This window comes from Leopardus geoffroyi, chromosome B1 (genome assembly GCF_018350155.1).
Source record: "Leopardus geoffroyi isolate Oge1 chromosome B1, O.geoffroyi_Oge1_pat1.0, whole genome shotgun sequence".
NCBI classification, from domain to species: domain Eukaryota; kingdom Metazoa; phylum Chordata; class Mammalia; order Carnivora; family Felidae; genus Leopardus; species Leopardus geoffroyi.
Genome location: NC_059327.1, coordinates 102,502,617 through 102,574,705, shown reverse-complemented (window position 1 = coordinate 102,574,705; position 72,089 = coordinate 102,502,617). Strand labels below are relative to the sequence as shown.

The 72,089-nt window shown below is 39.9% G+C and overlaps 1 protein-coding gene across 1 annotated transcript; it reads right to left on the bottom strand.

Moving 5' to 3' along the window:
• Positions 1 to 39,853: 39,853 nt before the first annotated feature.
• Positions 39,854 to 70,512, bottom strand: ANXA5 (annexin A5). Its single transcript, XM_045468641.1, has 13 exons — positions 70,275 to 70,512; positions 70,126 to 70,169; positions 57,685 to 57,766; positions 56,304 to 56,398; positions 55,054 to 55,167; positions 53,092 to 53,182; positions 51,175 to 51,254; positions 50,728 to 50,784; positions 44,693 to 44,786; positions 43,489 to 43,584; positions 41,899 to 41,957; positions 41,564 to 41,686; positions 39,854 to 40,389 (listed from the first exon to the last, which is right to left on the bottom strand). The coding sequence occupies exons 2-13, from the start codon at positions 70,132 to 70,134 to the stop codon at positions 40,327 to 40,329; spliced, it is 963 nt and encodes a 320-aa protein (XP_045324597.1). The 5' UTR covers positions 70,135 to 70,169; positions 70,275 to 70,512; the 3' UTR covers positions 39,854 to 40,326.
• Between the last annotated feature and the right edge of the window lie 1,577 nt (positions 70,513 to 72,089).

Here is a 72,089-nt window from a genome sequence, read left to right as displayed (position 1 = left end):
TAAAACCAAAAATGAACTATTGGGACCTCATCAAGATAAAAAGCTTCTGCACAGCAATGAAAACAATCAACAAAATTGAAAAGCAACCAACGAAATGGGAGAAGATATTTGCAAATGACACATCGGAAAAAGGGTTAGCATTCAAAATCTATAAAGAACTTATCAAACTCCACACCCAAAAAAAACCCTCAAATAACCCAATGAATATATGGGCGGAAAACATGAATAGACATTTCTCCAAAGACGACATCCAGATGGCTAACAGACACATGAAAAGATGCTCAACATCACTCATCATCAGGGAAATACAAATCAAAACCACCATGAGGTACCACCTCACACCAGTCAGAATGGCTAAAATTAACAACACAGGAAATGACAGATGTTTGTGAGGATGCAGAGAAAGGGGAACCCTTTTGCACTGTTGTCGGGAATGCAAACTGGTGCAGCCACTCTGGAAAACAGTATGGAGATTCCTCAAAAAATTAAAAATAAAATTACCCTATGACCCAGAAATTGCACTACTAGGTATTTATCCAAAGGATACAAAAATGCTGATTTGAAGGGGCACATGTGCCCCATTGTTTAAAGCAGCACTATAAACAATAGCCAAATTATGGAAAGGGCCCATATGTCCATTGACTGATGAATGGATAAAGAAGATATGGCATATGTGCGCGCGCGCGCACCACACACACACACACACACTGAAATACTACTCAGCAATCAAAAAGAATGAAATCTTGACATTTGCCACAATGTGGATAGAATTAGAATGCACTAGGCTAAGCAAAATAAGTCAGTCAGAGAAAGACAAATATATGATTTCACTCATATGTGGACTTTAAGAAAGAAAAGAAATGAACACAGGGGAAGGGAAGGAAAATAACATAAAAACAGAGAGGGAGCCAAACCATAAAAGACTCTTAAATACAGAGAACAAACTGAAGGTTGCTGGAGGCAAGGTGGGTTGGAGGATGGGCTAAATGGGTGATGGACATTAAAAGGGCACTGGTTGGGATGAGCACTGGGTGTTATATGAAAGTGATGAATCACTGGGTTCTACTCCTGAAATCAATACTACACTTTATGTTAACTTGAATTAAAAAAAAAAATTTAATGGGGCGCCTGGGTGGCGCAGTTGGTTAAGCGTCCGACTTCAGCCAGGTCACGATCTCGCGGTCCGTGAGTTCGAGCCCCGCGTCAAGCTCTGGGCTGATGGCTCAGAGCCTGGAGCCTGTTTCCGATTCTGTGTCTCCCTCTCTCTCTGCCCCTCCCCCATTCATGCTCTGTCTCTCTGTGTCCCAAAAAATAAATAAACGTTGAAAAAAAAAAATTTTATAAAAAAAAAAAATTAAGAAAAAGAAAATCAGATAGTAAGAATTGAGCACAATGAGTTCAAAGAAACAAAGGCAGAAATTCAAGTCAGACAATGAAAGACAGTAACTCAGTATATAAGACAGAAAAGTAATGGTCTAAGAGCTCTTTCTAGGAATCTGGTAAGCAAAGCATTTGCTCCAGATGTAAAGGAACAGTCACAGGATACCATATAAAGAGTGGAGTTTGATGCTATGACCAAGACCTTCTGAGTAGGGTACTTGTGTCATTCTTGCCCAGGACTAGAACTTTTCATATTAGAACTGACCTGAGTGTATTAGTGCAAATGAATAGGCACAGTGAACTGGACAGAGTGCTGAGGAAGAGGAAAACGAGCCTTTTTTGAGCCACTGTTTAGACTTCTGCCAAACTTGAAAGGATAAAAAGAAATGTCTGCTTTCTGAGCCTTAATGGATATTTAAAATAAAGAGGTAATTCTATTCTTGAAATTCACTATTCTTACTTTTACACTGAGTTGGAGTTCTTATAGACTTTACATTTTGGGCACATGAGAACCTCATCAACCTGCATTTAGTTGACCAACCTAGAGAATTCAGGATTGATTTAGGAATGATTAAAGACAAAGGGAAAACAAAAAAACAATTGAGTGACCTACATATCATTTCAACTGGGGAAAAAAATAAAGAAAATTGATTTTAAGGACAACCTGTATATTGTGCATTGTAGTCTAAAATGTAGAAATTGATTAGAAAATGACAATTTGATAACAAAAGAGAAGGGAAGTAATGTTCTTGCAATGAGGCCAGAGAAATGAATAGGAAAGCTGAAATGACATTAATATCTGACCAGGAGGTATTGAAAAAAAATCCTGCTAATTGCCTATCCACTATTGATTCTCCCTTTCTTACAAGGGAACCACTGTATTGTTGGGGTGACGTAGCAGAAAATAGACTGCACTATTATTTTCAGACATGTTATTTGAGGCTTATCACAAATGGCTGAAAGAAATAATCTTGTTTGGTGAGAGGCTTCCAGAAAGCTATCATATATCCTTTCATGTAAATAAATAAATAAATAAATAAATAAATAAATAAATCAAAAGCATATAAATAATAATTTGGGAATCAAATTTTATACAAAGCACCAGAAAATGTCTGTAACAACAGCAATAAGCTTGGCTAAAAATTAATTACTGTCCCAAATCTCCCAGAATCCCTTGCTAATATGGTCTGTGGTATGTAAACACAGGTCATTGGGTGTGGCTTCTAGAAAAGTTCATTAAGCAGGCCTGACTCATCTAGAAGGCATGCATCTTTTCTTTTACCCTTTAATCCTTCTACAATTCAGATTTAATAGCTAGAGCCCCTTTGTGGTCATGGAATGATTTTTTTTTTTTTAAGTATTCTCTACACCCAGTGCAGGGTTCAAACTCACAACCACATCAAGAGCCACATGCTCTACCAACTAACTGAGCCAGCCAGGCACCCTGATCATGGAATGATCTTAAAAATGAAGCTACAAATCAATACAAAGAAACAAGAAGGTTGCTGATGAAATCATGGAGTCACCCATCCAGTCCAAGACTGGCTAATTACAGCCTTCATACCACATGAGAAGAAAGCAAGCTCTTATCTTCTTTAAACCATTGGTTTTCAAGATTTCTTCTATTAGCAGATGTTCGCAATTCCCAATTGGCTGACAGAGTTTGGTGGGGCTAATTGAACTAAGTAAGAGCATGGTTAGATTCTCATTCTTGCATATATTATAATAGGCCAAGTCACAAGCAAATGTCCTTTATAATGAAAAAGAAGTTGAAAGAACCCACCTGAACATGTGGAAGTTTTCCTTTTATTTAAGTCAAGGTAATTATATTAATAAAGTGTACCGAATTTTTTCTGTCAATATAAACATATACTGCCAAATCCCCTCCTATACTTGAAAATGGGATTTGAGTGGCGGTCTGAGTTTTAGAATAAGCCAACCCAGCTTCAAAACCTGGCTTTAGACACCAGACAACAAAAGAAAAACTACATAAATTGGATTTCACCAAAATTAAAACTTCTGTATAACAAAGGATACTATCAAGAGAATGAAAAGACAACCCACAGAGTAGGAAAAAAATAATTGCAATCATATACCTTCCTGGACCCTTACGGATGGAGTCTTTGAAAGCTCCTACCCAAACTCAAAATGAGAATTTTGAAGCCTCAGCCCAACAGTGATGAGGAGACTGGAATAGTCTTAACTGCCATCATCTATGTTATGGGGTGAACTAGGAGTCAGCCACAGTCATGGGTTCCACTACTGCCATCCTGTGGGCCTGGTTTGTATACTTATCACCATGTAGGCTTTGGTTCTCTTGTTTTTGTTGTTATTGTTGTTTGTTGTTTGTTTTTTTTTTTTTTAACAATGTTGACTAAGGTAAAGCAAATATAGTATATGAAAACTTTGTTTGTTCTGGAGTTTCAAACAACAGAGTTCAGTTAGCCTGACTTCTCAGAAGCAATTTATACGTTGTTTTATTCTATTTGTTCTAAAAGATCAAAAACAAAGTTCAGCAATGTTAGATAATGTGTTTCTTGCTTGATCTAAGTCAGCTTATGGCCAACTCTAATTCAGTTCATTTTGAATTATTTCATTTGGAAAATATGAAAGGTTAAACAGAACAGACTTCAGACCAACAGTATCAATTAAAATTTCTTTTGCTTGGAAACCAGGTGATAATGAAAAGCACATGTCTCCAAATCACTAACAAAAGAAAGATGCATGTACAGATAATATCAAATGGTTTATGAGGAACATAGATTCACAAAGACTGGTCAATTAAGGTTTCTGAATTTTTAAAGAAGTCTACTCTGTTAAAATCAGTGAATATAGTACAGGCATATTTTGGACATGTTGAAAGTTTGGTTCAGACCATTGCAATAAAGTGAATAACACAATAAAGTGAGTCGAATGAATTTTTTGGTTTCTCAGCACATATAAATGTTTATACTATACTTTAGTCTACTAAGCATGAAATATCATTATGTCTAAAATAAAACAATGCACATACCTTAATTTAAGGATACTTTATGGGTAAGAAATGTTAACCTTCAACTGAGCTTCCAGCAAGTTGTAATCTTTTTGCTGGTGGAGATTCCTGCCTGGATGCTGATGGCTGATGACTAATCAGAGTAGTGGTTGCTGAAGGCTAGGGTGGCTGTGGCAATTTCTTTTTTTTTTTTTAAATATATTAAATTTTTTGTCAAATTGGTTTCCATACAACACCCAGTGCTCATCCCAAAAGATGCCCTCTTCAATACCCATCACCCACCCCCCTCCCTCCCACCCCCCATCAGCCCTCAGTTTGTTCTCATTTTTTAAGAGTCTCTTATGCTTTGTCTATCTCCCACTCTAACCTCTCTTTTTTTTTTTTCCTTCCCCTCCCCCATGGGTTTCTGTTAAGTTTCTCAGGATCCACATAAGAGTGAAACCATATGGTATCTGTCTTTCTCTGTATGGCTTATTTCACTTAGCATCATACTCTCAGTTCCGTCCACATTGTTACAAAGGGCCATATTTCATTCTTTCTCATTGCCACATAGTACTCCATTGTGTATATAAACCACAATTTCTTTATCCATTCATCAGTTGATGGACATTTAGGCTCTTTCCATAATTTGGCTATTGTTGAGAGTGCTGCTGTAAACATTGGGGTACAAGTGCCCCTGTGCATCAGTACTCCTGTATCCCTTGGGTAAATTCCTAGCAGTGCTACTGCTGGGCCATAGGGTAGGTCTATTTTTAATTTTTTGAGGAACCTCCACAATGTTAAATACAAATCAAAACCACTCTCAGATATCACCTCACGCCAGTCAGAGTGGCCAAAATAAACAAATCAGGAGACTATAGATGCTGGAGAGGATGTGGAGAAACAGGAACCCTCTTACACTGTTGGTGGGAATGCAAACTGGCGCAGCCACTCTGTGGCAATTTCTTAAAGACATCAATGAAGTCTGCTGCATTGATCAACTCTTTTATATATATATATATATATATATATATATATATATATATATATATATATATATGCCATGTGATACTATTTGATAGTATTTTACCCACAGTAGAACTTCTTTCAAAATTAGGAGTCAGTCCTCCAAAACACTGCCACTCTTTTATCAATTAAGTTTATATAATATTCTGCATCCTTTGTTGTCATTTCAACAATCTGCACAGCAACTTCACCAGGAGTACATTTCACCAAGAAAGGACTTTCTTTGTTCATCCATAAAAAGCAACTCCTAATCCATTCAAGTTTTATCATGAAATTGCAGCAAGTCAGTCACATCTTCAGGCTACACTGTTTGTTTGTTTGTTTGTTTTCAATAATTTATTTTTTATAATTTACATCCAAGTCAGTTAGTACATGGTGCAACAATGATTTCAGTAGATACCTTAAGCCCCTTACCCATTTAGCCCATCTCCCCCTCCCACAACCCCTCCAGCAACCCTCCATTTGTTCTCTATATTTAAGAGTCTCTTATGTTTTGTCCCCTTCCCTGTTTTTATATTTATTTTATATTATTTTAAATTATTTTATATTATTTTTTATATTATATATTATCTTCCCTTCCCTTATGTTCTCTGTTTTGTATCTTAAAGTCCTCATATGAGTGAAGTCATATGATATTTGTCTTTCTGTGACTAATTTCACTTAGCATAATACCCTTTAGTTCCATCCACGTAGTTGCAAATGGCAAGATTTCATTCTTTTTGATTGCCAAGTAATACTCCATTGTATATATACACCACATCTTCTTTATCCAGTCATCCATCAATGGACATTTGGGCTCTCTCCATACTTTGGGTATTGTTGATAGTGCTGCTATAAACATTGGGGTACATGTGTCTCTTCAAAACACTTAGGCTCCACTTCTAATTCTAGTCCTCCTGCTGTTTGCACCACATCTGCACTTACTTCCTTCGCTGAGATATCAAACCTGTCAAAGTCATCAATGAAAGTCACATTCAACCTCTTCCAAGCTCTTGTTTCTTTTGATATTTTGACTTCCTCTCATGAATTGAAAATGTCCTTAATAGCATCTAGAATGGTGATTCCATTGCAGAGGTTTTCCATTTACTTTTTTAGATCAATCAGAGGAATCACTACCTATGGCAGGTATAGCCTTACAAAATGTATTTTTTAAATAATAAGACCTGAAAGTTTACATCACTACTTGATCTGTGGAGTGCAGGTTGGATGTTCTGTTAACAGGCCTGAAAACAACATGAATCTCATCGTACATTTCCATCAGAGCCCCTGGGTGATGAGGTACATTGTCAATGAGCAGAATGATTTTGAAAGGCTTCTTTTTTTCTGAGAAGTAGGTCTCAACAGTGGGCTTCAAATAATCAGTAAACCATGTTATAAACAAATGAGCCGTCATTCTGGCTTTGTCGTTCCATTTTTAGATCAAAGGCAGAGAAGATTTAGCATAATTCTTAAGGACCCTGGGATTTTTGGAATGGTAAATAAGCACTGGCTTCAATTTAAAGCCACCGCCTACATTAGTCCCTAACAAGAGTCAGCCTGTCCTTTGAAGCCAGGTATCTCCTCTCTGGCTATGACAGCCCTAGATGGCATCCTCTTCCAATAGAAGGCTGTTTCACTGACACTGAAAATTTGTTGTTTAAGTGTAGCCACCTCCATGAGTTACCTTAGCTAGATTTTCTGCATAACTTGCTGCTGCTTCCACATCAGCACTTCCTGATTCACTTCACATTTTTATGTTATGGAGAAAGCTTCTCTCCTTGAACTTCATGAACCAACCTCTACTAGCTTCATACTTTTTTTCTGCAGCTTTCTCACCCTTCTCAGCCTTCATAGAATTGAAGAGAGTTAGGGACTTACTCTGGATTAGCCTTTGGCTTTCAGGGAATGTTGTGGCTGTTTTGATCTTCTATCCAGACCACTCAAACTTTCTCCATATCAGCAATAAGGCTACTTCACTTTCTTATCATTCATGTGTTTATGTGTTTACTGGAGTAGTACTTTTAATTTCCTTCAAGAACTTTTTCTTTGCATTCACAACTTGGCTAACTGGTGCAAGAGGCCTAGTTTTAAGCCCATCTTCGCTTTCAACATTCCTTCCTCACTAAGCTGAATCATTTCTAGCTTTCAGGTTAAAATGAGAGACACGTGACTCTACCTTTTATTTGAACACTTACAAGCCATTATACGACTATTAACTGGCTTATTTTTTTTTTTTTTTTTGAGAGAGAGAGCATACAAGTTGGGTAGGGAGAAAGGGGGAGGGAGAGAATGAATCGTAAGCAGGCTCCATGCTCAGTACAGAACCCAACTCGTTGGCTTGATCTCACAACCATGAGATCATGACCTGAGCTGAAATCAAGAGTCAGATGCTTAACCAACTGAGCCATCCAGGCGCCCCTGGCCTAATTTTATTACAACAGTAACATTAATGATCACTAATCACAGTTTGCCACAACAAACTTAATAATTTAAGTTTGAAATATTGGGAGAATTACCCAAATGTGATACAAAGTAAATAAATCCTGTTGGAAAAATGACACTGACAAACTTGCCTAATGTAGGATTGCCACAAACTCTCAAACCTTAAAAAGAAAAAGAATAAGCAATGACTGCAAAGCACAATAAAGCAAGTATGCCTCTACTGTTTTCAGATACTGATCTTTGTTAGGAGACAAAAAAAAATATTACTTATGTTATTTTAGCAGAAAGGGTTTAATATAAAGATTAAATGAGGTAATAGATTTTTCTTTTTTTTAATTTTTTTTTAATGTTTGTTTATTTTTGACAGAGAGAGAGAGACAGAGCATGAGTGGGGGAGGGGCAGAGAAAGAGGGAGACACAGAATCTGAAGCAGGCTCCAGGCTCTGGGCTGTCAGCACAGAGCCCGACGCGGGGCTCGAACTCACAGACTGCGTAATCATGACCTGAGCCGAAGTTGGATGCTCAACTGACTGAGCCACCCAGGAGCCCCGGTAATAGATTTTTCTTAACTGGAGAACTGAAAACAAAAAAATTAAAAGAACAATAAGGTATCATGGGGCACCTGAGTGGCTCAGTCAGTTAAGTGTCTGACTTCGGTTCAGGTCATGGTCTCACAGTTTGTGGGTTCAAGCCCCATGTCAGGCTCAGTGCTGACAGCTCAGAGCCTGAAGCCTGCTTCTGATTCTGTGTCTCCCTGTCTCTCTGCCCCTCCCCTGCTCATGCTCTGTCTCTCTCTGTCTCTCAAAAGTGAATAAATATTAAAAAAAATTTTTTTTAAACAATAAGGTGTCATGAAACTAGCAACTGCAGGAAGCATCTACCACCACTAGTGTTAGGAAAATAAAGAGAAGAGGTTGGAACTATTAAAATTAGAACTTTGAACAAAAGGCCCCATAGAGCAGATACTCAGAAAAGGGAATATTCCTTAGCTGGAGCAGGTGTCTCTGAATTTGGCAGAGGAAGCCCAAAGGGCATAGAATCAGACTTCTCAGAAGGGATGTTTAATGGCAGCTTTGGTGTCCCTGAGAGACATGGTGAGACCTGGTTCTTCAAAGGTTGGAAAATCTGCAAACTGAATTCAATTGCTTCTCTAAAAATAAAGTCTCACTGACAGATTGAAGAAATGAGACTGTCGTGATACTAACAAGAACCCAATTTGACAGCAAATAGGATGGACCTTTTTCTTCTTTCTCCTTCAGCTTGCAGTTACCTCTAGTGCCTCCTTTTGTCAGAGTCTCAGAGCCAACTAGCAAAGAAATCCTCTTAGCAGAATCCAGCCTTGATATCACAAAGCAGGGATTAAATGTGAATTTGGACCTGAGACATAATTGCTGAATAACTGCTGTCATCTCCCCCTTTGGCCACTCAGCATTTATTCACACTCTTTCTACATATATTTGAACTTTCATGCAACAACAAAAGCGAACTCCCTATTTGCACCTAACATCATGGAACTATCCCTTAGACAAATGATATCATTTTCATCCTCTCCCCAAAATAATGAGATTCAAAGTTCCATCAGTCATTGTATTCCTCTCTGAGCTATGTTAATTACACTTCAAATTCAGTCACAGCCACATGTAAACATTCTATATAAAGACTAAATTGTAAATTTTACCTCAAAAAAAACTTACATACAATTCTAAAGAAAAGGAAAATAAAGGAAAGTGTGTATGTAACACACACAAGAAGATATATATAGCTGCTGCAGTCTTCATTTCTGTAATGGTCATGCAGCTCTCGTTGATATTTATAACCCCTTTCTTCTACATCTCATTCATGTTCCTTTGTCCCCATCAGGGCCTCGGCTGGTCAGGATCAAACCTTCATTTATCAAGATTCTCAATCTCTATTTGTCCTATCTTTTTTAAATTTCTGTAGTTTGCTATCAACTTAACCTTTTACTCTTGGACAGGAAGTACCAATAAAACTCCAAAGAATTTCCTTGGTTCCATATGCCTCTGCCATAGTCTGAATTTTTATTTCACACTACAAAACTCACACACTGAAAACCTGATACCCAAGGTGATGATATTGAGGGGGCGGGAGACCTTTGGGCGTGATTAAGTCAAGAGGGCAGAACCCTCACAAATGAGATTAGTGCCTTTATAAGAGATAACCCTTGCTTTTCTGCCTTGTGAGAACACAAGAAGTCTGCAGTTCTAAAGAGGACTTTCACCTGCCCATGCAGACATCCTAATTTCAGACCTCCAGCCTCCAGAAATGTGAGAAATAAATTTCTGCTATTCATAAGCACCCCAGTACTTCGTATTTTGTTATAGCAGCACAGAAAGACTAAGAAATGTTCATTGCCCCTCTTGTGTAGCAAGAACCCAATTTTCCATTGAAAATCAGGATTAGTGTCCCCCAAACAGCAGAGTAACCTCCTTCTTGGCCTGTTAATTCAATGACATAAGGACCCAAGCAGCTAAGTGACAGTCTCAACTTTTAGTTTAATAGAACCATTGTTGGTTCCCCCTTGGGAATCAAGACCACCAACCCATCTGTAAGCCAGGCCCAAGGTTTTCTCCTCCTCAGACATAAATTCATAAGGAATTCTCCATGAATCCATAGGTATAGAAGAAAAAAAAGACAATACAACAGCAGTTAGTGTTGAAGAGTCAGGTATCTGCTCACACAACTTCCTTGTGTCTTTTGGCATAAGCTCAAACTCAATTTCTTATTTACCATTTCTATTTAATAATTGATTTCTGTGGCTCATGCCTAAATTTATGGCTTGGTAGCTCAGAGAACACCAAGTTTATAATGGGAATCTTAGGGCACCCATCACTTGATATCCAATGATTAGACATTCAGTTTCTTTGGAGGCCTGGTAGCAAACCTGGAGCTATTCCCCAAAAGAATAGTTATCCATAAAAGAAAGCACGGATTTTCTCAAAACTCTAGACTTTTGCCCTATAATTCTCCTAATAGTACTTGCCAAAGACCCCACAGTGTATCCCTATACTCCACAGGCTTTTCAAGTATCATCAGATCTGCTTCATAAAGCTTAAGCGGAAAAGAAGTTCTCATTGCAGCCTGGACTTGTTGCAGAGCCTTTTTCTGCACTCCCCATTCAAAACCAACAACCTCCAGGTTACTCATTAGGAGGTATCATAAATACTCAAACATGTATATGTTGCCTCCAAAATCCAAAAAATTCTATCCAGCATTGTGCCTCTTTTTGTTGGTTGCTGGTACAAGATGCAGTAACTTGTCATTTACCCTTGAGATGGTTTATCTCAGAAATTTCACTGAGCTGGTGAGTCTCTGAATTTTCACGGGGTTTATAACATATTCTGTTTCTCAGGTGTCTTACTAAGGCATCTAAAGAACTTGCTATTTCCTACTCATCAGAGACAATGATCTCACCAATGTAGTGGAGAAATGTTAGGTTGTTTAAAATGTCAAGACAATCACTGTAGAAGATACTGTAACAGAAAGCAAGAAAATTAACATAGCCCTGAGATAGGAAAGTATATTGTTTTTCCTGCCATTTAAAATCAAACTACTTTTTTGTGTGGTTCTTGCAAATTAATATGGAAAGAAAAGAGCATTTTTCAGGTCAATAGCTTCCCACCAATGTTGATTTGCTTCAGTTAAAGACACCACATCTCAAGCAACAGCTGCAATTGAGCTGATTAAATACATGATATTCCAAGGTCACTTTCCAAGATCCACCATACTTCTACAGAGTCTAAACAAGAAAATTAGAAATCTGATTTGTTTCATTACACTGGCATGTTCCAAGTCTTTGCTAGTGGTAATAATCCCTGAAATTTCTGCAGAGATGTATTACTTTTGTTTACCATCCTGGCAGGGAGGGGCAATTCTAGAGGAATCCATTTGATTCTTCCTACCTAATGTCTTTACTTCATGAGTCAGAGAACCTTTGTAATGATTCTTCCAGTTGACAAATGTATCTATCCAAATTAGACATTCAGTAACTTAGGAAAGAACCATAGGAGTCTGTGGGTCTATTGAGAAGAAAGTAATTCAAACTTAGGCCAAAATTATAGAGATAGAGAAATATCACTTGACCACCATGAGCCCTACCTTGACTAGTGGACCACAGTGGCATTTTGTTTCCCTTGGATTTAGCATCAATTCAGAGCCAGTGTATGACAACCTCTTCAAAAGTCTGGGTATTTCTTTTTTCCTAGTGTCCATTCACTCTAATAAAATGCTACAATTCCCTTTAGAGAAAGCTTAGAGGAAGATTCACACTACCTATCTGAAAATTTTTCTGAAGTGATTTTATAGCTCAAAAATATGTGGGTTTTTTTTGTAAAAGCATTTATGGTAGAGCAAAAAGATGACAAAATGTTCATTTTCTTTCATTGAAAATGTATTTGTTGAGTGCCCCCTGTGTACCAGGCCTTGTTAACGTTGATGGATATAAAGAAATATCCCCATTGATCTCATGTTTTAGTAAGCAGAAAAATAAAATATCTCAGATAATTTTAGATTATGATAGGTTCACCAAAAGGAATAAACAAGATGATATGATAGAGATATCAAAGGGAGATTTGGGAGGAGACACATCAGATAAAATGGTTGGCAAAGGCCAATCTGAAAATGTAAAATTGAGGTTAAAATGTGAAGGAAACAATGGAACCAGTCATGAGAACTGAAAGAGGAGGTTCCCAGGCAGAAAGACCAAGTCTCTCAGAGACCCTGAGTGGGGATGTGTCTGGGTCCCTCAAGCACGGTGAGCCAGAAGAGTAGTATGAGGTGAGGTAAGACAAGCTGAGGGCAACATGTAGGTCCTTGTAAGTAAGAAACTTATGTAGTTAATTCTGGTATAATAAAACATATGCATTTCTAAAAACCACTCTGCAATGCAAATCAGACAAAAAAAAACCATGGGAAAATACGGGGCGAGAGGTAAAATATTTAAAATTTTTGTGACACGTTAAAAACTGATTAAAACCTAATAATAACAGCACATTTTTGCACACTTGTAATGATTAACTACATAAATACTACAGTAACCATAGCATACTACCTTATAAAAGACCTGAAGCTTGTTCATGGAAGCGGGCATCGGAAGCATTGCAGCGCTGAATTTTGGGTAGCGGAAGGAGGGTCATCCGAAATCCAACGGCAAACAGTAACACCTGATGTGGACAGATGTGGCCTATAACACACAGTGAACTGAGGAAGCTGGTCGGGGGTGATGAGCTTGCATGCGTGCTCCATTCACCGAGTGCAGCATCTGCTTTGTCTGGTGTTTTTCAAACATTAGCAAATGTGAAACTCACAATGCTCAAATTGTTCCTTAATATATGTCACTTTTTCAAAACAAGCATTATAGCAGAACGAACTGTATTTTACTCTAATTGTGGGAGACGCCACTGGAAGGTTTTAAATAGCAAAGTGGCTTCCTGAGAAACTTAACAGAAGACCATGGGGGAGAGGAAGGGGAAAAAAAAAAAGAGGTTGGAGAGGGAAGGAGCCAAAACATAAGAGACTCTTAAAAACGAGAACAAACTGAGAGTTGATGGGGGGTGGGAGGAAGGGGAGGGTGGGTGATGGGTACTGAGGAGGGCACCTGTTGGGATGAGCACTGGGTGCTATATGGAAACCAATTTGACAATAAATTTCATATTTATAAATAAATAAATAAATAGCAAAGTGGCATGATGTGATTGTGTTTTTAAAAGATCACTGGCTGATCCCTGGAGATTGATTACAGACCAGGATGAATGGCATTTTTACTGAATTGGAAAAGACTGAGAGAAGAGCAGACTTCAAATGAAAGGGTAGTGAGAATGGTAAGTCGGCAGGTGGATCTGCCTCCAACCTCACTGCAAAAGTCAGAGCTAGAAATATAACCTGCATCTGTAGAGTATCTAATGTAATGGGACCACCTGAGATAATCTGGGGGCGGAGGATGTAAAAGGCCCAGGGCCTTTCTCATAGCCACAAGTATGAATTAGAGATGCTATGTAGTTCTACTTCTCTTATTGTGTTTGGGTGTCCAGTTTCTACATATGGTCACACCAAAACACAGAAAAAAGAGAGAAGGAAAGACTGAAGGGGACAGAAGTAGGGAAAAGACAGGAAAGAGAGAGAACACTGTAAGAACCAGGTCTCTGATGTATAATACAGTTTATAGAATAAAGCTGCAGCAATGGCATAACAACATTAATTGGTAACGGTCAATGCATCTACTATGCCTTCCTTCTATACACAGTTCTTTAACCCATTATTCAGTCTGGGATATTTTGTGGGGTTTTGAGAGAAATAAATACTGTTGTAGAATAAATAAATATATATGTATATATAATATGATATATAAACATATACATTTTTAGTGAACATAGGTGAATTTTTTGCCTTGAAACCTTTTCTTACACATTTGCTTATTCCTAAAGTAATCAGTATTAAAAGTTTCTGAAAAAATAAAGCAGTCACCTCAAAAAGTTTGTAAAATGAACCACTGTCTCCTGAAATAAGAGCTTAATAAAATAACAATATACCAATTTCATAAATTGTTTCAGAACACTTATTTTGTCACTGATGATGTTGCAAACAGCCTCCATTTTTGACAACCATTATCATGACTACAACCACCCAGATAAGCCTGTTGCCCAGTTCATGCACTAGTACATCTGCTCTATCTCCAGCCCTCTCCCTAATACTGGTTTCATCCCATCCCAACTTGCTCCTCTTCTCCCATTCCTATGATACTTGACATTTTTTAATCTCTTATTTGTTTTTACTAACTTTTTATCTTAGAATAGTTCTAGAGTTTCAGAAAAATTGCTAAGATAGTTCAGAGAGTTCCCATATTTACCATATATTCCAGTTCCCCTTTTATCAATATTTTGCATTGGTTTGGTATCTATGATGTAATTAATAAACTAATATTGATATATTATTAGTAACCAGTGCCAGTTCTTTATTCAGACTTCCTTAGCATTCACCTATTAACCTTTATCTGTTCCAGAATTCCACCAAGAATACCACATTACATTTAGTTGTCATGTCTCCCTGGCAAATTTGAGGATTATTGATCAGGTATTTTATAAGATGCCCCTTCACTGAAATCTATCTGATGTTTTTGTCATGACTGGAGTTATTGATTTTGAAAAGGAAGAGCACAAAGGGAAAATTCCATTTTCATCCCATCCCATCACGAGTATATACTATCAACATGACTTACTGCTGTTAATGTTGACTTTGATCACCTGGATGAAGCAGTGTGTGTCAGATTTCTTCACTCTAATTTTTTTTTCCTTTTTTCCATACTGTACTCTTTGGAAGGAAGTCACTCTGTGCAGCTCATACTTAAGAAATGGGGGATTATGCTCCACCTCCAGGAAGAGAGGGCAAAGTGGTACTTTTTAAGCATGGCCACCACCCTCTTCTAATACTATCCCCCTGTAAGTCCTAGGAAAAAGTAAAATTATGTTTTTCTCTGAAAGTTGGTCCATTGAGAATAACAATGAATGGAAAAGGCAGCCATGTATTGCTAAGAGGGTAGGTCTGGTATGTGATGCCAGGTGACAAGATGAGAGCACTTATGTTGTTACATTACCATCACTAATGACAAGTGCATCACATTTTCAGACTGGCTCCCTGCATCTAGTCTTCAGCCTTCCTTTCCCCATAGCCAGAATCATTTGACTTCTTCTACATGCTGGCTGTCCCCTTTCCATCTCTAGGTACAATCCAGACCTTGGCATTCTGGGGCAAGCTGAACCTCAGCATTCAGTAGCAAGCCAATCTTGCCACCAAGCCTGGTTTCTTTAGCCCCAATTCTAGTCACTGGTCACTATCTCATGTCTATTCTGTTTTAGGATCTTCCCTTGTGACCCAAACTCTCTAAGACAGGTGGTCTGTTTTGCTACTATCATTAGATTCTCCTTTCCAGGTACTTTTCCTCATCAATTCAAGATTGTTAACACAAGTCTCTAATATCTATCACTCATCTCCCTTGACTTTTAATAACCTCCTATTTCTAGATTCCATATTGATGGCTTGTATACAGCTGCTGGGATACACAGTCTTCCTTTAATATGATACAGTCTCCCTATTTTATACCACTCACAAAGACTAACTCAAAATGGGTTAACTCAAAAAGACTTAAATGTAAGACTGAAAACCATAAAACTCCTAGAAGAAAACCTAGGAAAATAAAAAGCTTTTTGACATGGATTTAAGAAATACATTAAAGCACAAGAAACAAATTAATCAATAAGTATGTGAGACTACATTGAACTAAAAAGTGTCTGCATAGCAAAAGAAATAATGAACAAAATAAAGACAATGTATGAAATGGGAAAAAAATATTTGCAAACCATATATCTGATAAGTGGTTATTATCATCCAAATTATATAAAGAACTCACGTAACTTGATATCAAAAAGAAAAAATCTGAATAAAATACAGGCAAAGGAACTGAATAGACATTATTCCAAAGAAGTTATATGAATGGCCAACAGGCACATGAAAAGGTGCTCAACATCACTGACCATTATGGAACTGCAAATCAAACCACATGCCTGTTAGAATGGTTCTTATTAAAAAGACAAAAGATAACAAATACTGGTGAGGATGTGGAGAAAAGGGAATCTCGTGCACTGATGGTGAGATTGTAAGTTGGTGCCATTACCATGGAAAACAGTTTGGAGGTTCCTCAAGAAATTAAAAGTAAAACTACATGATTCGGCAATTCCACTTCTGGAAATATATACAAGGGAAATGAAAACATTATGTTGAAGAGACAACTGCACCCCCGTGTTCATAGCAGCATTATTTATTATAGCCAAGACATGGGAACAATCTAAGTGTCCCTTGATGGATGAATGGACAAAGAGGATTATTTACACACACACACACACACACACACACACAATGGAATACTACTCAGCCACAAAGAAGAATGAAATCTTACCATTTGCAACAACATGGAAGGACCTAAAGGGTATTATGCCTAGTGAAATAAGTCAGACAAAAACAAGTATCATATTTCAATCATGGGTGTCATCTACAAACAAATACTAAAAAAAAAAAAACAAAAAACAAAACAAAACAAAAAAAAAAACCCTCATAGATACAGAGAACAGATTGTGGTTACTAGAGGGGAGGGGAGTGGGGTTTGGGTGGAGAGGGTCAACCCTCCACCATCCAATGGTGATGGATGGTAACTAGACCTTCGGTGGCGATCACTTTGTAGTGCATACAGATGCTGAATTATAAGGTTGAATACCTGAAACTTACATAATGTTTTATATATAATTTTATCTCAATTTTTAAAAACTTGTTGAACATATACTGGCCAAGAATAAGATAAATAAAAGTAGTAACCACTAATATAGGAAATCATATATAAAAAGATTCATGAGTCCTTGTTGGAATTAAATTCCAAATTCGGGAATGTAGTTGGACTATCTGTGCTCAAGAGCATTCTGCCCTCTAAGAGTAAATCTTGGTGCTTCTCTCTGAGTTCCTCTTCATTCATCAAACAAATAATTTGTAAGCACTTCCTTTGTGCCAGGCACTGTGCTGGGCCCTAGGGATATAGGGATGATCAGACAGTTGTAATTACTTCCCTTAAAAAGCTTGCAGTGTAGCTTTTTACTTCTGTTCCTTTCTCAGTAGGAAAGATAATTATTCAGTCACATTATTCATTCCAATCACTAAATGTGACTATTTTTTTTTCATATGTGCTGTCTGCTTATAACACTTGTTATTATTTTAAGATAGTTAAATTATTTTATTTACTGTGAGAGAAGAATTATACTACAGAAGATCTTTTTCCCCCCTCCCCACAAAGGCAGAATTGCACAGAACAAATTAATAGCCATTTTCATTGTCAAGAAACTCAAATGATTTTCTACCTCTTTAAAAATTATATTTAATGAAAAGAGTCATTTGGATTTCTTAATTGGAAAAAATGCAGGCATTATTTGTTACCAAGTGTGTTTCATATTGCCTTACATCCAAAACCCAGGACTGTTTCTTTGTTGATCATACTTTAAAATTAACTCTTAGAGCAAGTAAATACATGAAAATATTCATGGAATTTATGGAGGGTCTTAACTGAACTTGGCCTCATTGCCCTCTCATTTCAGTATCTTTTTCCCAACAAGAGCTTGGTACCAAGGCCTGGAATATTTCAATGCAATTTTCTTCCTCTCTCCCATGCTTGTAGTGCTAGTAGTCCAGATCTAAACAAATGAAATAGAAAAAACAGAATTGTACATAACAGAGTGTACCAACACTTAACATAAAATTAATATTGCAGAGAGATAAGGGTTATTTTCAAAGTTAAATTCAACTTCACAAATCTCTTTTCCTTTTAAAATAATTAGACTGCCCAAATACTTTTTGTGTCAAAAATTCAGGTCTATAAATTATGTCGAACATGCCCAATGCAAAATATTTTGCTTCCACTAAACATATTTATACAAACAATTGACCTAAGTGTGAGGGGAACTGTAATAATGAGGGTTTGACTGGAGAGGAAGATCCACTAGTACAAATATATAAAAAGCTTTTATTTGGAGGGTTTATCCCTACACAATTGTTGGATCTGGTTAAACAATCTATGTGAGGGGTGCCTGGGTGGCTAGGTCAGTTTAAGCGTCCGACTTCAGTTCAGGTCATGATCTGACAGTTCATGGGTTCAAGCCCTGGGTCAGGTTCTGAGCTGACAGCTCAGAGCCTGGAGCCTGCTTTGGATTCTGTGTCTCCCTCTCTCTATCTGTCCCTCCCCCGCTCATGCTCTCTTTCTCTCTCTCAAAAAATAAATAAGTGTTAAAAAAAAAACTGTGAGTCTGTTGTTTCTGTGGTTCCTGAAGTCCACAGGGTGGGCAGTTGGGAAGGGAAGATGGACATGAAGTGGGAGAAGTAAGGACAAACTAGAACCTGCTGTCAGAGTCTAGGATTTTAACCCACTTTCAACTAATAGCTTATTGTTCCATGGATTGTAGTAGAAGAACCTATACTCCAGGGTCAGAGATAAAATACTTGTTACTCACAGTACAGCAAGTAGCAGAAACATCACGTTTGTCTCAGTTCCTCTCGCTGCCCCCCAATTCCTGTTGTACCTTTGGGTGCAACACAAAGGTACTCAGATGGATACTGCACAGGCAGTGAATTTGCTTCACAGGTGAGAAACATTGAATGTGGAGAATTCACCAAAGCACATATAATAAGCAGTAAGCAAGTCTGTTCTTCATCTCAGAGTAAAATATTGTCTAATCATCAAGGTTGCTCACAGTAAATAAACCCAACCCTGAGAAATAGCCAGGTAGGAGGAGACTTGTATTCTTGGAATACTCAGCAAGAACATCAAGGGACACCCAAGCCCATTGTGGATTGCCTCTTCCAATATTTTTAAGGCTTAGCTAGAACCCATATAGATGGGCTGGAACGTGCCTTGGTCTTTCACTACCTCTGGGTCTTCAATTTTGATGGTGAATGTGTCCTGAAGAAGACACTGATGTGTTTCATCATGAAGGTAACCAACTATTTGGCCCAGGAGTTGAGGAGGGTGAGGCAGGAGCTACAGTTGAGCAAGCCCCACTGCTGACCTATGCTAACCAGATGAACCAAGGGATAAGTGATAACATGCTTGATCTACAACAGCACCTCACTAAACTTTACAGCAGAAAAAAATCAAGATAACTGCTGTTCCGCTTTTGCCTTCCAAACCTTGTACAAACTATTTCTCCTGACTCGTGATAACCTAAAACATACAGGAAAGGGAATTCTAAAAAACACAATTTCAGACTAGCTAATACAATCTACCAGAGTCTATTGACAAATGGCCTCCATGTTACCTTCCGTCCAGGTCTGTTAAGTCTCACTGTCCTTCTTCGGGCAACAAGACTCTTATCACTCTCGTTTCATGAAGGAATGGCTGAGAATCAAAGAGGTAGTTGAAACCACTAGCTATGTTATTTCCTGGTCCCTGGCACCACCCCCACTTTCAGTGATTCTCTAGGGAGGATTCATAGGTCATACTCACAACTAGGATTAAGTGCAGTGAAAGGATACAAAGTAAAATCAGCAAAAGAAAAGTATGGGAAAACATGTGGAAAAAAACAGGCACAAACTTCCAAGAGTCTTCTTTCAGTTCCAGTGGAGTCCCACAGGATGCATTTAATTATCCCAGCAATTAGTTGTATCAATACATGTGAAGTATTGTGTGCCAGGGAAGCTTATTAGAAGCTCACTGACCAGGGTTCTTACTGGGGCTGCTCCTGTAGCACTCTCTGCCTAGCATGTACCAAAATTTCACACTGCCAGAAGGAAAGCGGGTGTTCAACATAAACCACATTGTTTGCATGGTTTAGGCAGAGTGAACAATTCTTATCAGCTGTAGGCATGATGGGAACTCCCAAACCCAAGTTACCAGATGGTAGTCAGAAGCCAACCTTGCAAGCAGCCCTTTTTAGGAGAGTAGTCTCAGTGCTGCTATATTAACTCTTTTTCTGTGCATGTGTCTTGATACAACAATAACCAGCTCCATCAAAACACTGAATTGTTCTGTTTGAGTTTTGAAATACTATAATCCTCTTTTTTTAAACTTTTAAAAATAAAACACTTTTTCTACTCCCATTTTCCATAAGAAGGATTTTTCTCTAAGCTCCCATTAACTTCCCCTTTTCCCTTTACTCAACACTGGCCCTAAAGAGGTAGAGTGAGTTATGTGATTGCTAGATTTAGGAAGAATAACTGGGTGTGCTTGGCTTGCACCACCGTTGGTACCGTCCTGGCTCCAGGGCAATGATGCTCCTCTGATGTACCAGGGACTCTGCCCCTTCCTGAGAAGGACTTCTCCATCCAGTATGACTGGTTTGCCTGCCTAATTCTGGGGTTCAATATTAGCAAACCCATGTGGCATGTGAGGGGCACATGCAATGCTTATAGCAGCACTATCAACAATAGCCAAAGTATGGAAAGAGCCCAAATGTCCATCAACAGATGAATGTATAAAGAAGATGTGGTATATATATACAATGGAGTATTACTTGGCAATCAAAAAGAATGAAATCTGCCATTTGCAACCACATGGATGGAACTAGAGGGTATTATGCTAAGCGAAATTAGTCAGAGAAGGACAAATATCATATGACTTCACTCATATGAGGACTTTAAGACACAGACAGATCAAAATAAGGGAAGGGAAGCAAAAATAATATAAAAATAGGGAAGGGGACAAAACATAAGAGACTCAAATATGGTGAACAAACAGAGGGTTACTAGAGAGGTTGTGGGAAGGGGGATAGGCTAAATGGGTAAGGGACATTAGGGAATCTACTCCTGAAATCATAGTTGTACTATATGCTAACTAATTTGGATGAAATTCAAAAAATAAAATTAAAAAAAAGAAATGCTCTTGGAGGACAGTCTATTGGGGAAAAGATCTAAGTAGATTAAAATCACAAAGTAATAGCGGGGCGCCTGGGTGGCGCAGTCGGTTAAGCGTCCGACTTCAGCCAGGTCACAATCTCGCGGTCCGTGAGTTTGAGCCCCGCGTCAGGCTCTGGGCTGATGGCTCAGAGCCTGGACACTGTTTCTGATTCTGTGTCTCCCTCTCTCTCTGCCCCTCCCCTGTTCATGCTCTGCCTCTCTCTGTCCCAAAAAAAAAATAAATAAATAAACGTTGAAAAAAAAATTAAAAAAAAAAATCACAAAGTAATAAATACCCATCTGCTTCATGATATAGGTAAGATATACTATTGAAACATAGAAGAAAGGGAGGTTCCTTTTGGCTGAAGTGGTTAGGAAATATTTAAATACAGAGCTGGGGTTTACCTGGGTCTTGAAAGCTGAATGGATTTTCATAGGGAAGAGATGAGGGAAAGGCAGTCGGGTAATAGACTGGTAACAACAAAGTAAGAAAGCAGGGGCTGTGGTTTGGAGTTAGAAATAGCAATTTAACTAGAGACGATGATTTATGTAGGGACAGAAGCGGGAGCTAGGACTGGAAAGATAGTTGGGAGCAAAATATGAAGAGCTGCAAACAACAGAATAAGGAATTCAGGCTTTATAGACTTGATCATGAGAACTACTGAAGGTTTCTGGACAAGTGCGCACATAATGAAAATGGTACCCGAGTAGTAAAGTTAAAAATTATAGCAGTGTTTGTGGCACCTGGGTGGCTCAGTCGGTTGAGCGTCCAACTTCAGCTCAGGTCATGATCTCACAGTCCTTGAGTTCAAGCCCCACATCAGGCTCTGTGCTGACAGCTCAAAGCCTGGAGCCTGCTTCGGATTCTGTGTCTCCCTTTCTCTCTGCCCCTCCTCCACTAATGCTCATGCTCTCTCTCTCTCTCAAAAAGTAAATAAAAAATTTTTAAAAAATTATAGAAGTGTTTCTTTTTTTTTTTTTTTTTTTTTTAAGTAAGCCTCACTCTCAGTGTGGAGTCTAATGGAGAACCCAACTTGAGGTTTGAACTCACGACCCTGAGATTAAGACCTGAGCTGAGACCAAGAGTCAAATGCTTAACCAACTAAGCCACCTAGGTGCCCCCATAGCAGTGTTTCTTAACCTTTTTAAAAAATTATTGCCTCCTAACACACAAGGAGCTTTCATAGACATTTTTTTCCTCATGGCCACCTGTGAAATTTTAATACTGCTGATATGTTGTTTATCTATTCATGTACTGTATGTATATATCTGTGCTGTATATTTAAAAAGAGTAAATTTTTTTGGCTCCCAAAAACCAATTTCTACCCTCTTAAGGGTGTTAGTGTCCCCACTCAGGACACATAGATTGTAGAATAGGTAGAATTGGAGAGTGATATATGAACAGATGAAAGTACAAAGAGTCTGTTTTCCTCATAGCAGTCCAAGCAAGCAAGAGGTGGAGAAGTTGGTGCCTAATGAAAGAAAATACGCTATGTCAGAGCACAGTTGGTGGCAGATTGAACTAACAGCAGGAAGGGCAACCAGGAGGATAAGGAAGCATTCAAAGAGGTGGCCACCTCAGGGGACATGCAGACAACAGTTTGTAGATAGATTTCCGGGAGAAAATATTGAGGGCCCAGTAACACAGATAGTACACAGTATCAAGGAATCTGCGATGGTGATTGGAGCCTGATAGCCCTGATTACTTGCAAAGTGACTCACAAGACCACCAATGGGCAAAGAGAAGAGGCCAATGCAAAGTTGCTAGAAACAAAGAAAGCAGATGTGAAGTCCCAGGAGTCCCAGGAGAAGTTATGTCCTCTGGACAAATCTGGGATCCAGAGATCAGAACTAGGACTCCTGTGCACAGCCCAGCAGGACAACTATGATCATCCTCAGTGAGGGAGGTACAAAGGTGGTTTAAATACTACAGTTGTCCCTTGAGCAATGTGGGGGTTAATGGTGCTGATCCCTGTGCAGTCAAAACTGTGTATTAACAGTGTATTAACTGTGTATTAACTTTTGACTTCTCAAAAACCCAGAAGACTTACTCCTAACAGTCGATTAGCACATACTGTATATGTTTTATGAATTGTATGTTGTATTCTTACAATAAAGTAAGCTGGATAAAAGAAAATGTTATTAAGAAGATCTAAGCAAGACAAAATAAATATACACTACTGCACTGTATTTATAGAAAAAAAATAAACATATAAGTGGATCCACACAGTTCATACCCATGTTGTTCAAGGGTGAATTGTACCTTGTTTTGGTCAACCTCATTGGCATGATAATAGGAATAGGACTGAGGCTTCTGGAAGGAAGTCACACCAGTCACACAAAGGGAAATAAGGTTGACAAGGGGATGGGAAATTAGGCAGGACTAGTAGAAGACACTATAAACAGCATGGGCACTTAAGAAGTCATTTTAGGACATTCAGTTCAAGATGGCAGTCTGAGCAATTATAAGCCCGGGACACTATTAAAATGAGGATGAATGCATTGAAAGTCTGACCGTAAAAATAATGACAGGGAAACCATCAGCACAAAAGAAATGTCATCAGATTTCTGGGAAATGGAAAACTGAAGGAAAAGTGATGTCTGATGAAGCCCTAACTGAAAACACACATAAAGGAGGCTACAAGTGAAGGTTGTAAGTGTGGCTCTCCAGAAAATCTTGTGACATAGATATTAAGTAGCATGGAGGTAAGAATGACACGCAGGACCTAAAACAGAAGAATTAACTGAAAATTCATATGTGAAACAAGGTTTATATACATACACACTATACCTTGGAGCTTAGAAACTCTCTTGCCAACCTTCTACCCCTGCCCTTAGCCAGAAAGAAAGAAAAGAAAGAAAGAAAGAAAGAAAGAAAGAAAGAAAGAAAGAAAGAAAGAAAGGTGGAAGGAAAGAAGGAAGAAGGGAGGGAAGGAGGAAAGGAAAGGAAGGAAGAAGGGAGGCAAGGGGTGTGAGGTGAGGGAAAGGAAGGGAAGGGGAGGGAGGGATGGAGACAGGCAGGCAGGAGGCCTAGAAAGAAAACAGTCAAATCAAAGGATTGAACTACAGGAAAGAAATCCCAGGAGGAGAAATTTGGCGAAGGTGCCATAGACTTCACAAAATGCTTATATATTACAGTGTATTACAAACACTTAAGGAACAATAAAGACTCATATCATGAGTGTGGGAAATACAAGGACAAAAGAAGAGAAATGAGGGGCGCCTGGGTGGCGCAGTCGGTTAAGCGCCCGACTTCAGCCAGGTCACAATCTCGCGGTCCGTGAGTTTGAGCCCCGCGTCAGGCTCTGGGTTGATGGCTCAGAGCCTGGAGCCTGTTTCTGATTCTGTGTCTCCCTCTCTCTCTGCCCCTCCCCCGTTCATGCTCTGTCTCTCTCTGTCCCAAAAATAAATAAACGTTGAAAAAAAAATTAAAAAAAAAAAAGAAGAGAAATGAAATTATAAGTTAGCTATGAGTTGATAATCTGAACTTTTCTAATTCCAAATTGTAGAATCAACATATTGACAAATAACTATACTGACTTAATTGAGATTATAGAACAGAATATAAACAGAATCAATGCTGACAATTTAAAAAGCAAAATTACAGTTGACCAAAGTTGGAAGATGGAAAGGGGAGAGGAGATAGGAAGGGTAGAGTCTCTAGTACCATAGCCTTTCAAAATGAGGAGTCGAAAGATTCTTTCCATAATTGTTGGAACAAGAAATAAAATTGCAAACATATTGCTTAAAGGTACAAAGGTAACCACGAGAGCAACTAAGAAGAATAAGTGTGCTGAGAGGAGGTAGAAGAGAAGATGAAAGGTGAGTACAGTAAATTAATTAAGATCTATTATAGCAGGAAACCAACTTGAATTGGATGAAACTTGAATGAAGAAGGAAATCATCATTTCTATATATAACATAGAAATATAGGTAGAACCACCTGGAAGAAAATTAAAATGGAAATAGATAAAAATGTTTAAACTTTTGACACTTCCCTCCTCCCCTGAGTGGGTAATGGAATGGGGATGAGGAAGTAAAAACATATGGACTTCCCCTTTTCCTTGTGTTTCTATGCTAACTGGCTTTTAAAACTGGTGTGTTTATTGCCCTGATAAAAATAAAATTTTTCAAAAAAAAAGTCATTCATGCAGTTCAAATAAGGTAATTGGTTCCAGAAATAGGGGAGTAGCAGGAATGGAAAAGCAGATGTAATAGACATAATGAAGGAAGAATTGTCTAGAATTGATAATTAATTTAACATGAAGGACAAAGAAAGAGTGAATATAAAATGCTCCCAAAGTTTTGAGACTGAATGAGCAGAAGAATTTTAGAGCTACTACCAAAACTGGGGAATTTGGAAGGGCAAAATGTTCTGCAGGTGATACGATGAGTATAGTTTGAGACATCTGTGTATGAGAAGATAACAATGTTTAAAAAAAGGTGAACTTAAAATTTTAAAATATTCCTTCATTTTGAAATTTTTTTAATGTTTATTTTTGAGGAAGAGAGAGAGAGACAGAGTGTGAGCAGGGGAGGGGCAGAGAGCAAGGGAGACACAATCCGAAGCAGGTTCCAGTCTCTGTGCTGTCAGCACAGAGCCCGATGGAGGGCTCAAACTCCCGGACCACCATGAGATCATGACCTGAGATCATGACCTGAGCCGAAGTTGGACGCTTAACCGACTGAGTCACTCAGACTCCTCAAAAACATTCCTTCATTTTGAATATCAAAACCCAAAAAGCAAATTCATTCTTCAAAAGCGGATACTTTTTCCCCTATGTGTACCTCTGGTTGTCTAGAATTGATAGGTAGCAAAAATTGAGAAAAATACATCATCCATTAAAAATATCCAAAGTTTTTACAAGAGGAGGAAATGTGCTCTGTGCTCCATTGAAAGGTTGGGAGCAGGAAAGAAGGTGGGAATGAGATTTCAAAATATCTTGGGGAAAAGGACAAACCAGTGCTTTGGAGCGGGGAGAATGCTCTAAACCGGAGAAAATAGGATGATACTAAACCACAAGCAACAGATGATAAATCAAATAAGGGATTAAATTTTAGATTGAGTTTTTATCTGAGTGGTAGCATGAGGAAGACTGTATAGGAATACCATGTGACACTGAAAAAATTTAAAGTTTGCTGCTATTAAATGGAAGTGGTTTGAATGTGATGGAAGTTAAGTTTATGCCAACAGCACCACCCACTGGGCATAAGAGAGACTGCTGCTGGTTTGGCAGATTCTTCAGAGCGCGCGCAAACACCCACACAGCCCCCCCCCCCCCCCCCAGAGGTATATGAGGAAGGAAAAACTTGTCCCCGGAGGGTTTTGATGATTGAAATGAAGTACAAGTAAAAAATAAAGTAGAGAAATGCTTTTCCTTACTTATGTTAACAGAATTAGCAATAGTACACTAAATGGCAGTTCTGCTTATACCTAGAATGTAGGGCAGAATTACTACTCTAACAGAGACTGTGTAGATTACAAAATCATTTTCTGAAACTATCTGTGGAAGGCACTAAAATGTCCCCCACCCTATATATATAGGGTTTATGGCTCCATGGCTTATATATATATGGCTCCATGCCTTAATCCTCGGAATCTGAATATGTGAGCTCCTATTGACAAAAGGGAATTTACAGATATGATCCTGAGATGGGGAGATTACCCTGGATTATCCAGATGAGCCCAATATAATCAACAAGGGTCCTTTAAAAGGGAAAGAGTTAGAGTTGGAGAAGATGTGAGGACAGAAAGCAGAAATTAGACAATGAATTGATTGTGGGCTTTGAAGATGGAGGAAGGGCCCCAGAGCTAAGGAATGCAGGTGTCCTCTAGAAACTGAAACAGAAAAGGAAATGGATTCTCCCCTAGAATTTCCAGAAGGGAATATAGCCCTGCCAACACCTTTATTTTATTCTTTATCTAACACCTTTGTTTTAACCCAATGAGACTGATTTTAGACATATGACCTCTAGAACTATAACTGCGTTATTTTAAGCCACTAACTTTGTGACCTATATAGATATATGTTTGATGTCTACATATTAAAAATTATATACATTTGATCTTTCAGTTTAAAACTTCCAAAAGAAACCAACACCCAAATGACTTCACTGGAAAATCTACCAAACGTATAAAATTTTTATGCCAATTCTACACAAACTCTTACACAATTCAGAACAGAAATGAACACTTCCCAACTCATCTTATGAGGTTAGCATTACTCTGATACCAAAACTGGACAAAAACATTTCAAAAATCAAAACTGCAAGCCAGTTGCCCCGTGAATACAGAAAAAATTTTTCAAAAACATATTAGCAAAACAAGCCCAGCAATATTTTTAAATGATAATACATCATAGCAAAGTGGAATTTATCCCGAGAATGTGAGATTGCTTAACATTGGAAAATCAGTGGATATAATTCACCTTATCAATAGAAAAAAGAAGAAAACTCGCCTCCTTCCACAGACACACCAATCTACAACTATGTATGGAACAATTTCCTCCAAAAAACAATCTCAACATCAAACAAACCTTCAGCACTGCTCCCTAGATTTGATCCCCAGTAAAGGATTTGAACCCCACATTTGACACCCCAACTTTTAAGACCTGTGCTTGAGAGATGTGCTCCCAGGACGTCTAGCTGTGAAAGCCAACAGGGTTGCATCCCCAAGACCCACAAGGCTACAGCGAACTGAGAAACACTTCTTCAAGGGCTCATGTGGACTCACCCATTCCAGGGCCCAGAGTGGAGGCAGCCAATGGAAAGGCACCCAAACTTTCTGTGAAAGAGGCCTATTTGTTGATCTTAAAGCATCGGCATGGAGGGGCAGGGATCTAACTGAACACACACCTAGGGAACTACGGAAGAAATCTCCAAATATGGAGGTCTATGCTCTCCTTCTGCCTCACTCCAGGTCACCAGTAATCCCAGAAAGTCACTTGTACACTCGCGTGGAGCCCCGATTTTTGCTTTGTCACCCAGGGGACACCCTTAGTTCACCTAGCTCTGGTGGATAGCAGGGCTTATGCTCACAGGTCCTCAAGGTCTATAATCAACACAGAAGGAATTCTTACTGGGGACCACCCCCAGGGTACAGTAGAGAGGCAACAGACTGGGGAGCCTAGACTCTGCTGAAGAGGCCTATTAGCTTATCATCACAGCTTCAGCCTGAGTGTTGGAGATGTGAATAAAGTACGCCAAAGAGGGCCGACGAGGCTAAAACAGACTCTAGTCTCTAGCGTAGAGACCCCTCCTCCGGGTTCTTCTTCCTGTTTGCTGTGTGCACAAAAAACCCCACAGATATGGAAGCTGACGACTATAAGTTACCCTCCCCACTTGCATTCGGCACTCAGAACTTTGGAGAAACAGTCTCCTCTGAGCCCACCAGTGTTAAATAAATCTCTGATCCACCAAGATCTCCGAGTGCCGCTTGGTTTTTCCGCCAGTGTTCCAGACTGGTTCCGTAAGGTACTTGGTTCCCTGACCGGGAAACCCAACCGTGCTGGCCCATTGTTGCCACCGGTTTGGGAGAATGGCAAGGTGGTGATGGAGAGAGGGATCGCAAGGGTGAAGGCACGCCCTGCCTGAATTTCGGCAGTCTCCTTCTCGATTGCCTTGGGCCAGCTCTGCTCCATTGGGCCTGCCGGACTCAAAGAGACCTGGTAGGTGAGGACCTGGACCCGACGTCAGAACCGGTAAGGCCGGGGCCCCAAAGAAGTCAGGCCCAACCAAAAAGGTAGAAGGGGACCTGATCAATTCCCGGAGGACTTAATAGGTCTCACAGGTAGAAAATTTTGCAGGAGGGAAGACTGGTGTGTGTGTGTGTGTGTGTGTGTGTGTGTGTGTGTGTGGCTTGGCCAGGCTTGCCAGTCGAGTTCGAGTTTGTGGCTCCACGGACAGGCACCCTTAAAGTCCCCAAAAGTCTATGGAGTCTGAAAGGGCTCTCTTGTGTCGTGGTGAGACTATAAGGTCTAGGGCAGTACCAGATCAGATTCCGAATGCAAGTCACAAAGCTGAGTCTGCTACAGCCAAACCTCACCTAAAGTTTCCCTTGGGAACGCAACCAGAGGAGTATCTGATTAGTCTTCTCATCCAAGGGGATACCCTCCCCTTGTCTGTCTTTGTGACACCAAACACAAGAAAGAAATTAATAATGGGATAAAAACAGAGTAAGCCTACGATTTTAGAGGTCATTCTCAAAAATTTTAAAAAGGGATTTTCAGGCAATTACAGGATGAAAATGACACCCAAGAAGTTAAGGAACTTTTGTGAACTAGAATGGCCCATATTCAATGTAGGATGGCCCCCAGAAGGGACATTAGATTCTCAAATAGTACAGCAGGTTTGGCTAATAGTCACTGGGAACCCAGGCCACTCTGATCAATTTCCATACATCAACTCCTGGCTTGAAATTTCCCAAAATCCCCCGCCTTGGGTGTGATTCATCGTTAGCAAACAGAGCCAGGCAAAGGTTTTAGCCACTTTATCTGGAGGCTCACCCAGGGAGCCAAAGAAGCGACCCACCACTCCTCTAAATTTAAAGGAGATGCAAAGGAAGATATTGTCTTTCCACCTCCTTATGACTTGCCAACCTCCCTCCCTGCTCCCCCTGAGCTTGAAACTCCTCCCCCATCTGTCTCTCTGCCCAGGCTGCAGCCCAGCCTGAGCCCCTGCCTCTGCATTTGGTGCCGCCCATCTCCCCACCCCTCTCAGACCCAGAGAATCCTCCCCCACAGGGGCCAGCAGCCAGAGTGCGCCCCAGACCCAGACCTAACACTCTCCAAATGCCTGCAAGGGAGACAAGAGAGCCTGAAAGATAGAATGAGGACAGAACAGTCCAGCCCAGCCATTCCATGATGTATTATCAACCTTTCTCTACAACTGACCTCTTCAATTGGAAACACAACACTCTATCATACTCTGAAAAGCCACAAGCAATGGTCAACTTGATGGAGTCCCTCTTCCAGACCCACTGACCGACTTGGGAAGATTGCCAACAGTTACTCCACACTGTGTTTAAGAGAGAAGAAAGAAGAAGAATGAGAGAAACACAACAGTACCTAAAAGATCACTTACCTCTGGGGATTAATGACCCTGCTGTCTGGGTTCGAGCTGCTGCACCTGAAGAACGCCCAACATGGGATTTCACCACAGAAGAAGGACAGGCCCACATCCGATGATACCAGGAAGCCCTCCTTCGGGAAGTCCAAGCTGGAGCCAAAAAGCCCATGAACATGACTAAAATATCGTCAGTCACACAGCACCCTGGGCAGTCTTCCGGAGACTACTATGAAAGATTATGTGAAGCATACCGCGTATACACCCCATTTGACCCCGAGGCACCAGAAAGTCAACAGATGGTAAATACCTCTTTTGTGGCACAGGCTGCCCCAGATATCAGAAGAAAACCAGAAGTTGGAGGGCTTTGATGGGATGAATATCGCTCAGCTGATAGAGGTCACCAATAAAGTTTTCATGAACAGAGAAGTCATAGCCAAAAGAGAAGCAGAGAGAAGACTAAAAAAGAAGGCCACCCTTCTCGCAGCAGCAGTAAAACAAACAGATGCCGCTAAGATGGGAAGGTCCCAACCACCAAAAGGGGGAAACCCAGAGCCTCCTTAGCAAGGGACCAATGTGCATGCTGCAAAGAGAAGGACTGGAAGAATGAATGCCTGAATCGGAAGGGGTCCTCAAAACCCAGCCGATATCAGGAGGAACCTCGAGGCGAGAACCTCGTTGGTCTGGCCAGGGTACAATCAGACTGAGGGAGACTGGGCTTTTTCTCTCTTGGCCCCCATGAGCCCACGGTTGAAATGAAGGTAGGGGGCCTAACAATAATTTTCATGGTTGACACTGGGGCTGAATATTCCATTGTTACTTCCCTGGTGGTGCCCTTAAGCTAAAAGACGGCAACCATACTTGGGGCTACTGGGACACAGGCAATGCAGCAGCCCTTGTGTCAGGCTCGACAATGTGAACTTGGGGGTCACAAGGTCCAGCATGAGTTCCTCTACTTACCTGACTGCCCAATTCCTCTCCTGGGCCAGGATCTGCTCTCCAAACTTGGGGCCCAGGTAACTTTTGAACCCACTGGACACACTAGCTTCCAATTAAACCCAAGGCAGAAGGAAACCCTGGTCTTGGCGATTACCCTGCCAAGAAGAAGAATGGAGACTATTCTGCACCCAGGGTTTACCCTGGGATTCAGAATTCAGGTTTACATTCCCCTCTGTATGGGCTGAAGATAACCCACCTGGACTAGCTTGGAGTCGGGCCCCCATCATTGTTGACCTGATCCCTGGAGCTCAAACTCAGAGACAAAGGCAGTACCCCCTTCCACTCAAGGCTAGAATGGGTAAACAAGAGCACCTGACCAAGCTCAGAGAAGCAGGTATTCTAATTGAGTGCCAATGGGCTTGGAATACCCCACTCTTGCCAGTCAAGAAGACAGGAGGAAGAACTGACCAGTACAGGATTTGAGGGCCATTAACAAAGTGACTGTTTCCTTACACCCAGTGGTTCCCAACCCGTATGCTTTCCTCAGCCAAATACCAGGGTCAGCCAGATGGTTTACATGCCTCGACCTAAAGGATGCTTTGTTCTGCCTCCACCTGGCTCCTCAAAGTCAACCATTGTTTGTCTTTGAATGGGCTGAGCCTGTTACAGGCTCCAGATGCAGCTGACCTGGACATGACTTCCCCAAGGTTTCAAGAACTCACCCACTCTTTTTGGGGAAGCACTAGCTGCAGACCTCACCGACTTTCCAAGGGAAACCACAGGGTGTGTCCTCCTCCAATATGTAGATGACCTTCTCCTTGCCAGCAACACCCAAGAAGACTGTATGAAAAGTACCAAGGCCCTCCTGCAGCTCCTGTACTACTCGGGGTATCGGACCTCTTGGAAGAAGGCACAGATTTGTCAGCAACAGGTCCAATACTTAGGCTTCCTCCTTACAAAAGGAAAAAGAGAACTAGGACCAGAAAGGAAGAAAGTTATCACCACACTGCCTCAGCCCCAAACAAAACAAGGCTTGCATGAATTTTTAGGGGCTTCAGGGTTCTGTAGCATTTGGGTTCCCGGATTCTCAGCCATAGTGAGTCCAGACCAGGAGCCCCTCGCATGGACTACAGAGGCAAGGGCCGCTTTCACAGAAATAGAGTTGGCGCTGGGATGAGCCCCAGCCCTGGGTTTGCCTGACATAGAAAGGCCCTTTAACCTCTTCTTACATGAAAAGGACAAAATAGCCCTTGGAGTGCTCACTCAGAGCATGGGGCCTTGGCAATGGCCAATGGCCTACCCGTCAAAAAAAAACTTGATCCTGTGACTAAAGGATGGCCACGGTGCCTCAGAGCGCTGGCAGCCACAGTCCTGCTCATCAAGGAGGCAGACAAACTCACACTGGGACAAATGCTTAATGTTAAGGTCTCACATACAGTCATGTCCCTCATGAGCACCCAAGGATATCGTTTCCTCTCCAATTCTCAGCTGACACAATACCAAGGCCTTCTCTATGAAAACCCAAGGGTCACTCTCAAAACAGTAAGAACACTAAACCCGGCCACCTTCCTTCCCATGGAGGAGGGAGAACCCGACCATGACTGTTCTGAAGTAGTGGATGAAGTCTACACCAGCCGCCCAGACCTCCAAGACTAGGCTATAACAAGCCCGGAGATCACCCTGTTCAGCAATGGGAGCAGCTATTTACAAGAGGGCAGTCAAAGAGCAGGATATGCGGTAACCACAACCACCAAAATTCTGGAAACCAAGGCCTTGCCAGAAAGATGGTCGGCACAATGAGCTGAACTGTACGCCTTAATCCGAGTCCTCATCTTTAGCAAAGGTAAACAAGTTAACATCTACAATGATTCCCGGTATGCCTTTGTTACTGTGCGTGTACACAGGGCCATCTATAAAGAAAGAGGCTTCCTTACTGCTGCAGGGAAAACTATCAAAAACAAGGAAGAAATACTAAAGCTTCTTGAGGCTGTATGGCTGCCAGACAAGGTAGTTATCCTACACTGTAAGGGACATCAGAAAGGAGACGACCCCATAACTCAAGGAAATCACCTGGCTGACAAAACAGCCAGAACGGCCACCTGTGGTGACCCAGGCAAAGCTCCTACCTACTATGACTCTTGTGCCCCAGAGGGAAGACTCCCCTCCCCATACATAAACGAAGAAAGAAGTTGGGCCTCAACAGAAGGGGGCACACTAAGCAAAAAGGGATGGTGGGTCATGCCAAATGGACACATCTTTGTCCCGTCATCTATGGGAAAACACATAGTGAAGAAATATCACCAACTCACGCACCTAGGGAAAACTACACTAGAAGCCCTCCTCAAAAAGAACTACTATATCAGCCAGCTGCCAGCATTATGCTGAGCTGTCAGTGAATAATGTGTAATGTGTGCCAAAAACAATGCTTGGTCTGCCCCACAGCCCCCACCTGGCACACAAAAGATGGGGGCTGCCCCTTTCAAAGACTTAGAGGTGGACTTCACTGACATGCAACCAAATAAAGGGTTCAGATACCTTCTTGTAATAATCGGCACATATTCGGGATGGGTCAAAGCATTCCCGACCAGAACAGAACAAAGGCGCGAGATGGCCAAAGCCCTTCTATGGGAGATTGTGCCTCGGTTTGGTCTATCTTTAACCATACACAGTGATAACGGACCTGCATTTGTGGCAGACATTATACAAACCCTGACAAAGTCCCTCAACATTACCTGGAAACTACACACTGCTTACCGACCCCAGAGCTCAGGGAAAGTAGAACGGATGAATAGCACCCTCAAGGAAACCCTGGCTAAATTCCACCAAGAGACTAATCTCCCATGGCCAGATTTACTACCGCTGGCCCTCCTGCGTGTCCGATGCATGCCTGGGGCACTGAGATTCTCCCCTTTTGAGTTATTATATGGGTGACCCCCCTCCATGTTTAGGAAAACTCCCAGGAGACCTACACCAGCTTGGAGACAAGGGAATAAGAGAACAGCTCCAGACCTTGGGGGCAGTCCTAAATAAATTACAGAGATACACCATAGAGAGGGCCCCAATTTCCTTAGGGACCCCTGTTTACCCCTTTCAGCCAGGAGACTCTGGGTGGGTTAAAGATTGGAAGAGGGAACCTCTTAGACCACAGTGGACAGGGCCTCATACTGTTATTTTAACAATTCCTACAGCCTACAGGCTGTACAGGTGATACTCCTACAGGTATCATCCCATGGGTCCATCGCTCCAGAGTTAAGAAGGCCAACTCAGAAGAACCCACAACCTGGCAAAGTGATCCAGATCCAATCAACCTGCTTAAACTGACCCTCAAAGGGGAAACTGGCCCCTGAGACCTCCAGCCCTGCTCCAGCCACACCCCGGAAGCTGGCTGGCCTGCACACGGCAGAAGCTTGAGAAATCAATGCATGAACCTAGCCCAGGGGTTTGGATGCAGCTCTGCCAGCCCTTGCCCCTTACTGGTGTAATAGCCCTAATCTTACTTCTTACTGTTTGGGCTGATAGAGACTACATCAACAAGCTAGACGTGGGACAAAAGATGCATACTGGGTCTTACATACCTCCTCTGGATGGGAGGATTATTAAGTATTTCCTGTATATTATGATAACTTCTCTCACCCTTACAACTGCCGCTTACCTACTTTGCCCCCAGGATTGTTATATGACAATAATGGGGTCAAGGGCGTTCAGCGCCTTCACCTCCCTCCACAAAGATTGCTTCAAGGGAAAAACACCCACTCTCTGTCAGTCACCCGGTGCCCCAAGGACTAAGTATTGGACCATAACGATAACCCAAAATGTCAGGAACCCACATCACAACAAGGGCCTCCAGAGAGGAAAGCAAGCTTGCTACACTTACCTTCCTCAATGGGGGATCTCAGACAGGGGAGGAGTGCAAGACAGGGCCCTTCAAAAAGTTATATAAGATACCCAGGATAGGGTAATACAAGCCATAAAGGTGACCACTCCCCTGGCAGCCTACCAAGGTTTGAACCTTTCAGCCGTCAATCAGATGCTTACCAATTCCCCATTCCAGCATTGGGCCAACACTACTCTAGAAGTCCTCCATAAAATAGATAATCACACCCAAACCTGCTGGATGTGCTTGCCCCTCAGCCAGAGGGCTTACTTAGCCATTCCCATCCCTTTGACCTGGGAAGCTCCTGAAAATCTCAAAACCAACACCTCTGTCTTAATTGGACCCCTGGCCACTGGGATCTTTCTCACAAATGCCAACAATCTAGTCTGTACAGTCCCTGAAGGTATGAACAGTACCTCTCTATGCAGAAGAAATATAACCTTAAAGAGGAATGCAACCCTCTGTGTTCTAATTCAGCCTACCAATGCTTAGAGGCCAACTGGACTCAGATATGTTATTCCAACTTCCTAACTCCAGAGATATCCGTATACACTGTAGATCAGCTCCTAACAGCCTTTAGCCCCAAGTCCCAGGCTAAACAGACAGTCCTGCTACCCGTTCTGATAGTAGCAGGAATTGCAACAGGAATAGAAACCACAATAGGAGACATAGGTTCATCTGTAGGACTATACCACAGACTATCTCAAGAGATAAATGAAGACGTGGAATGGGTGGCAGATTCTCTGGTAACCTTACAAAGCCAAATAAACTCTCTTTGGAGGGCGGCAGTGACCCTCCAAAATAGGCAAGTCCCTCTATCTCCTCACCTCAGAAAAAGGAGGGACTTGCATCTTTCTGAGGGAGGAATGTTGCTATTTCGTAAACCAGTCAGGAATAGTTACAACTAAGGTTAAGGAACCCAAGGAAAGAATTCAACGTAGACAATAGGAAAGTATCAATCAATGGAAAGGATGGGATCTCACGGATTGGGCATCCTGGCTTCCTGCTCTGGCAGGGCCCCTCCTCTCCATAATTTTACTTGTATCCAGCAGCCCCTGTATACTGAATGCCCTGGTATGTTTTACTGAAAACACTTTGGTGTTGCTCACCAAACTACTGCATGTATGTTAGCCTTCCGAGAGTACCAACCTGTAAAACTGAAAGGTGATGCCTTCTAAAAGTTTTTTTAAAAGGCATCAAAGGGGGGAATGTTGGAGAAGTGAATAAAGTACGCCAAAGATGGCCGACGAGGCTAAAACAGACTCTGGTCTCTAGTGTAGAGACCCCTCCTCTGGGTTCTTCTTCCTTTGTTTGCTGTGTGCACAAAAACCCCCACAGATATGGAAGCTGACGACTATAAATTACCCTCCCCACTTGCACTCGGCGCTCAGACCTTTGGAGAAACAGTCTCCTCTGAGCCCACTGGTGTTAAATAAATCTCTGATCCACCAAGATCTCCGAGTGCCGTTAGGTTTTTCTGGCAGCATTCCAGCCTGGTTCTGCAACATGAGAGCAGGTTTGCAAATGAACACACATCCTAAAGGCTGACTGTAATCCTCTCCAAAGACCAGTCTTCTCATTCTCCCCTTGTGTGACCCAGATCGCCAGTGTCCCTCAGAGAGGAGTTGCACACGTGTCTGGTGCCTGCTTTTAAGGCTGCCACCCAGGAGACACCCCTTGGTAACCTGGCTCTAGGGACCAGCAGGGCTTGCATTCGTGGGTCCCAGGAGACTGGGACAAAGGGAGCAATGGTGCATGACTGGCTACCACACCCAAACGCAGAGACACTAGACCGAAACACACCCCCAGGCTTTTTGTTAAAGAAGCCTATTTGCTTGTCTTGGAGCTTCAGCCTGAGGGGCAGGCTTCTGGTTTAACACACACCTAGGGGCCTGCTGAAGTGCTCTCCAGTGACAGAGGCCAATGGGCACTATCATTGCAGCTCCCCTGCCTTGCTGTGGTTCACTGGGACTCCTGGATGGGAGCTTGTGCACTCGTCTGATTTTTACAGCTGCCACCCAGGGGACACCTCCCAATTACCTGGTTCTAGTAGTCGGCATGGCTTGTGCTCATGGCTGAAGGGCTGTTACAAATGGTGAAGTAGTTCTTACCCAGCCACCCACCCCAGGGCATAGCACAGAGACAGCAGAGTGAATAGTGCCCAGTCTTTCTGTGAAAGAAGCCTATTAGCTTATCTTCATAGCCGGGGCCTAACAAGTAGGATTCTCTCTTTTTTTTTTTTTTTTTTTTTTTTTTTTTAATTCATGTTTGAGAGACAGAGAAACAGAATATGAGCAGGGGAGGGGCAGAGAGAGAGGGAGACACAGAATCCCAAGCAGGCTCCAGGCTCCGAGCTGTCAGCACAGCGCCCAATGCTGGGCCCCGTGCAGGGCTCGAACTCAGGAGCCGTGAGATCATGACCTGAGCCACTTAACTGGCTGAGCCACGCAGGCGCCCCATAAGGGGTAGGATTCTAATCAAAAATACACCTAGAGGCTGACTAAAATTCTCTCCACAAACCAGGGAGGCTGGCAGGTGCCATCTTCATTCCCTCCCTTGCCCCACTCCATGTTCCTGGTGTCCAAGAAAGGAGTTTGTGTAGATGTATGGTGCACCGGCTTTTGTGACTACTGCCAGAGGACACATCCCTTGATAGCCTGGCTCTGGAGGCCTGGAGGGCTCTGTTCACCAGTTCAGTGAGAGTGTACCAAACTAAGAAACAGTTCTTAACTGGCCATCACTCTAGGACTTAGTGTAGAGAAAGCAAACAGAAATGCCCATCTCTCACTCTTCCCCTAAAAAGGGGATTTTTACATGCTTTAAAAGCTTCTACCTGAGAATCTGGATTCCAATTAGCCTGAATCTAGGTAATGACTGAGATTCACCCCCACCACCCTTTAGGACCCTAAATGGTCTTGGTGCACCTTCAACTCCTGGGAGCCACTAAGAATAAAAGTAGGCTGCTTGAACAATTACAAAGATTTGAGAGACAAGTCCATATTCATTGCAGAATTATTGACAAATTGCGAAGACACGGAAGCAACCTAATTTCCATCAGTGGATGAATGGATAAAGAAAATGTGATATATATAGACAGCACACTATTATTCAGCCATAGAAAAGAAGGAAATCTTGTCATCGGTGACAACATAAATGAAACTTGAGGACATTATGCTAAGTGAAATAAGTCAGAGAAAAGATAAATACTCTATGACTTCTATGACATGTGGAATCCAAAAAATGACAACAAAAAAACAAAGTTATGGAAAAAGAGATCAGATTTGTGGTTACCAGAGGTGGGGAATGGGGAACGGGATAATTGGGTGAAAGTGGTCAAAAGGTACACACTTCTAGTTATAAGATATGTAAGTACTGGGGATATAATGTACAACACTTAACACTGTGTGATCTCACATATTTGAAAGTTAAGAGATCCTAAGAATTATCATCAAGGAGAAAACTTTTTTTTCATTTATATGAGATGATGGATGTTAGCTAAATGTATTATGGTAATCCTTTTGCAATATATATGTAAGTCAACTCATTATGCTGTATACTTTAAACTTACACAGTGATGTATGTCAATTATATCCGAATAAAACTGGAAAAAAAATATGTAGGCAATTGATTCTCAACTTGGCTCTGCTTCAGAATTGCTTATGGAAAAAAAAAAAGCAATGTTATATGTACATATAATTTTTAAGGCTCCATGGTTATTCTGATTAGCAGCCAAGGTTATAACAAGAACAAATTACTACTTAAAAATTTTCAAAGGGAGAGCAGTCCATTTATAAAAATGTCTTATTATTAGCAATCACATGCTTTAAAAAAATGCTTACCTAAGGGTGTCAGTGCAAAAAACGAAACTGACACCAATTCAAGAAGCAGTTTGAAAGCAGAAAACTGAAAGGTAAATATTATAAGAAAGAAAGAAACTGCTTCTTTCTAACAGATGTTGCCTGCTTTTTTATCTCAAAGAAGGTAGCAGATGAAAATAGGAAAAACAAGTTAATAATAGGAAAGAGAAAAGTATGCTCTGAATTTTTAGGTTGTTTTATTTTATTTTAATTTTTAGGCTGTTTTAAAATAGCTTTTCTACTAAGCAACTAGCATCCTAAGCATCACCTTAACTGATGCTATATATGCTATAAATCAATCAGAGACCCCTTAACCTCTCTCTCGTTCCACATGCAGAGGGATGCAGCTGCAATTCACGTTTATCACCCAAAAGTCAACTGCAAATTCAGCTGTCAGGTGACACCATTGCCAATGACTAGCTTAGAAAAAGATATCATTGTTAATGGTATTACGCTCAGTGAAACAAGTCAGAGAGAGAAAGACAAATACCATATCATTTCACTCATATGTGGAATCTAAAAAACAAATGAATAAACAAAGAAACAAAAAGCAGCACCAGACCTTAAGTACAGAGAACAAACTGATGGTTACCAGAAAGGAGAAGGACAAAGGGATGGGCAAAACGGGTGAAGGGGAGAGGGAGATACAGACTTCCAGTGATGGAATGAAGAAGTCATAGGAATAAAAGGAACAGCATAGGGAATATAGTCATTGGTTTTGTAATAGCGTTCTATGCTAACAGTAGTAGCTACATGTGTGGTGAGCACAGCACGACCTGTAGAGCTGCTGAATCACCATGTTGTACACCTAAAACTAATGTAACATTGTACCAACCATACTCAAATAAAAATGATTTTTAAAAAATTTTTCTGAACACATACAGATAATTCAGGAGGAAGGAAATGTTTATTTTTCATTAATCTTTTGAATGCAATCTTTTGAATTAAACCAGGTTTAATTTAGTAGCAAACTTGATTAGTAACACTTCCAGGAGTTCATAATTTCAAAGCTAGAGTTCCGATTAAGGAAATACGGTTATCAATTTAATATAAATGAAGTTTTTTAAAAAGGCTAAAAGCAGTCTCATCTTTTAAAAGAAAGTATAAATGACACAGACTTTAGACTTTAGTAACATAAGTACACTTCAGTACTATAATAAACAAAGAGAAAGATCTTAACTGAATATCAGAAAGAAGCACCACTATTTTTCTTCTGCAACATGTATGTTTTGGTCATTAGCATACTAGTATGAATAAGGCAATGTGTCAAGCACCGGCATACAGAAAGTGCAGCGAGATGTGAAGGAAGGTCATAGCGGCGGTGGCAGGCACGGCACAGGAATCTCTTTCCAGCTGGTACCTCAGTCATCTTCTCCCCCACACAGCAGCAAGAGGGCTTTCTTATAGTCCCCAGACGTATCACCCTGAAACCCAAATGTACTCCGTTAAGCTCTGTGAGTCACAGAAGTCTCCGAAAATAAAAAACTAAATGTCTGGCAAAAAGTTTTATTCATGTGACTTTTCTCTCAAGTGGATAATCTCTGTGTATGTGACTTTCACATCAGGAATGTTATACCAGGAGTTTCCTACCAATGTAACATATGTTTAATTTCTAATTGCACCCCTTAAAGGCACAGCTCTAAGACAATGAAGTACGCTCTTCTTCAGTTAGTAATACAGAGAAAAGGAAGATTTTACAATGATATTCAAATCAAGGTTTCTAAACCTCTAAGTTTCTATCATATACTATGTGTCTGGCTAAGGGAAGCAATCCTGGGACTGTGTGGCTGTTATGTTTTTGCTTCAAAGACAGGGGAGCAGGATAAGCTTTACCTCTGCTTATTTCATATACAGATATGTAGGATAAATTAATCTTTCAAGCTCAGAGTGCATGCAAGAACTCTCCAGTGTCCTTCAACCCAGCCACACCACACACACACACACACACACACACAAAGTTCAAAGCTTGCTCAGTTGAGATCCTGCTTTGCATATGGCCCACTTTCCCCTTTATTAAAAGAAAGAAAGAAGAGAGAGTGAAAAGAGAGAAAGGAAAGAAAGTCAAAAGGCCTTAAGCCAACTTTAAATTTAGGCCACAGTCTCCCTTGCTTTTAAAGAGACAAAAATGATAGTAATACTCAAGCTCTTTACTTATTTCTGATATAACCTGGTTGGTTCTTTCCTGAACTATGAACCAATACCACAGACAAGCTGATAACAGACAATAAAGAAAGGAAAGTCTGATATGGGAGGAAGGAGGAACTAATAAAGACAGCTGGAACTGATAAAAGAGAGAAAGAACAAACACCTTATCATCAGGGGCAGGGGTTGGGTTTGTTGAGTCATCTGTCACCACTACTAAATAATGCTGCTAGGCTCAACAAAAAGCCTCAAGCCTTACCAAGGGCCAACTTTCACTTGGGAGCCATCATCCGGACTTTAGGAAACATTATGCCAAGTTTCGTAAGTCATAGCTCTAATCACACGACTAAAATTGTAAACTTTAACCAAGAACTGGGTTCTCTCATCCATGTCTTACCTGCTATCTATTGGTCTGCTCTGGATTTCTGAACATAAGTTAAAGAAAGATTCTACTACCTTAATCATGGAATAAAGAGAGGTGGCAAAATTCTTCCGGAACTCCTTCCTAATGTTAAACAAATCAATCTCGCTCCTGGACACCACGACTCTGATGAGGGTATGATCATCTGTCCCAGCCCCCTTTAATAAGGAAAGAGAGGCACATTGTTTAAAAGTGTCAAATATGGCATCAAACTCTCCTGAGTTAGGATGAATCAATAAAGTAAAACAATTTGGTAGCATGTTTTAAGGGGAATAAAAAAACCCAAAGTCTATCATTTAAATCATAATAATATGCAAAGATAACTAGAAAGATAAATTAATTAGATGGAAGATTCCAGGTATGCACTTACCTTCATAGCATAGTAGAGGGTTTCTGCAAGGTAGGCAGGTATGCTTCGAATAGATTTCACTAAGAAAATAAATAATACAACGGTCAGATGCTATTCTGATAGGAAAAGAATTAAGTAATTAAAAACCAACAGTTGCTTCATGCTTATTGCTCTACTTATTTACAAATATAAAAGTAACATAGGTTAAAAAACTGCTCATTTGCAAGCTGATCTGATCTCCTTATTCGCCAAGTATTTTCTTAGCAACTGGGTTGAGATTTACTTAAAGTTCTGAGTTCTACATAGAAAGGTGTGTAGGACAGGGCACGTGAGTTTTTCAACTCCCCTTTGTTCTATGAGTACCTGTCTGCTATCACAGTTTGGGTGGCCTGGGCTATTACCCACAACTTTCTTCATCTTCAATAAATATACAGGCACCCTAGAAGTTTTAAATCCAACACATTCAAGCAAACAAAACAAGGTAACCACTCTATCTAATCTTCGACAAATCTTAGACTATCTTTCTATAGTCTTAACCTAGGTATTCTCTCCATATTCTTTAATATCCATGATTTACATAGAGCAGCATGAGACTTACCCAATTCAGTAGAAACACCCAGATAAACGGATAAGAGAAAAAGAGTATCTTCCCTGAACATATATGTATCTACTCTGTTTCAGGGCTGCTCAGACTTCAGTTGGCTCAACTTCAGAAACTATCCATATGAAAATTTCTTAATATACAGAAATAACGATCCATGAATTGGGGGTGGTGGAGTTATTCTCTCTTTTCCAACGCTTAAACAAAACAGCCACCAGTAACTAAAAATGTCATTATGTCAAATCTATTGTAATTATGAAGGGGCTGTCTAAAAGTTTTCTTTTAAAATTCATTAACTGCGGAAGTCAAATCAAAGGCTACTATTAGTGGTGGTTCATGAACGTCATTAGCTTATTCTCCAGACAACAGCACAGAACTTGAGATCAATGCCAAATACTCAGAACAAATAGCAGACAGGTTAACTCCAAACCCATATGAAAACTAGGGCCACTGGGAGCTCACAAACTAGATTCTCCCTGGATTTAGAGAGTATATACAAACTCAGTTCTTCAATGTTCCTAGATCATTCTGAATATTTAGCTGAAACCAATTTCTAAATTAATTTGAAAATAACCATTATTATATCTTCCATCATACAAAAGATACTTTTTCTAACTCAGATTCCAATTTCTCAGTCAGCCTCAAAGTTGTGAGGACAGTATTCAAAAGAATACAAAAATTCCACAAGAATCTCAAATATTTAAAAGCCTCTGAGATAATGCTCACACTTCAGATTCATAATAAAATAGTAATATTTTTAATGCAGCTTCAAAATGACTTTCAAACAATTGTTTCAGTATTTCCATGGGATTAGATGAACTAACCAGATTAATTCATTTCCAACATCAAAACAGACTTTGAATTGGAAATTGAGGAGTTTGCTTCACCCAAATATCATAAGACCTTCTTTTCATAAAGAAAGAAGTGGTTCCTTTCAGATACACCTTCAATTGAATAAATGCTTTAGCTCTTAACACCATAAATTTTATATACATTGTAAAACTACCTACCAACAGCAAGGAGTAGTTGCTCCAAATTACCAGAAGTCTCTCGGTCAATAGTTTCCTCAATTTGGAATCCTGATATAGTCATGTATTTATCAAACACTATAAGAAAGGAAAATAATTTCTTAATCATGTAAAGGAAAGAAGGTATTTACTCTAAGCATGTATTGTCCTACTGAACACAAATCTCCCCTTTTTCCTTGCTGACAGAACCTGGACTTTGTTGTAGAGCCTCAATATGGCAAGCCCTCAACAACGGATTATAAATGTTCTTTGTTCACTGATTTTCTGGCCTCTACTTACTAGTTACAACCAATGAGACCGAAAGGTAAATCTGCTGGAGAGGATTCTGAGAAATTTTTCTTTCCTTATTAAAAAGTGATAAACAGGGGCCCCTGGGTGGCTCAGTTGGTTAAACATCCAACTTCGGCTCAGGTCATGATCTCATCGTTCATGAGTTCGAGCCCCACGTCAGGCTCTGTGCTGAGAGCTCAGAGCCCACTTCAGATCCTCAGTCCTCTCTCTCTCTGCCCCTCCCCTGCTCGTGCTCTGCTCATGCTTTCTGTCTCTAAAAAATAAACATTGAAAAAAGAAATTTGTTTTAAGTGATAAACAGGTATGATTGGTTTGTCCCTTTCTTCTTGCTATTAAAGTGGTTGATAAATTTGGAGCTTCAGTAGCCATCCTGTGACAATGAGGTACAGAGCATGAGAAAGAAAACCCCAAAATACCAAGGACAGTGGTGCAGAAACACAAAAAGAGCCCAGGTCTTGCCAAATCAGCCAAGGAATGCTACCTATAGAAAAGCCAATTTTTAAAGCCCCGATTAGTAAGGCCACTGAACTCATTCCCACTTGATACCACAAGAACTAATGAATGTCTAGAGATGAGGTCATGCATCCCACTACTTAGGAGGAAATACTGAAGTGAACCACACACAGCTCAGTGATTTGTGACAATGAGAGTGACAATCTAGAGGCCTAGCTCCCTCCTCACCCTCTGATTGCAAAGGGGGAACTAAGGATCTCTAGTTCTGTAAACACAAGAGCAGCAAAGAGAATTGTGAGATTTCTCATGGCTACCAAAAGGAAGAAATACAAAAACTGATTGACTCAGTGTCTGTTAAACAGTACATATTTTGGCACACTGGCTCCTGTACTTTCAAAATTAACCAAAGTACCAGCAGCATACACAATTTTTTTTCACTCACCCCTTCTCAAATGAGACACACTTCGTGTTCCAAAGATGGTGATAAACTTTTCTTCATCTGTCCCCCATTTCAGTTCTCCAGCTTGAAACAAAGCCTGTGAAAATTTCAACCTCAATTAGTATATTGTCCCTCCATTTCCAGGTTCTGAATCATACCTGTGTTTTATTCCCTGTACATTAATGTGCCCGATTCACCATCTTACACTTTTCATTTCTGTTTCCTAAACTCAATGAGGTGAGTATGGAGCTACTTTGGAGCTTGCCACTGAACTGTGCCACAGATTAGTGAGTCAAAGGAATAAAGCACAACAATGGGGCAAGGTTAAACGGTCTCAAAATGTCTACCATGCTGTGTCTTTCAGGGGCAATGGTGTGGTTGGCAGAAATTTCTAATCACTTCACTCTTGACACATCCACTTACAGACTGGGAAAGAATTTAACTAGAAGCTAAATGGTCTACATTTTCTGTTTTGCTTACTCAGCAGCTATTCAGGAACACATGATAAAAAAATAAACTCCATATTTTCCCTTTTCAACTGCAGTTTAACCAAAATTAGCTACAAAGAGCTTTCACATTTCTAAAAGATCACAATGGGGGTGGGGGGTGAGCCTGGGTTGCTCATTCAGTTAAGTGTTCAACTCTTGAATTCAGCTCAGGTCATGATCTCAGCATTCGTGGGTTCAAGCCCCAGGTCGGGCTCTGCACTGAAAGCGTGGGGCCTGCTTGGGATTCTCTGTCTCTCTCTCTCTCTCTCAAAAATAAACAAATGCACATTTAAAAAATAAAATAAAAATAAAAGATCACAATGACTTTTTAAAAGGTTGGGGGTAGATCACAACACTTGGCATACAGCAGGCAATTAACATATACTTGTTGAATAGTTTGTCTGGATTTACTTCTTAAATGGAGACTATATGGTTTTTAGTATTCATATAATTGCTAAAAAAAAATAAAATAAAATTATATATAAACATCATCATTAAACCTGATCCCACTTATTGAGATGTGGATAATTTATTAAAACCCAATGCATGAATCTTTAAAATGTCTATACTACCCTTTTATTCATTTCCAGGTAAGTATACCTATTAAGCCAAGACAAATGCAATTTGCTGAGCCTTCAGCTGCCTTTATGCTCACAAGTGGCATACCACATAAGGACAGAAGGTGATGAGATCACAGCACGTGTTTAAATGTAGAAATTTCGATCATAGTGTGTTTAAAAATGTAGATTATGGTGAGATAGATCTAGTTTTTGTTACCTTTCCAGGAAATTTTAAAAAATGAGTCACATCTTTACACTCAATTTTGAAAATGATTTATTTTAATGATAAAAATAAATAATACCAATCCTGGTCATGCGAGCATGTTCTTCAGAACTGAAAAGAGTTACAACGAAAGTTGTGCAAGTATCTAAATTTTAGAACTACATCATGGTGTTATAGACCTGTCTTAAAATAACTTTTAAACCTAATTACAAAAATAACACAGGTTCACTGAGAAATTTTATATAACAAAAGAAAAAAAAACAAATAAAAAAAATTACCATGAATGCCAATATCCTAAAGATATCGGTTACTACCTCTACAACGTTTTCTACACATAGATAAGATATACATACACATTGACACCTAAAAGAGGGGGTGCATTCTACACAATCCTGCAAGTATTACTGAAGTACTCCTTTCTGAACAACTATTCCATATTTCTAGAAATTTTCTCTAGCAGGCATGGCAGAGTTAGGCCTGTAATATGGAAATCATTTGCAAAATGGCTATTTAAAATCTCTTGGAGTGCCTGGGTGGCTCAGTCGATAAAGTGTCCGACTTCAGCTCAGGTCATGATCTCACAGTTTGTGAGTTTGAGCCTCACATCAGGCCCTGTGCTGACAACCCAGAGCCTGGAGCCTGTTTCGGATTCTGTGTGCCCTTCTCTCTCTGCTCTTCCCCTTCTCACACTCTGTCTCTCTCTCTCTCAAAAATAAGTAACATTAAAAAAAAATAACTAGAATCTCTTAATTTTCTTAAAAGAATTATGTTTTAGATCAATACATATTCTAAAACTACTGAGTAAATCATATGCAGTAATAATAATCTTCACATGGAATAATGATTTTAAAAAAAGTTTTTTTAATGTTTATTTATGTTTGAGAGAGAAAGAGAGAGAGAGAGCACAAGCAGAGAAGGGGCAGAGAGAGAGAGAGGGAGACACAGAATCCGAAGCAGGGTCCAGGCTCCAAGCTGTCAGCATTAGAGCCCAACGCAGGGCTCGAAGTCAGGAGCCATGAGATCATGACCTGAGCTGAAGTCAGACGCTCTACTGACTGAGCCACCCAGGCGCCCTGGAACAAAGATTTTTTTTAAAGTTTTGGTTTTGTCTTGTTTGAATGTAAGAGTCCTTTCTTCTAAATGAGGATGGCAAATATCCACGGAGCTGCTCTGGATGAAGGACCCTCACACCTTTTCATCCTCCCCTCTTCCCTCAGAGTGGGCTTTACAGTTTAGCTCAGTTTGATAACCCCTGGTTCAGTGCAAAGGTTTTAGAGTCAAAAAGATTTGGTCCTTGTCCTTATCTGTGAGATCTTAGATGAGTTATTTAATCTCTTTTTGAGTCTCAGTGTTTTCACCTACAGAGTAGGAATAATATTTCTACAGAGGCGTTAATGCAGATTATGTAACTTATATAATGACTACATCAAATAGTATCAGGTCATCAAAAGCAGATACTCGGTAAACATTGATTCCTTCTCCTTCCCCTCTCTTCCCCCTCCTTCCCCTAAGAGCATAGCTTTTTCTCTATGAGCATGAAACAAGAATTTAGAGTGGGGGGTGGGGGGTGGGGGGAAGAGGTAAAATCAGTTTAAAGCATTAAAAATGTAAGAGAGTAAAGTGGATTATCTACAACAATGTTAATTTCCCAGGTGAATGACTCACTGTGACTTATCAAATTCCTGAAACAGAATGAATCCTCTTAGCGCCAGGTATCGGTAGAGAAAAAATCCAAAAGCTTATAAAAGGGCCAAGTGCCCTTTGTTTGTCTCAGCTTACTCTCAATTAAGAAATCTTAAATTCCCATTAGTGAGAACAGTCCAGCTGCCCTTGCTACAAGAATTAGGTGTGTTCTGTTTCCTATGGATGAAAGGATAATTATTTTTAACAGGCTGAATTAGTTAATAATAATACATTTCAAAGAATCAAAAACTGGGGTGCTTGGGTAGGTCAGGTGGTTAAGCATGGGACCCTTAATTTTCACTCAGGTCATGATTTCCTGGTTCACGAGATTGAGCCCCCTATCAGGCTCTGTGCTGACAGCATGGAGCCTGCTTGGGATTGTCTCTCGCTTCTTCTCTCTCTGCCCCTCCCTGCTCATACTCCCTCTCTGTCTCAAAATAAATAAATTAAAAAAAAAAAAAAATAGAATCAAAGACTGATGGCCCGTATAGCATGTTCTATGTTGTTCCTAATCACCGAAAGTGTAAAGAACCTGGATTCTATTTCAGGGATATTTTAAAGTAACTTCATAAGACAGTTTTCGGAGGTATAAAGTTTCCCCTTCAGGGTTCTGAATGGTCGTATCTTCTGCACAGCAGTTAAGTGACACCTATATAGACCTGGTACTCAAAATGTGGTCCCAGAACCACAGAGGTATCACCTGAGAGCTTGTTAGGAATACAGAATCCCAGGCTCCACCCAGACCTACTGAATCAGAATCTGCTGTTTTAAGGACATCCCCAGGTGATTCACATGCACTTAAAAGTCCAAGAAGCAATGCTATACACTGAGTACTCTGAGGAGAGAAATCAATGAAATTGAGGTAAAAATGCACTGTTTCCACTCCCTAGCCTCACACTGCAGCAATGCTCTCATTACATCACCAGCTATGCTGAGAAATCAGCCTACTGCTAATGTAAGACTCACTGCATTCATCTGAGACTACTAGAGTTGGCTTCTTCCACAGTGACCACTAAAAAGCATCTAGCACTCCTACTCTTGAGAGTAGGAGTATGAGAATCACATTGTTTCCTACAAAACCCACAAATAATTAATGCTTGGAAAGCAATAAGGTCATTTCTAACAGTCAGGAGTACAAGTTTGAAGGGATGACTAGAGCTTTCTCCTCAAGGAGCCAAATTTCTTCCTTCAAGAATGCAGAGTTAAGCTAGACCTGTGCTTCAAATCTATATTTAATAAACCTTTTACATGGTACAGGAATCAAGGGAGAGGAACTAACAGGTAAAAACACAGACTGTTGTCTAGTTGAAAGAGAAAGAGCTTGAGGGTTAGACTGGCACAGGTATGAATCCAGTTCCACTAGTCAGTGGGAACCACGGGATTGATTCTCAAATCCCTGAGCCTCGGTTTCCTTATGGATAAGAGGAAAATCATCCCCTCTACTTCACAATTATGTACTAATCCATTCACCAGTTATATACTGCATGCCTACTAAATGCTAGATCCAGAGGATACAAACCAAACTGACAGCTCAGAGTGCCCTGGGTAAGCAGACAAGTGAATAGGCAGCTTCAATATAAGTTGGGTGGACTGTGACAGGAAGCTGGAGACTCTACAGTCTTTCCTAAGGGCACCTGACATACACTTGGAGGGGTCAGGCAGGGAGACCTGAAAAGTAGCTAACCTGAAGACTGACTCCTGAAGAGGAAATAGGTGAATGGGTGGAGGAAAGGGCAGGTGGAGAAAGAAAGCAAGAGAGGCTGGAGGCATAAGAAAGCAAGGGATAACAAAGAGGCTTATAAACCATATTTAGGGCTTGAACTTTACTCTGAAGATAATGGACCCACTGAAGTTTTAATGTTTTATATAGGGCTGTGACACAATAGGTTTGCATTTTATGGAGGACAGACAGTAAGGGAAGCATCAAATACTGCATAGACAGTCCTCAGTAAATGATCATTTGCTTTCCTTCTGTCTCCAGATAGACAAAAAGATGCTAACATTCCAAAGCCATTACAAAATCAACCCACCCAAAAGAATACTAACGCCTTCTCTTTCCCATTACCAAAGTCAGATTACACATCCAATGGTTGTTTCATAGAGAAGTCAACTGGAGGAGTGAATATGACCCTTCCTTTTTCAATGGTGTAGGACCAACAATCAGAATTGTATATTGAAACATGTGACCAGAGAGACAGGACTATGGTATATGATTCTAAGAATACAAATAATTCTTTCATTACCAATTTTCAGTTTTCTAGTCTCATGTTTCAAAAATGTCCTAACGCTATTTCCTACATTTAATTACTTATGTTTTCTTTAAGTTTTTTATTTTAATTCCAGTATAGTTATCATGCAGTGTTATATCAGTTTCAGGTGTACAATATAGTGATTCAATAATCCTATATATTACTCAGTGCTCATCATGATAAGTATACTCTTTAATCCCCTTCACCTATTTCACCCATCCTCCCACCCTCCCATTCACCTCCCCTCAGGTTACCATCAGTTTGTGTGATTACTTATTAACCACAGTAAGACTATACTGGGGTTTAAAAGCCATTTGAGTATAGAATTTCATTTGGGAGTCACTAAAAAGCAGCTGACAAGACAACAATCCTATTCAGAATTCTATCAAAAGAAAGGTGGGTGAATTCCCAAGTACTACAATAACTTGTAATCTATGTATTCAGAAACCATTTATCACTAAAACACCTTATTTTCTCTTTTTTATCCTCTCCTGTCAAGACACCTCCTGCCTCACTGGCAGTGGAATCAATAATACCTGTGCTTTTTGGTAAAATTATCTATTTTATGAATTTCCATAATCACACAAAAAAATACCATATCTAGGTGAAATTCACTATATGTAATTCATTTTATTTCATTTCAGTTTGGGGACAAAATATTTTATTGGCCAGATCAAAATCAGAGAAATATACTTACATGGGCCTTATGATTTATATAGGGCCCATAAATAAGATTATTTTAGATGCTATCACAATATATATTATGATTTTCCATTAGCGTGGATTCTTTTTTCATTTATATGTCATTATAAAGTCACCACATATCACATCTCACCTGAGCATCTTGTTCAACTTGTGCTTCATCAATTCTAGCATCAGGGTCTCTATTAGCCTTTAAGAGATAATATCACATTATTGAATTACATGAGCATTTTTATTCAAAAGGCAAATTGGTTCCACCTGATGGGTGTGCACACAAAGCTCTTTCTCTTAGGAATAATGTGATTTTAAGATACCAATTTACAATATTTCACTCATCACACAGTAGTGTCTAAAACCAATACGACCCTCTTGATTTTAAATCCTCTGAATGAAAGAGAATAGTGATAACTTAAAAAAGCAAACAAACAAACCTGTAAGTTAGCTAGCTATTATAAGTTTAGGTCAGATATTCTGAAACACAAACACAGGCAAGCAAGTACTAGAAATCTATTTAACTGGATTCAGACCAGTCCAGCTTCAGATTTTTTAATCAAACTCTAAAATATTCTCCACCCAATACCTGAAGGAGAACCACCAACATCCTCTGGTAGTACCCTGATGTATCCCCAACCACGTCATCTTCCAGGCTTGAGCCATATTCTGCAACAGAATTATTTCATACTTATTTATAGCTTCTTTCAACTAAAAAAAGATATCCTGCCCCATTAATCAAATAGAAGAGACATAAAGAAAGAAATACTTGATTAGTATAAATGTTCTCCACCTCTGAGTGCTCTAAAGACTAAAGGCAAATGCTTTAGGAGTGGCTGGTAGAAAACAAATTAAAGTCTCCCAAAAGTTCTTGATTCAAGCTAAAATCCATGACTCAGCCATTTAGAAATGCTCTCAACCAATGCAGTTATGTAGACAAGCGATGGTACAGGAAAGCCTCCAAAACACAACTGATCATAATTTTAAACTTTGTATTGCTTTCTTTCAAATGTTTTACATAATTAGTTTCCAAAGAAGCTCTTCTATAATCTAAAATTCTGAGTTGTTTTTTTTTTTCTTCTGGCATGGCCATTCTTTCCCCTAATAAGATATTTTTCCTCTATAGCAAATAAAGTTAATAGCAGTGATATTTTAAAACATGCCCCTTCCTGCCTCTATTTCCAGTTATTTAACATAATGCCATAGTAAAGAGGAGAACTGGTATCTACAAAAGTCTACAAGCCCTTTTCACTAACTTTCAAACAGCTGCTATTGAAGGCAGCTCAAAGACACTTAAATACTTAATCATTATCTGAAAGCAGACAAACGTTAAAAGCTCGGCACTACTTCTAAAGGTCTAAAAGCTCTAGGGGTGCTTGGGTGGCTCAGTCAGTTAAGCATCTGACTTCAGCTCAGGTCATGATCTCACAGCTGTGAGTTCGAGCCCTGCGACAGGCTCTGTGCCAACAGCTCAGAGCCTGGAGCCTGCTTCAGATTCTGTGTCTCCCTCTCTCTCTGCCCCTCCTCTGCTCACTCTGTCTCTCTCAAAAATAAATAATAAAACATTAAAAAAAAAAAAAACCCTCAAATGTGATTTTCTGCTGTTAAGATACATGTATCCCCTCTGCCTTAGTGGTTGGGACCTATCCAACTGTAAAAAGAGAAGCAGGAAAGAAATATCCAGCACTGAATAGGTAACTATTCAGTTGCTATAAATTTCACACTGTTCTGACTTGCTGAGTTACAACATAATCTCCAAGATTAATAAACTAATTCCAAGATAGGGACCCATTTTCCTAGCTGAAGGCATTCATCTTGTTAGTCTGTTGACTAGGCTGACCATCTGGATAGTCTGCTCCTGCTCAGTCAGGACAAAGAGTCTGATACAGAAACTTTGAGGAGATGAGAAAAGAACACTCTACCTTTACTTTTTATTTCATTTTCTTGGTTCCATTCACATTCAGATTGAAATACAGATTATTTTTTCACACACAAAAAGGTACACCAAGGTAAAAAATTAAAATGCAGAGTATTCAAGCATTACCATTAGCTAAAATGACACGTTTACTCAAACATTTTTATCAATTCCAATTTGGACACAGTTTCTTTTCCAAAATTCCAAAAGGGCCTTTTAGAGAACTCTTAACTTCTAGTAACTTAAAACTAATTTTCTCCAGGAAGCAAACCCACATCCATCTTGAAGTTAATGTAAAAGAAAAGCAAACTGTAGGTCTCTACGCTAGTTGCAAGTTCAAAGTAAAAGTAAACTTCCATCTTCGTCAGAAGATTCTCCTAAGTACCAAAACAAATACAGGTATTGTAAAAAGCAGTCTTTTCTTCACTGAAGAAGAAAACTATCTTGAATTGTTGCTCATTCATTCACGCACCCATTCCTCTAGCAATCATGTACGGCCTGCCTCCTGTAATTGTGAAGAACTGTGCTCACTTTAGAAAAGTGAAAAAATGACAGTGGAGATGAAGAGGAAATAACATTCAAAACACTTACCTTCTTCGTAGACTTGTTTTATGGCTCTCAGTTCTTCAGGTGTCCTCGAAGCAATAATTTCTGTCAGTACCTTTTCATTTGTCCCAGCTCCCTGTTTGGAAATTTATTTTTAATAGAGAAAATATGTTAATAAGATGAAAGAAATTTATTTTCTAGAATAGATGTTACCCAAATTGCATAATTACATAAATATAACATATAAACTATCCAATATCATATTCATTTCTCTGTATACAAGTTCTATTAGTTATAGAAAGAAAAAATTTCAAATTAACTTTTTCTCCAAAGACATGTTTTTCCTTTTTGGTCTAATGAAAAACAATGGTTATTGCATGTGTGTGTGTGATATATGACATGTAACAGATTCTACAAACTCGTAATCCTATCAGTTTCACTCCAAATAGTTTAAAAGCACATGCGGATGAACATGAAATTAAAAAGACTAAAATAGTAAAAATGAAAACTCTACGTAAATTTACAAGGAGGAGCAGTGATACTTAAACAATCTGTACCTCAAAACATAAACCCTCTACCTCAAATTAAATTCTCAGTGGAATTTCCGAAGGGAAATTCTGTACCAAAGGAAATAATAAATGTAGCATTGCTTAGTTATTAGGAACTAGATCAGTACAAAAGAATTACAATGTGCTTTCTGGATTTTAGGAAAATACAGTTGACCTTTGAACAATGTGGGGGTTAGGAGCAATGACCCCATCCCCAAGTCAAAAATCTGTATATAACTTTTGACTCTCCAAAAACGTAACTTAGTAGCCTACTGTTCACTGGAAGCCTTGCTGATAACATAGAGTCGATTAACACATATTCTGTATGCTATATGAATTATATATTGTATTATTACAATAAAGTAAGCTAGAGAAAAGAAATGTTATTAAGAAAATCATAAGGCAGAGAAAATGCATTAGCCATACTGTACTATAACAAATCAATGTATACACAGTTTAAACCTGTGTTGTTCAAAAGTCAACTCTAATTTTAGTTGGTTTTCCTTTTTCTGATTATAAAAGTCGTATCTAAATTAGAAGATACAGGAAACAATAGAGCTGAACTTAATTTTAAAAGATAGCATATTTGAGCCTTACTCTCTTTATATCTGTTTCTTTCCCAAAAACCAAGCACTGAAAAATCTACGTTTATGCTCTGGCAGAATTTCAATTACTGCTGAGATTTCAGAAGTACTCTGCAAAAAGGCCCTTTTTCAATAACTTGAGATTTTGTTTATTCCAAAAGAAGCATGATAGAAAAACAAAGAGAAAAAGCACAGAAAGCCTCCTAACTTGATAAGCCCCCTTCTTTCTTCCACTCCATAAGTAAGAATCCCTGTGCTACATTATCTCCTTGTTGTTAAATCTCACTTTGTCCATTCAAAATCTACTACCAATTGTACTATTTCCTTCCCCAAATTTCTAAACAAAGGTTTTAATGTAATCATATTTATACAATATTCCAAACATCAGTCAAGGGAATACACATTTAGTTATTTGCTACAATGAAATTATAACAAGTTTACCAGCTACTATTTTAGTATTATCCTAATTTAGTACTTAGAAGTACTACAGGAAAGAAGGAAAGGGTATTAGAAAATCTTTCCTATATGAAAATTTGCTCTGTAGCTTTATTTTTTTTAACCTAAAATCATTAACAACATTGTTATTTCATAATCAGGAATTTTTAAAACACATCTCAAAATCAGAAAACAGGCATGAAAATATAAAAAGCTATAAAATATTAAAATTTTAAATAACCACTACTACTAAGTTAACTATACAAAAAGATTAAATGATACACTTGTAATTTTCTCCCTCCTTTTCTTCTTATTGCCTCCTACACAATTTTGTCCCCCAAGAAACCCTCACAGAAATAACTCAAAAAATTATAAATGTAATTACCAACACAAAATAATATTATTCATGACAGGAATGTCCCTCTCAGTAAACGTTTTACCTTAAGAGCATGCTTTAGTTCATAGGCATCATAAAGCCGAGAGGGTTTCATCAGAGCCACGATTAATTTTTCAAATTTTCCAGTCAGTTCTGATTTCAGGTCATCCAGAAGATCCTAAGTCACAGAAAATACAAATGTGCTAAACAGGCAGAAATTTTAAGGAGATTCTTCTTAAATATAAAACGTAGCCCTTTGCTCTAATGAATTGTTTGTATTGCCATCTCCAAGTAGAAAAGGGCACGAGTTAAACAAATCCCCATAGTTTTGAATATGCACCTTTGACCTCTGACCTAAAGCTTATGCTAAAGCAAAGCCACTTCTGTATCAAGGCATTTGTTCTTATGAGATGTTTTTCTTAACATCAATAGTTAAAAAATTAAAACTCTTAAAAAGTAGGTTAGAGATATTTTTAAAATGTTGTTCTGAGAAATGTGTATCTTTAAAAACCATTTCCCCAAAACAAAATCATAAATGCATTTTTACAAATGACAAAATCTGGCTTATCATAACTATACAAAACAATTTTTTCTCTCAGTATCAAATAATATTTTAATACATAAGGAATTATGTTTACAATTATGCTCCTGACCACTGAGAGACAGCTGCTACTATGGAGAAATTGTGTATATAATGATGAAAACAAAAGGAGTAGTCCCTACCCATTTCAGTGTCAGCACACAGGCAACTAGAAATTATATTTAGAATACTTTTTGTGTGTGTGCTTTGCCTTTATTTTGCAATGAAATGATGAACACAAATTTGCAGAATAACAAAACTGTGTTTAAATAGGCAATAATTCATTTAAATAACAAATGTGATTTTTATGTTAAATTGTTAATCAAATAAGAGCATTTAAATCAATGAATTAGAAGCTCATTTATTAAGATACCACTCCAAAAGGGAACTGAGACTGTGACCGTGTCACAACAAAACATACTGTAATACAGGTTCACACCTAGAAACTAGATAATAAGACAGTCCTCAGAGGGGAAGCAGAGAAGGATAGAGGCAGCTATCACCTTGGGATCGTGGGGCACTTGCCTTGCATCAAGCAAGGAAAAACAATTATGAGGATAAGTTGGGTGAGCACTGTAAACCAACAGCTGATATTAAGAAACTAAAAAAGAAAAAGGAATAGTAAAGTCAGAATAACAAAATGATGTTAACAAAAGAATACTAATAGAGTTCAAACTAGTCTTAAAATCATAGAGGGGCTCTACATTCTAACTTCGGATGAAGTGCAGTCTTACCCTGCCAAACAGAGTTTTAAAAGCTGTGGCGATTTCCTGACGTTGAGCATTGCTTCGGGATGTCAACAGAGTCAAGATGCTCTCCTCATCGGTGCCTGCAATTTATGTTCAAAAATTATATCTTGGCTCCCACACACCCACTGTCTCAATAACCTTTGTGACCAGCCCCCCCGGTCACTTCCTTACCTCAAAAAACAGATTTTATTAAATAATTTATTAAACTATAAAATGTATAATTTATAACATGTTATATTTTCAATATAAACTACCCCCTATTCTTGACGCATTTTTGTGAAGTAGGAAATACTCCTGAGTTGTTAAAAACATAGTGCATTGAGTTTTCTTGCAACAGATAGTTACTCAAATAATGGCTATTCACAAGGCACAATTGTTGGGTGTTACAGGAGATTAAGAGGGGAGGAAAATAGATCCTGGTTTCAAGTTCTAATTTAGGGTAAAAAGAAAAAAGAAAACGCAGAGACAACCTTGAGCTAAGGCAGAATGTGACAAATGCCTCAGGAGAGGTCTAGGTGTTAAATGGGGTTTCAAAGGAGGTTCTCATAGTCGACAGGTGGAAGGAGGTTTGGGAAAAGCTTCATGGAGAAGGTGACCCCCTAAAGAGTCTTGAAAGATGGAAAGGTTTTGTCAGGCAGTGATGTAAGGAAGGAGCATAAGCTTTTAGGATGACGGAAAAGCTCAGCAGTAGAAACATAGGGCTTTCACAAATAGCAGATAATACAAGGAGTGCTAATGTGAGCTGAGTCCGACAAAGTGCGCTGGGATACTAAGGAAGGCCTTGCACAGCTAGAAAGCTAACGCTAATCCTGCTACGACAGGAAATCTCACAAGATGTTCAGCATGGGAAGTGATGGGGTCAAAGCCAAGTGTGGAGAAGGCAGATCCCCACACACAGACACTAGTGCAGAAGGAGGCTGAGGACGGTGGATGAATTCTGTCTAGAAATCCTCGAGATGAGAGGTTTATTACACGTAGCTAGAGAGGAGTCCAGGGAAAGAGAAGACAACTGAATGCAAGAAGCCTGCAGAACCAGACAGCTGATTGGGCAAAGCGAACAAAGACCTGCGGAGCTGACCACTCTCAGGAATATCTGTTTATCTACTCAATCAGCTGCCTTCCAGGTAAACCTGAAAAGTTGAAAAACAAAGGGGCTGGATTTAACTTTCCGTTCAGTTCTAGAGATGGATTATATTATTATATTGTATATCAGTCATACTATTTTGTTACTTTCACCTATCTTTTCTCTTTCTACACATTTCAGATAAAAATATTCTAAAATTAATCTTATTGTAAATCAGCGACTTTTTGTTTCGAAAAACAAATGTCATGTTTTTTTTAAGAACAAAAGAAAGGTTGAATTTACCCAGGCCTTTCATGGCCTTCCGAAGAGTTTCTGCATCAGCCCGCTCATCAAATCCAGGGAAGGGAGTCACAGTGCCCTTAACCTGAGACAGGAAACACAGTGATATTATTCATGGCATGACTAATATGACAAAGCAAATGACATACAGAGCAAGCCATTGCTCTAGATCTAGATCATGCTCAGTCTTTAAATAAATTTCCGTTTGATAACCCCATTTGAAATGGGAAGAGGACCACTTACAGTTTGGATTAGCAGGACCAATTCAGTACATGAGCTATCCCGGCCCACCTGCAATACCATTAATGGGAAGCCTGGCTCCCAAGGCTCTCCTCCCAGGGGCATCGCCCCCAGTGATCAAGCCCCAGTGATACCACTTGATTCTCAGAGGGCACTTCCTTGCAGGATTCCTTCCATTAAGTCTGTTGCCACTTTGCTTGAGAAGCATGCTAAACCTGCATTAAAACTTGATGTCCTAACCTAGACACTCAACTCCAAGCAATGTTCTTACTGCATAATTTTAAACCTAGTCCTGTTTCTTTATATTTACTTAGGGATTTTAAGACAACCTGGTAAAGCCTGAAAAGATGTTTGGTAATTCATATGCCAAATCTTTAAATTTATAGCTTTATATATAAAGTATACTGGAAGACATTCTTCAAAAGGTTTCCCATTATACTTACTTTGTCATATGTGTAGTGCTTTTAATCAAAATGTTTTAGTATTTCCCCCTCAAAATTTGTAATAGCACTAGTTCTTTATAATCAGAAGCCTTTATGAATACTCAGTCATAGATTTTTATGTTCTGATGAAAGGAGGATGCCACCATTTACTTTACTAATAAATGTTTTTGAAGTCCTTCAAAACTCCTATTAAGGTTCTACCTAAAACTGAGGAAAAATCAGTTATAAGGGGGAAAGGGTTGAGAATACTTGTCTGGTTTATAATCATGCGTGTTTTATTATGAATGCATGGAAGCACAATCACCTACAAGGAAAAAATTTCTGACAATTTCACATGGTTCAACATAATTAGAAGGAGCAATAGGTTGAGAGAGAAATTAATCAAGATTTGAGAAAATGGTCCTTCAAAACTGGCATGGATTGGGAAAGCCATATCTCTCAGGTCAAACTGCAGTCTCCCTCTGTTTAGTGGGACCACTTCAAATTGATTCTGAAAACACCATCAATATATCATCATAAAAAATTAATAAATACCACAGGTTCTCTCAATGGTGAGAACTTAGGATATACAGATGACTTAGTTCACCAGTCTGTTTATTCATTCACTCGATAACCATTCTTTGAATGCTTTCCACATGCCAAGTATTGTACTAATCACTAGGAAAAAGTGATGATGTCTAAAATCAAAAGGAAATGAAAGGTACATAATTAACAAGTGCAGTTGAGTACACACACACACACACACACACACACACACAGGTTTCATCAGGGTACATATACACATAAAGGAGGGACTCAGCTGGGAAGGATGCAAAGAAATCAGAAAAACTTCCCAAAAAATGTCTTGAAAGTTGCCTGTGATTTTCCAAGGCAGGTTCAGGAAAGTAGAGAAGTACAGGGAGGTGTAGTCCAGCATGCATGAAAACATAAGAGAATGAAAAAATCTGGTGCTTTGGACACAGGGTTGAGTTTGAACAGACTGCAACAAGAAGTGTTTACATAGATAAACAAATGAGGGGAAGGTTTTGGTGGGGGGGTGAGGAGGAGCTGGAAAGCCACTGTAATAAGTGCAGACTTCATCCTGTAGGTGAGGGGAAGTCATAGAGGATCACAGAGGACATCTACATGGGGAAGAACAGCATCAATTCTGCACAGTAATATTACTGGGTCCGCAGTGGAGACAACAGAATGGACTGTGCAAGAGTGGAGATAGGGACACTATTTTAAAAACAACTAACACAGGAAGAAGATAAGACCTGATCGAAGTAAGGAGCAGTGGAAATGTAAAGGAAAAGGACATGGGAAGGAGCAGTGGACATAGAACAGGATCAAGGCAGAAGGGAACCAACTGCAATGATTCCTTTCTTGGATGGGGAATAGGATCACTGGTTTTACATTTCTCCCCAGTAGGCATACTGGAAGAGAAACAGGCTTTGTCAGTTACCAGGGCACACTGGTGGTAAGTGGAGCTGTGTGAGAAGGCTATCACAGAAGCAATATTAGTGGGGTGGAAAGGAGGGCTGGCAGAGAAGAGGTCACCTACAATCATAATGGCAGCTAATATCTGCTGAGTGTAGCAATGGGTCAGGCACAGTGCTCAGAGCTTCTCACGGATCATCTCACTGAAACTTCATTTTACCTTAGAAAGGCTTAAAGAATCAACCAAGGGACCAGGAAGCAAGTACCAGAGCTCGTACTTGAATACAGGCCATGGGACTGGGGGCTACTAATCATGAAGCTGCCTAGCCTCCCAAAGACAAAAAGAAAATCTCCAAAGAGGGTGATGGCATGGAGAAGACAAATGAGAAAAATGTACTAGGAGGAAAGGAAGAAAAGGCAGTGTCCTTTACCACAGGGAAGTCAAACAGGTGGTGCGACTGAAAAGGGTTCCCTGGACTTAGTAATGAGGTCTTTGGTGGCAGTAAGAGCCTGATTGGAGAACACTGAAAAGTGAATTGTAAGGCAAAGCATCTCCATGAACTCCAATTTTACAAATAATGGGGTTTTTTAAAACATGCTTTTATATTTTTTTCATGTTTTTTTTTTTATTTTACAACCAAGTTAGCATATAGTGCAACAATGATTTCAGAAGTAGATTCCTTAATGACCCTTACTCATTTAGCCCATCCCCCCTCCCACAACCTCTCCAGTAACTCTGTTTGTTCTCCATATTTAGAAGTCTCTTATGTTTTTCCCCCTCCCTGTTTTTATATTATTTTTGCTTCCCTTCCCTTATGTTCACCTGTTTTGTATCTTAAAGTCCTCATATGAGCGAAGTCATATGATATTTGTCTTTCTCTGACTAATTTCACTTAGCATAATACCCTCTAGTTCCATCCATGTGGTTGCAAATGGCAAGATTTCATTCTTTTTTATTGCTGAGTAATACTCCATTGTATATACATACCACATCTTCCTTATCCATTCATCCATCGATGGACATTTGGGCTCTTTCCATACTTTGGCTATTGTTGATAGTGCTGTTATAAACATTGAGGTGCATGTGCCCCTTCGAAACAGCACACCTGTATCCCTTGGATTAATACCTAGTAGTACAATTGCTAGGTCATAGGGTAGTTCTATTTTTAATTTTTGGAGAAATTTCCATACTGTTAAACAAGCTTTTAAATACTCACTTTAAAAAAAATACTGATCACCTGGGTGGCTCAGTCGCTTAAGCATCTGACTCCTGATTTCAGCTCCAGTCATGATCTCACAGTTTGAGTTTGAGCCCCACATCTGGCTCTGTGCTGACGGTGTGGAGCCTGCTTGGGATTCTTAGTCTCCCTTTCTCTCTGCCCCTCCCTCATTCACATTCTCATTCTCTCTCTGTCTCTCTGTCTCTCTCTCAAAATAAATAAACATCTAAATAATATTTTATCCAGTTTATAGGCTATGAAGTTACTAGTAGATACAGAGGTTAAGAACAGGGGAGACGAGAGATTTGCCTTAAAAATACATCTGACCCCTGAGACTGAAGGAAATGAGGTGAAAGATAGAAGGAAGAGGAGTACCCTCAGAATCTCAGCTACTAACTATGAAGAAATAACTGCTGGTTGTATTTTTGAGAGCTTTCTAGAAATTGGGAAACACGTGCTACATTCCACATGATCCGAGTCATTGTCAAAGCTAGCCAAAGCCACGTAGTGGTAGTAACGGACCAGATGTGAGTCAGATATGAGTCACAAGGGCAGAAACGCTGCTTGGACATCCTGTCCAAACTCTATCCCTGCCCACACAAAAGTGTCTATCCTGGGCAAATGTGACTTTCCATGACTCATATCGGAGGGCTTCTCCTTCTTCCCATTAGTACCCACTGGCCTTCAGTTAAACATTTATACCTTACCCAGGTTAACTCCAACTATAAGTAAGTACTGTTCCCTTCACCCATTCCCCAGCTTGTGCTCAATTACCTTCACTCCCAGCCACCAGTGCCTTATCAAGGAAATTATACATCCTCGGATGATACGTGGCCAACACATATAATTCCCTCTTTTAACTCTCACCTTCAAAATTATCCACTCTTCTAGCTCTATAATTTTGTTGGCTTTTTTGTTCATTTATTCTAAATGAATAAGTTCTTTACCTTCAAAGACTAGGCATGCCAAAATAAAATGAATACAATTAAACCAAAACACAAGTGAAGGGTTGCTTTTCTAGATAGAATTTAAAGAAACAGGAAAACAACACAGAAATAACTTCGAATTTAGGGGCGCCTGGGCGCTTAGTCGGTTGAGCATCCGATTTCAGCTCAGGTCATAATCTCACGGTTCATGGATTCGAGCCCCACACTAGGCTCTGTGCTGACAGCTCAAAGCCAGGAGCCTGCTTCAGATTCTGTGTCTCCTTCTGTCTCTGCCCCTCCTCCACTCACACTCTTTCTGTCAAAATAAATAAGTGTTTAAAAAAAAAAAGAAAGAAAGAAAGAACTTCAAACTTAAGGATGAGAAAACATTCACCTGTCTGGAACATTTTAAACTGAACCTTTTCTGAAGGCACAGAAGAAAACTTAAAAGCCCTCTTTAAATCTGTCTTCCAGTTCAGTGTTATCAATACTTAATCAAACACCTTACCCAACATTCCACATTAATACTAATTAGGAAGCAAGAATCCATGAAGCACACCACTATAGCCGAGCAACTGCTAAGCAGCTGTACAGTAATTTTTAAGTATATTTCTTCTGAGGCTCAGGTTTCACGAAAAGCCCCTGGAGGCCCCCAAGAATGTTGGGGAAAAGGAAAGTCAAATGGCAGAACTCTGCCTTCACTCCCCAGTCAGAGCAGTCCAGGTCTTATCTGATGCACACTGTGCAGGCCCATTAATATTTCCTATGATAATGGGTCCCACTGATGAGCAAAGAAAAAAATTAAAAATCACCATACCAAGAAAGAAATGAGACGAGCAAGAAAAAAGGGAAAAACCAGTATGACAGACATGATTCAGATCTAAGGTGCAAAGTAAAGTAAATATCAGAAAAAAAAAAAAAAAAAAAAAAAAAAAAAAACCTAGAACCTCCAAGAGGTACAAACACAATCGGGGGTCAGAAACAAAATCTCAAGCTCTAATTCTAAGCCTTGCTCCAATTCCATCAAAAAAGGTGAAAGTTCAGGGTGCCTGGGTGGCTCAGTCGTTAAGTGTCCAACTGACGGCACAGAGCCTGCTTGGGATTCTCTTTCTCCCTCTCTCTTCCTCTCCCCCATGTACACATGTGCAAGCACTCTCTCTCTCAATAAATAAATACACATTTAACAATAAAAAAAAGTGAAAGTTAAATTCAAAGACTTAAATTCAAATTGGCCTTTGACCATTACCTTTGACCCCTTTCTTAAAATCAAGTGTAAGGGAAAAAAGTATCACTATAAATAGTTTAAGTTATACGCACAGAGGTAGAAAAGAAGTTTTGATAACAAAATAAAGGTTTTCAATATGATTTAGGTTTTTGTTGTTTCTTTAATGCTCCCATGAGGGGCGCCTGGGTGGCGCAGTCGGTTGGGCGTCCGACTTCAGCCAGGTCACGCTCTCGCGGTCCGTGAGTTCGAGCCCGGGGCTCTGGGCTGCTGATGGCTCGGAGCCTGGAGCCTGTTTCCGATTCTGTGTCTCTCTCTCTCTCTCTGCCCTCCCCCGTTCATGCTCTGTCTCTCTCTGTCCCAAAAATAAATAAAAAACGTTGAAAAAAAAAATAATGCTCCCATGACTATGACTACTTCCCACCTGGATAAGAACGCCTTCCCTTGGCAAATACCAACAAATGGAAAGTTAAACTGTCCATCAATAATGGTGATGCCTTGAGGTAGCTGAAGTGGGCAAACGCATTAGCTCCCAATGAGTATACGTTTGGTTTGGGGTATGTAGGGTTCCATTTTACCTAACTGTTCAACTGGGAATTCTGTGAACAGTACTTGAAAAGCTGTATCACTAACCAATTCATTCACCAATGCTTCAGAAAATAAGCTTATAGATTTTTCATATTAGAGAAGAGTATGCATGGATTCACAACTTTATTTCCTTTTGTATCTAAACAAGGGGCAGAAACCTAATAAACATGGCTGGTCCTACACAAAGGTAGGAAATGTTAGACTCAAACCATTTTTAGTCATAGGAGAGAAACAGTACATAAATAAAAGACCTACAGAAATGAAAGAGGATTTAAAGATCATATATATCCTGCTGTTTACTAGACAGCATCTCCTAAATGTTTATAAAGAACTCGAATTCAACAAATTCACTACTAACTCCATCTTTTCCCGCACCTCAAACCTGCATTCCTCCCTCAAAGAAAAAGACAAACCACTCAGTGAAGCAAGCCACTCATCTTGACCTGACCAAGCCCTTCACCACCTACCACCACCCCACTCATGCACCCAATCTGCCAACTCTCTCCATCAATCCCCTATCTAAAGCCCCAGCCACTGCCTAGTTTAAGTCTTTAAGATTTTACTGGGACCATAGCAGCAGATTCCTAAGTGATTTTCCAACATCCAGCTTCTCTCTCCTTCCCTCCCTCGCCCCCTGAAACACCATGCGGTCTCTGCAGCCCTCAAATGCAACATCACACTGGCACCAGGGTGATTTTTGTGAAGTGTAAATCTAATCATGGCATGCCCCAACTTACAACCTTTTGACAGCGCTCCTTATCTACAAACGGTTCCTACTCTTTAGCTCTTTCTGGCATCTGTTTCCAAGACAGGGCTCCATGTCCCCACCTGACTGCAGCTTCACTCAAACAATACCATACTGCCTGCTGCTCCTGGCCATGCCAAACTCCTTTACACCCCTGAGCATTTACTTTTGCTGCTGTTGCTTCTACATATAATGCCTTTCCTCCTTGTCCCATCTGACTAATGCTAGCTAGGTAACCTCATTTTTCTCTTCTGTGAAATAGTAATACTTATATCTGAAATAGTATTATGAGCACTAAATAATGCAAACAATGGACTTGGCGATGCATCTGTTATTTCACTAAACTTTCGTTCCATTTCCTCTTTAATTCCCATGTCTAACGATACCTGGCACATAGTGGGAACTCAGAACTTTCATATGTTCATGAATGCATGCATGAATAGGAAGTAAAGAGAACAGTTAGGAACAGGTGTTCAAAGAAATGATACCAACTGCAATATGTATTAATTTCCAATAAATCAATTATATATAGGTTTACATATTATATAAACTACTGAATTGAAAGGCTGGGTCCAAAAAAAAAAAACACTTAAAACAAAGGCCTTAGGAGCACAAGTTTTTGTAAAAGATCAACTAATGTGTTTGTGAGGTTTTAGAATAGTATTCAGGTTGGGGTGCCTGGGTGGCGCAGTCGGTTAAGCGTCCGACTTCAGCCAGGTCACGATCTCACGGTCTGTGAGTTCGAGCCCCGCGTCAGGCTCTGGGCTGATGGCTCATGATGGCTCAGAGCCTGGAGCCTGTTTCCGATTCTGTGTCTCCCTCTCTCTCTCTCACCCTCCCCCGTTCATGCTCTGTCTCTCTCTGTCCCAAAAAAAATAAATAAACGTTGAAAAAAAAAATTAAAAAAAAAAAAAAAGAATAGTATTCAGGTTATTTGAATTTATATAAATTTATATTGAATATAATATTGAATAATATTGAATTTATATTTAAATTTATATAAATAAATAAATTTATATAAATATATATTTATATTTATATTTCCACCACAGATTGCCTAACTGTCACTAGCTTGCCACCTATAGCCAAGGGGTACCAGATCTAGATAAGGGAATTAAGGTTTGCTGAATCCCAATGAATTGCTCAGTCAGTGGCTTGCAAAGCAGCCACGCAGTTTTGGATCTAGTTCTTTCTCAGCATGCAAAATGTAAACAAGATTGCGCTCTCAGACAAAGGAATCAGGAACTGAGACACTAACCCAGAGCAGTACAGGTCATAAGTAAACAGGTAATCCTGACCTAGGATCCCAAGAGGGATCACTACAGACAGATTTGATTTTAAGATGAATGGTGGAAAAGATGCAATCAATATCTGACCGACCCCTCTAGCATGAAACTCATCTCAAATCTATTTATTTACATTGATCCTGCTGTTCTTTATAAATTGTCACAGTACAATGATTTCAAACCAAAAAAAAAAAAATATGTACAATTTAAATATGTATAGGAGAGAGAACTCTGATGTTCATGAAGTCTCTAGTGAAAAATTATGTAGCCTGATTTTGCTTCATGACATGCCTGCTGCTCTAAATTAATTCTTTATTAACATTATAAATAAAGCTAAGTTCAGATTGGCCAAAATCTATATTTTTAAAGTTGCAGTCTCATAAAGAAAATTAGAGATATAAAAGACTTAAATTGTATTAAAATGTATTAAATGGATCATTCATCTTTGAAATACATCCAACTCTTGATTTTTTGAAACCAAAGAATATAGAAGTACAGAATGTACTTTTAAGTACCTAAAATAAATTAGAATATCTGTGAAATAATTTGGCTGTAGCTAAATAGTGATATTTTAAAAACCTGCATGAGCAAGTTAAGCAATAAGAAATAGGTCAGCGTCCAGTTTAAGAAACCCACCCCAAGATATGGTTAAGTCAGATTGAGGAAATAACCCTAAAATCTAATTAAAAATTCACATTTATATAATCACAAGCTGACCATTGCAAAGATGAAAGGATTCAAAAAATATTTTACTATATATAAATAACTCAGGCAATTAACAGCTCTTTGGCCATTCCTTAGTAAATATCTTGAGCTAGCTTATACCCAAATTTAGCATAGAAAAATGTTAGTGGTCCAATAATCATAAAAATTTACTGGTTAGCAAGGTTTATTCTAAACACGGAAGTTGTGGTTTTAAGCCATATAAATCCAAAGCCCTTCAAATGAATGATTTCAAAGATAAAATATATATATATATTGTCCAGGAACTGTTTACATGCAGGTACATTTGTAATTCAGATTTTTCTTGTATGTCATGGAGAAGATACAGTTAATCAGTGTGTTACCTTTGAGAAAGCCTGGGAAGCCTCATGTTAGACTCCTTCTCTCCATAGTAACAATCAGTTGGTAGACTCCCACATGTTTCAATGCTAGTGGATGAGGACTAGGACCAGAGAGAGAAGGGTAGAGCTCAAGTGGTGGTTATCCCACAAACACCACCAGCTCTGAATGTATTCACCCAACAAGACAATATAAATCACTTTTTTAAAATTTTTTTAATGTTTATTTATTTTTGAGAGAAAGAGACAGAGTGTGAGTGGGAGAGGAGCAGAGAGAGAGGGAGACACAGAATTGGAAGCAGGCTCCAGGCTCTGAGCTATCAGCACAGAGCCCGACCCAAGATTCGAACTCACAAGCAGTGAGACCATGACCTGAGCCGAAGTCAGACGCCCAACCCACTGAGCCACCCAGGTGCCCCTAAATCACTTTTTATGTAGTTCACAATAGTTGTCATGGCTTTGTCCCCCTAGACTGACATCATCAGGGTAAAATTTAACTAAAATTTTTCATTGATATAAAAATATTAATATAAATATACACAAGAGTATAAGTATTCCTAATATTTATTTATAGAAAAAAAGAAACTCCAATTATCTATCAAAGATTAATCAATGCTTTCTCATTAAATTCTTAGCAGGACAGTCATACCCAGAAGTTACCTATATAATTGATTTCCTGGATCTCTGTAAACTCTGATTGGCAAGGAGGTGGTCCCAAGGTCAAATAAAAAGACAAAAACACCAGTATGGAAGGTACAGCTTATAAACATGAAGAATAACTGCTGTTGGAGGCGACATTTTAATTCCTCAATAATACATTTTAAATTACTGAAATGTACACCTCTATGTCTCAGGCATCTCATTTCACTACTCTACAGATGGCCACGGAGTGGAGGTCTCTGGCTCCCATAACCACAAGGCAACGAAACTACTACCATAGAAACCGTTTGAAACCTAACACTGAAGCAACTTCAGCCTTCCTACAATTACACTGGGTCCAAGGGAATTTTTTTTGACAGTAAAAGTGCAATTTCTTATTGTGGGCATTCTGCACACCATCAAATATAAGTATAAAGACAACAAAACGTTATCCTAGTAGTAAACATTTTAACAAAATGCTTTACTTCCATGGTTTCCAAGGATAACTAATAACAAAGTAAGTGCAAAATGCAACACTGTAGCTTTCTTAACACTACTTATAACTTTTATGATGACCAAAAACTGTGGTTTTGACAGAAAACAGTCCTGGTGTTATACTGTGATAGAGATCATGCACATAATTTTGTAATATAAACCACCATTCTCCCAGATTATATATGTATAGCAGCTTTTATACTTTTCATTATTTTAAATTATTAATGTCCACAATTGGAAAAATGTGTTCCTTTATGCTACCTGGAATCTACATAATTAAAAGGAATTGATTGAGGGGTGCCTGGATGGCTCAGTCAGTTGAGAGTCCAACTTCAGCTCGGGTCATGATCTCCTGGTCTGGTGCGTGGGTTCGAGCTCCACGTCAGGCTCTACTGACAGCTCAGAGCCTGGAGCCTGCTTCTGATTCTGTATCTCCCTCTCTCTGCCCCTCCCCCGCTCACACTCTGTCCCTTTCTCAAAAATAAATAAACATTAAAAAAAATTTTTTTAAAGGAATTGATTGAAAAACTTCAGACATCACGGGGTAAACTTACAAAAGAGATGCAAGAAACAGCCGAATGAGCAAGTATAAAGGGAATTATTCTTTGATGCTTGTTTCATCGCCATTTACATCACCACACCAACAATATCAAGATTAGAAAAATAATTCTCAATGAAGGAAAGTTAGTTCCACATAAAAGTATCCTTTATGTGGGGAAGAACCTAAACCAAAGTTTCCACTTGAAGTAACAGGAGACTCAGTTTATTGTAATATTCCTTAAGTGTAATAGAGGAAGTAAGAATGGAAGCACTGTATAAATTAATAAAGTTACCAAGTCATCATAATCCTCCCATTTTTCTCTTGGAAAGAACCGTGAAACCTTATTCAATTTTGATAAGAGTTTTTGTTTTCGTTTTTTAATAAATGAAGAGTATAAAGAGAGGGCTTTGTCTGAGCAGTTAAAACACTTGTTTAAAAAAATGTTTGAAAAAAAAAAAGGGATCTGGACTCTGACAAGCCAGTTAGATTGTTGAGATCTGTAAAATTAGTTTTGGGGTGGAGTTGTTAGCACTGATATTTTATTCACAAAAAAATTGTCAATTTTTATTCACAAAAGATTGTCAATCTTTTAAAGTCTGCTATATAAATTAAACTATTTTTTTTCTTTCCTACACTTGTTTAATGTGGATTTATTTTTGAGAGAGAGAGAGCAAGAACAGGGGAAGGGCAGAGAGGAGGAGACAGGATAGGAAGCCTGCTCCCACTGACAGCAGAGAGCCCCACATGAGTCTGCAAGTCACATCCCCTGAGATCATGACCGGAGCTGAGCAGGAGTCCGACGCTCAACCTCTTAGCCATCCAGGCGCCCCTTCCCTGCAATTTTGATAAATGTTAAGAACAGGAAAAAAAAAAAAAAAAAAAAAAAAAAAAAAAGGCTAATAATACTAGGAAATGGAGTTCTGAAACAATCCCAAGGCAAATTCAATTCAGAACTCGTTCCACGAGTTCCTTACTTAAGAAAAGCACCTCTTCTGTTTAATCTTTTGCATGAAAAAAAAAAAAATCCTACCTACAACTAACAATAAAATTGGGTTGAGCAACTGGAAAAAGCTCACTAGAGTTCTACTGGAAAAACACCAAGGCCCACTCATTGTATTAAAATAATACAGGAAACGGCAGGGAACGGAAAGGGGAGGAAAGGAAAGAAGGAAAGGAAGGAAAAAAAATGAAGGGAAGGGAGGGAGGCAGGCAAAGAAAGAAAGACAAGGAAAGAAAGGCGTTGGGCTCACATGACCGCTACGCGCTGGTTCCTGCTCTGGTTCTAATTTTAGCGGTTCTTTGGATTTGGGAGGGCGCACTTTTACACACTCACTCACGAAAAGGGAGTGCACCCAAATCCGGCCACGTCACCCGCGGCAGCGCCCCACCGGCGGCTACCAGGCAGGTTCCGGCGGGCACTCCGCGGAATAAGCCGGGGCACAGCGAAGGGGTCGGGGGGACGCAACGAGAGAGGAAACAGGAAAGGTGTCCCAGATTTCTCCCAGGCAGATTTCGCTTTCTCCTAAACTTTTTTGGCTTCCAGACGAATTCTACAACTCCCTTGACACAGCTTACGAAGTTGGCAAATGCGAGCGCTGCGCGGGGGCGCAAGGCCCTACCTGTGCCATGGCGACTGCTCAGGTCAGGAAAAGGTGATGCAAACCTGCAAGAGAAGAGAGGTACGGAGGGTTCAGCGAGCCGCAGACCGGCCCTCCCCGCAGCGCCCCTCTCCGGACGGAGCCTCCACTCCGGCTGGGCGAGCACTCACCCAAGCGTGACAGAGGGACCCAAGTGCTCCGAACCTCCGGGAAAGCCGCGGAGCGCGGGGCGGCGGCGCGCAGGGCAGGGCAGGGATGCAAGCGCAGTAGGCTCCAAGCAGCTGCTCGCAGCCCAACTCCAAGCAACGGAAACACCACCCGCCCTGCCCCGCCCGCCGCCTGCCACGGGGACCGGGCCCGCCCCTTCCCCGGCCTCACTGCGCCTGCGTGGGGCGCCACTCGTCCCAGTCCTCGCACACCGGGTGGGGCCGGGCTGCAGCTGCGTTGGAAGCGGCAGGAGGCGGGCTCCCCAAGGGCCGCTGGACCGCCCTGTGTTCGCGCGCGGGAAGGGCTTGGGGACTCTGACCCAGGCTCTGGTTTGGGGGTCGCTGGGACCTTTCTTCTCTCCGTGGCCTCACAGAGCTGCTCAGACAGCGTGGCCGAGTCGACTTTTTGCAAGGCGAGAAAGTCACTGCGGCCAAGGACAGTGGGTCTTTGACCATGGTATAGAATAAGAGTGAAGTTTTGAGAGCCCTTTCCCAAATTTGTTTTTAAGTAAACAAACAAGCAAACAAAAAAGTGTCAGTGGTTGCTTCCTAGATAATGTATATGGCTTGAATGTAGGTACCTCTTTGGTAGCTTATGTGGGAAATTTCAAAACCTCTGCTTGGATCAGTTCCTATTTTACAAACCAGCCTAGAACTTTACCAAAACTTAAATTTCAACTATACTCTGTACTCGTTCAACATAAAATCTGTAAGTACATGAGAGAGACACACAAACAGAGACTGACTCCAAGATATTGTACTAGGCTGGTACAGAAAAAGCAAAGAGACAGTGCCCTTCATAGACTTCCTGGTGTGGGGGAGGAGAGGCAAGAGGACAACCTTGCAACACTAGACGGCATGAGATATTCTCAGATGAGAAGAGCAGTGCTGTGGAGATTCAGGATAAGAGATTAGAATCTAGTCCGCTTTGGGGAATAAAGAAGAGGTCTTGTCAAATTAAATGGAGAACAAATATGATTCTTGTATACAACATCTCATTAGCTGGCACCTCCGGGTGGCCTGGTCACTTAAGCATCCGACTCTCATTTCTGCTCAGGTCAAGATCTCATGGTTTCTGAGTTCGAGCCCTGCATCGGGTGGGCTCTGTGCTGATAGACCAGAGCCTGTTTGGGATTATGTCTCCCTGTCTCTCTGCCCCTCCCCCACTTGCGCACGTGCTCTCTCTCTCAAAATAAAAATAAGCTTCAAAAAAATTATTAATAAAAAACAAAACGAGCATCTCATTTGCTTTCACCTGTTAAGCCACATGTTTAATAGGCCCTGACAAAGTCCCAGCAGAGTGGTTGTTTACTGGATAGAAAGGCAAAACTGAAAAGTTGTGGAGCTTGCAACATACACATACCGACCCCTTTCAGCTTGCCTTCCCTCTTCTCTGGGAGCCTCTTTTCAACCAGCCCAACATCTCTATGTGGCCTCCAGTCCCCCCAGAATTCTTTCCCCCCCCCACAGCATTCTTGACAGGCCCATGCACCTGAAGGCAGCCCTTTCTCTGCATCTCTCCCTCCTCACACGCTCTTTGCTTTCTCTCTGCCTTTTGCCTCCAGCATTCTTTTTCCCATACACATCTACTTGAACTCCATTTCTTTTTTTTTAATATAAAATTATTTATTTATTTAGAAAGAGGGAGAGAGAACATGAGTGGGGGAGGGGCAAAGAGAGAGGGAGAGAGGGAATCCCAAGCAGGCTCAGCACCATCAGCCCAGAACCCCATGCAGGGCTGGAACTCAGAAACTGCAAGATCCTGACATGAGCCAAAAC

Coding starts and splice junctions, on each gene's coding strand:
- ANXA5 (XM_045468641.1), bottom strand. Junction 56,399..57,684: donor GAAGGCCATGAAAGGCCTGG/GTAAATTCAACC, acceptor CATAAATTGCAG/GCACCGATGAGGAGAGCATC. Junction 44,787..50,727: donor AAGTTGAACAAGATGCTCAG/GTGAGATGTGAT, acceptor AAATTTTCACAG/GCTTTGTTTCAAGCTGGAGA.